The 71,435-nt window shown below is 34.0% G+C and overlaps 6 protein-coding genes across 10 annotated transcripts in view; 3 read left to right on the forward strand and 3 right to left on the reverse strand.

The window, feature by feature from the left end:
* LOC18595226 (zinc finger protein 830) overlaps window positions 1–8,479 on the forward strand; it is an 8,984-nt gene extending 505 nt beyond the window's left edge. The window contains exons 2-9 of one of the 3 annotated variants that reach the window (XM_018123919.1): window positions 378–477; window positions 2,171–2,282; window positions 3,524–3,920; window positions 6,933–7,008; window positions 7,115–7,161; window positions 7,284–7,480; window positions 7,588–7,615; window positions 7,878–8,479. In XM_018123919.1, the coding sequence (XP_017979408.1) occupies window positions 378–477; window positions 2,171–2,282; window positions 3,524–3,920; window positions 6,933–7,008; window positions 7,115–7,161; window positions 7,284–7,461 (910 nt within the window). In that variant the 3' untranslated portion in view covers window positions 7,462–7,480; window positions 7,588–7,615; window positions 7,878–8,479. Of the gene's footprint in view, window positions 1–377; window positions 478–2,170; window positions 2,283–3,523; window positions 3,921–6,932; window positions 7,009–7,114; window positions 7,162–7,283; window positions 7,616–7,877 lie in introns of all 3 variants that reach the window. The other 2 variants (XR_001928577.1, XM_018123918.1) reach the window with 2 other exon arrangements.
* Window positions 15,514–26,646, forward strand: LOC18595227 (potassium channel SKOR). 2 transcript variants are annotated; one of them, XM_007023084.2, is made up of 14 exons: window positions 15,514–15,882; window positions 15,991–16,248; window positions 18,119–18,343; window positions 18,676–18,739; window positions 19,472–19,811; window positions 21,498–21,793; window positions 22,677–22,757; window positions 23,333–23,431; window positions 23,846–24,067; window positions 24,246–24,434; window positions 24,516–24,591; window positions 24,689–24,983; window positions 25,225–25,346; window positions 26,211–26,646. In XM_007023084.2, exons 2-14 carry the CDS (start codon window positions 16,019–16,021, stop codon window positions 26,450–26,452), a joined length of 2,481 nt encoding a protein of 826 aa, XP_007023146.2. In that variant the 5' UTR covers window positions 15,514–15,882; window positions 15,991–16,018; the 3' UTR covers window positions 26,453–26,646. The 2 variants fall into 2 exon arrangements, with proteins under 2 accessions (XP_007023146.2, XP_017979064.1); XM_018123575.1 differs by having other exon boundaries at window positions 15,514–15,607.
* Window positions 29,332–34,359, reverse strand: LOC18595229 (survival of motor neuron-related-splicing factor 30). The gene is made up of 8 exons (XM_007023087.2): window positions 34,189–34,359; window positions 33,804–33,872; window positions 33,036–33,137; window positions 32,377–32,459; window positions 32,198–32,273; window positions 30,587–30,763; window positions 30,060–30,188; window positions 29,332–29,742 (listed from the first exon to the last, which is right to left on the reverse strand). The coding sequence occupies exons 1-8, from the start codon at window positions 34,261–34,263 to the stop codon at window positions 29,578–29,580; spliced, it is 876 nt and encodes a 291-aa protein (XP_007023149.2). The 5' UTR covers window positions 34,264–34,359; the 3' UTR covers window positions 29,332–29,577.
* Window positions 35,702–43,891, forward strand: LOC18595230 (protein root UVB sensitive 6). Its single transcript, XM_007023089.2, has 13 exons — window positions 35,702–36,219; window positions 36,762–36,860; window positions 36,983–37,096; window positions 38,439–38,510; window positions 38,592–38,702; window positions 38,783–38,902; window positions 40,543–40,644; window positions 40,755–40,827; window positions 40,973–41,056; window positions 41,156–41,220; window positions 41,407–41,508; window positions 41,607–41,789; window positions 42,877–43,891. The coding sequence occupies exons 1-13, from the start codon at window positions 35,854–35,856 to the stop codon at window positions 42,928–42,930; spliced, it is 1,545 nt and encodes a 514-aa protein (XP_007023151.1). The 5' UTR covers window positions 35,702–35,853; the 3' UTR covers window positions 42,931–43,891.
* LOC18595231 (zinc-finger homeodomain protein 4) lies at window positions 45,191–47,635 on the reverse strand. Its single transcript, XM_018123557.1, has one exon. It carries the CDS (start codon window positions 46,503–46,505, stop codon window positions 45,627–45,629), a length of 879 nt encoding a protein of 292 aa, XP_017979046.1. The 5' UTR covers window positions 46,506–47,635; the 3' UTR covers window positions 45,191–45,626.
* Window positions 56,670–66,046, reverse strand: LOC18595233 (squamous cell carcinoma antigen recognized by T-cells 3). 2 transcript variants are annotated; one of them, XM_018123641.1, is made up of 14 exons: window positions 65,745–66,046; window positions 65,248–65,652; window positions 64,885–65,160; window positions 64,559–64,693; window positions 64,319–64,444; window positions 63,646–63,690; window positions 63,455–63,559; window positions 63,092–63,234; window positions 62,879–63,002; window positions 61,114–61,188; window positions 59,604–59,972; window positions 59,374–59,468; window positions 58,392–58,546; window positions 56,670–57,659 (listed from the first exon to the last, which is right to left on the reverse strand). In XM_018123641.1, the coding sequence occupies exons 1-14, from the start codon at window positions 65,958–65,960 to the stop codon at window positions 57,403–57,405; spliced, it is 2,526 nt and encodes an 841-aa protein (XP_017979130.1). In that variant the 5' UTR covers window positions 65,961–66,046; the 3' UTR covers window positions 56,670–57,402. The 2 variants fall into 2 exon arrangements, with proteins under 2 accessions (XP_017979130.1, XP_017979129.1); XM_018123640.1 differs by having other exon boundaries at window positions 56,670–57,662.

The following is a 71,435-nucleotide window of genomic DNA, read 5'->3' on the forward strand; positions in this document are numbered from 1 at the left end:
GGCAGGTTTGCATCGGAATTCTTCTTGCTTTTTGGGTTGATTGTACTGTTGTTATGGTTATGTTGCAAAATGGCATCGTTTTCTTGAGGACGTTGCTTTTGGAAGATGTTATTTCCTCTAGAGACGGTCATTTTTTGTGTTTGGAGGAGAGGAAAGCATGTGCTTGTCGTTGTCTACATTCTTAAGTATACAATCAGGATGCGTGAAAATGGGATGCGCAATTGTGCTTCTTGTCAATTGATTTCTTTAAGTCTGTCCCATTTGCTATTTGCTGTTTCACTTTGCATCTTCCAAGGGTGATTGTTATGTTAAGCCTAAGTTAGTCATGACTTATTTGCTGACCGGATTTTCTCTTTCTTTTCTTTTGCACATAACAGGTACAATGAATTGGATCAACCTGTCTGCAGGATTTGTGATGTCGTTCTGAAGTCTGAGTCCCATTGGGATGCACACCAAGCTTCTCGTAAACATCATGAGGTAATGTTTTGTTTTCCGTGTGAATGACAATTAGAACCCTGACACAACTCTCTGCCGAAAGTAGGTTCAAAATGTTGCTATGATGTTAATGTATTTAATGAGTGCAGTTGCTTTTTCATTACTGTACGTGTATGTAGCTCTGATTTCTAAGAACTGATCTCTTACTGACTTGCATAATCTTTGTTGCACAAAAATTGGTACAGATATTCGTGCTATTATCACTTCTTTACTCTTCCATGCATGGATTAATTTCGTAAGGGCTATGTAAAATGTTTAGTTCTAGATTTTCCTATCAGTTGAGGCATTTCACTAGCTTTACCAGATACATGGGGATGAAGAGTGATCAGGTTTCAGTCTTAGGTATCTTGTAATAAGCTCCATTGGTTTGAAGAGACTGTTGCTGTCTTCCTATAAAGATCCTTGTGTATCTTGATTTCAAGTAATCCAGATTTATACCTTTAGGTTATCATTACCCACTGTTTGGAAAATGCGTTATCATTTTTAAGTTTAGCATTATCTTTTGGTTGGTAGGAGGTCGTGTTAGGTTGGGGTGGTCTTTGAGTAACTGCATAGGCAAATGACTGAATTCTGCTAAACTCTTTGCTGCATTTGGTATGGATAAGGAAGCATAGTTAAATATGCATGTGTGGGAACTCATCAGGCATGGCTCTTGTACTGGACGTCTGATGATATTGGGTGCCTTTGAGAACAGTCTTGAAGTCATTTATTAGGTATTGGAGACAGTTGATTGGTATGATGGTTTCGGGGTGTGTAGAGAATGCTACAACATAACAAATATGTGTTTCTTGTTCTTTTTACTTTGAAATAAATATGCTAGGTTCTTTTCTTATAATCTTTACAGTTTAAGGAATTACTTTTTGTCAGATTAGTTGTGATTTGATTATTCTATTGCCAAATATTGGTGTAATTTTGCAAGGTTGAGGAGGAAGAATTTGACTATATTTAAACTAGAACTTGCACCGTTCATTTGCTTCCTTAATCTTAGGGCATATGTTCTTCCTATGATTGTTTATGGACCATAATCTGAAAGGTTTTTGGAAATGTGCTTTTGACAGTTGTCGACTCATGTAAATTGTTTAGTCTCACTTTGAATGATTTATCGATTTGACCAGATCAAGTCTTTGAGTTGATATATCCCAGTATTATCTCTTTTCTTGAAACAGAGATGGGTGGATTTCAAGTCAATATCTGATCTTCTACAGCATTTTTTCATTTGTTTGTCTATTTATTAAATATTTAGTGAGGTCATTTAGCTTCAAATATTGTGATTGTGTTCTTTACTTTATAGCTATGATATATATTAGCAGTCTTCCTGCTAAATGTGAAAACTTTTCTTGCAATGATTGTTATGAGTTATCTTGAAATATTCTTGGGTTAATTCATAATTTGGGGCAAAATCGAAACGACCTCCAGCTTTGAAACTTCCTATAATGGGAGATGTAGAATAGGAGTAGAAGTAAGACTTGAATCCTTGGCATCATGCTTAATTTTTTTCCAAGTATTTTACGATTAGGATCTGCAGTTTCACTTTCTTCATTGATTATATGTTCCATTATTTATTTGTTTCACATCGATCACATGTTCCATGATTTGTTTGCTGCCACACTTTTACTTTTATCTTCTCTCATTCGTATTTGAGAATTTACTAATGAGAGGCTTTATGTTGGGACAGGCAATTAATAACTTAAAAGCTAATGCAGCTAAGCGTACTCAGGCTAGCAATACACAATCTGGGCTGCCTCTGGGTTTTTTTGATAATAATGGGACAGGGAAGCAAAAAACTGGTAAGAATTATTGGATATTTCTGTATTTTTTTTGACTGCATAGATTGATTCTCTAACAAAAATGCTGTTCATAGCTGCTTTACTTTTGATACTAGAGTCAAGATTTATTTTATCTTAGTATCTGTAGAAGAGGTATAAATGCATGAGAATAAGTGAAGCAGGAGTTTTTTTGTGGATGCTTTTATCAGTTTAAACAGTACTAGTGCCTTAGTTCATGTATTGTGTGAAAGGTTTTTGTTTGTTAAATAATTGGGGAAATTTATCAATTATCTGAACTGTGTGCTTTGCAAATTGATATCACTCTTTTTCTCTGTATTATCAATGCTACAAAGGATCTATTTAGTGGTCATATCCTCATTCCCATCTTTGCCTTTTGTGTTGGATATGTGTTGACACAGAAGAGTTGAATCTACATTGGATTTATTCCACATTCCCATTTATGGAGTCTCTAAATTTAGGATCCAAGCATCTTTTTCTTTTTCATTTTTTGGTAGTTGCTGATAGCTAGGCCTTTCTCTATCTTCTGATCGTCATTGCATTTCATGGTCTCTTTTTTATAATATATTTCATGGCTTCTTAAGACATGCCTTCACCAATTAAATGCTAAAATATAAGCAAGTAGCCATATTTCTTATAAGTTTCAAAATTTATTAAATTATTACTTCATCAAGTTCATTTATCTTTTTTCGTTTGTCAGACTCTATTTTGCTAGCTGAGACAATAAAAGGACATTTTACAGGGGATAAAAGAAGTGCTTTTGGTCTAACATATCTAAGACCTAGAATATGAGTGGTATATCTGTTCTATATGTGAAATTATAGGAATTGTTAATTCTTTTGTAGTATCAGTTAGGCATCCAACCGTATGATAGGTGTCTTACCATCCGATAAGAAAAGATCTAGGGGTATCTTTATTTCATAGGTTCAGATATGTAGAGGATTTAAGTTGTGTAAGTCGTCAATAGTGCAAAAGGTTATATTTTTCAGGCAGGTTTACACATGTACAAGTGTCTACAGTATGAAATATCTGAGTGGTGGTACCATGATTCAAAGGTTTGGATTTGAAGTATGAAGCAGCTATGATTCTGATTTCAGATAAAGGCTAATTACACCAAATTAAACCTTCTTTGAACCAAAAGGCTCCATATATATATTTTGCTCAGCCAAGCTTGTGTTTATATTGTAATTTGTAACTATCATATTGTAATTAGACTTGACATAATAAATTCTCTTTTGTAACAGAGACTGTCAAGTTGCCGGATTCTAATTCAAACAAAAAGCTGGGAATTTTAGCACAAACTCATGCTATGGAGTCACTTTATTCAGAGAAGGAGAAGGATGATCCCCCTCAAAGTAGTGTCACTCAAACCAAAAAGATTCAGCCACCCAAGTCAAGACAGGTCACAGGGTTAGAAACAAAGCAAGTGAGGGGATCTCTTCCTGATGACTTCTTTGATAAGGATGAAGCCAATTTACCTGTGAATGGCATGAAGCCTGCTAGGGATAATAAACAGAAATCAATGCAGGCCACTGCTCTAGAAACCAAGCAAGCAAAGGGAGCTCTTCCTGAAGGATTCTTTGACAATAAGGAAGCTGATTTGCGTGCTCGTGGCATTAAACCAGTTAAGATAGATGTCAAGTAAGTTCCTAGTTTGATGCGTTAATGCATATTCACAGGCCATTATTTTCTGACTTGAATATTATATACCTTCTCTTGCAAAACAATATTTCTTCTGAAAAATTTCAAGGATTAAGAAACTATGATGAATACATTTACACTAGTGTTCCTACTTTGTCCTGATATGAATAACACAGCAATTTTGTGCTCTTTGTAATTAGCTGATGAATAGGTATGATACTGATATATTAAGTCCATAACTAAGTTGGTCTTGAGAGACTAATTCAGCTGTCAATTTACGTGAATCCTAAATATTTGATTGAACATTGAAGAATCAAATAAAAATTAGGATAATTTTAGTCATTTTATCTGTCGTAAAATAATAGTAATTTTATCTCTCTAAGAACCAGGATAGAATCCCACATGGGACATCCAATTGTTTTTTTTCCTTTTAGCTTCTTCTTCTTCTACTTCTTTTTTTTTTTTTAAGTGTGCAGTTTAAAAGTCACCATTCCTGGAATTTTTCTTTCCATTTACAAAGTGGTTACAATAAGGATAGTTATAGTACCAGGGAGTCGTTGAAATTTTGATAATAATATGGTTATTGACTTAGTCCATGGCCAATTTTTTAGAGGCATCTTAAAATTAAAATAAAGACCTACTTTTCTGTTCCCAATTATAAGATTATAATGCTCCCATGGAAGATCTACGTCCTTTTTTTCCCTGTAAAATATGTGTTGTTCAGTACAAAGGTTTTAGTGGATGCCTCAAAGAACTCAGATTAACTTATTTTTTAAAAAAGAATTGTTGTCTAGGTGGAGGTTAATTTTATTTATTTAAGTGGAGTATATGAAGGATTCTTGAATCTTAAAGTCATTGTTAATATCTTCATGGTTTTCTTCGTGGAAGTTATATAAAATGTTAAATATAATTGCACTTTGTGGTTGTTTTAAGATGACTTGTTTCCTGATCCAAATTAATAGGTGATTGCTAGACCATGGTTGCTGTTGTCATTAGTGGACTGGTTGAGATATTCGTTTATGATTGGTCAAAGTAATAAAACTTTATTGACATCATTCTGCGATTGTGTTTCTTCTGGTAGACATGGATGGGTGGTTTTATCATTTAAGAAACCGTTGTATTCACACACATCCAAAGAGGAGTGGCAGTTTGTATGACTCTGTGAATTTTTGGATTTGGCACTTGACTTGGTGCTCTTGCAATGAGACTCTGGAGACAAGGAATGTTAACTTGCATGTTTAGGATATAACAATTTTTTTTTTTTTGGGTAGTGGTAGAATCATTCATTATGTTAGTTGGTGGCAGTGATCCTTAAGTATGCCATTATTTCAAAATTGATGTTGATGAGTTGTTAATCATGGTGTGTAGATTTGCAATAACATAATCTGCTCTAAGAAAATTTAGGATTGGGAAACATGCATGTAGGAGTAAAAATTTTTTAAATTTAGCCAAGGTTGAATGGGTATAAGATGATACATTTTCTGTGGGGAGAGTGCTAAAGTCAAACAATACAGAGATGCAGCATTCTGATTGATTGATACCTACTCTGAGGAGCTTTTGCAGGATGGACATATGCTAGTTTAGAGATTAAGTTATTTAGGACTTTATTTTATATTTTACAGGTTCGATTGTCATCTTTACATATATTTAGGCTTTTCTAGATTTAGGATATTGTATATTAACTAGTATTTTACTTCTTTTCCGAATATTTGGGTTTTAGGGCTATATTTGGTATTTTGCAATTAGACTTTTGGGTTTAGTTATATATACCTATGTTGTTTTAGTTTAGGGTAGGCTTGGGTTTATGAATTATTGATATTTTCGGGATATTTTAGTATTAGAAATTGATATTTGAGAATTTGATTGAGAATTCAGATTATTTCTTGAGTGTTTTGATTTTTTATCTTGTTCTGCACCAGGAGCATAAGGTTCCCAAATGCATCTTGATTTGCACACCTTGCTCAGATATTACTTTAAATGTTGTTGGCTATTGTGCATGTATAGGTCAAATAAACCTTTTCCGTTATGCAAAAAGTTCTGATTTTGTGGATATTTGAATAATTAAATGTATTTGGTGCAGAAGATTGATGGAGAAGTTAGGATAAACCATGTTTTGCTAGAATAGTATGAAAAATAGGATGACTCATCTTCCTAGTATGAAATTTACTCAATCCTATCGAAAAGGAGAGGATTCCTATGGGCTAGGATTGTGGATTAGATACCTTATTTTTATGCTTTCTATTCTAACCTTAAGAGCTTGCTTTTTCTTAAAAAAAATTGTATTTATTGTACAATGGTATAGAAAGTCGTAACATTTGACCAATGATAAAATAATCATCCATTCTTAGTCTTGTACACGCCAAACATGGTGTATATGATAAAATAAGTTTGTATGATTACTAACGAATAAATTACTTTGTACCTAATTTAAATGTCAATGGACTGTTAAGAACTCATAATAATTATCATCATCATCAGTCTCAAGTGTTTTAACGGTTACTAAAGAATAAATTACTTTTTAATTAAAATATAAATGGATTGTGGTATAGTTGTACATATTGTACAAAGTATTAAAAAAAATTAAAAAAAAAAATAGATCATCACCCCTCACAACACTCAAGACATAGGAACACTTTTTTTTTTTTAATGAACCTTAAATATTCAACAATTTTTTGTTTAGAATCTTTTGTATTTCCCCTTCTTTCTTTAGGTCGCATGAATTAATTATATTTTGGTACTAAAATATTTATTTTGGAGGATAATCTTCTCTAGCAATTTGAAAATTAAAGGAAATTAAGAGAAATGCATGAATATGAAGTCACTGCATGCTAGAAGCCACTGTGGTGTTTTATACATGATAGATTAAGAAGTTTCATGAGATCTGGAAATTTTTAGTTGCACTGATTTATCTCCTTCAGATTTAATTTGCAGTAGATAATTGGTCCAAACTATCTACTATTTGTATATGTTTTCTTGGAACAAAACTTTGAATTGATTTTACATCCTGATCAGAGATGAGTACAAGGAATTTGAAAAGTTGATTCAAGAGGATTTGCAAGGGGTGGATGATCGCATGGAAGAAGAGGAGGTTAGGTCTTTTTATCTCCTTGCAGTGCTCACTCTGGCTGTTTTTTCTGCCTTGTAATTCAGCTACTCTACAGACTTGAATAATAATCTGTTGTTGCAACTTGCAGATTGATGCAGCTGAAATGATAGAAGAGGCTGAATCTTTGGAGCAAAAGTAAGTTTATTGTGCCTGTCCAAGTTCGTGGCACTGTCATCCACCCTTTCATTTTTCACTGTGAATAAAAAGCAACTTATTATTCTCTTCACCCATTTTATTTATCTTTTCTACCCCTTCAGGGTTTACAAGGAGAAAGTGGAAATGTTGCGGAAGAGGAAACTGGAATTGCAGGCCACTAGATTGAATAAACGTGGTAGGACAAAAGCTGATAGCAAGGAATCTAAGAGTGAAGAGTCTTCTAGTGATGATGACAGTGATGAGAATTTTGCAGTTGACTGGAGAGCTCAACATCTGTGAAGTCTATGGCAAACATGGGGTTAGTACTCCTTGGAACTGTGCATTTAATGAGAAGTTGCTGACTACAAAAGGAAAACTAATAAAAGAGGGTGTCTGTTGTTTTGTGTTGTACAAATGTGGATTTAGACATCCAGAAAGAAATACACCTGAAACTGTGAGTGCTTTTATCTTCTTTAACATTGACTAAAATATTATTTTCCAAATTGTGTATTTTAGATGGTTTTTTCGTATATGCTTCTTTTCCCCTTTTTGCACTTCCTGTTCTTAATTACAATTTAAATAGGCCAAAGCATACAGAAACGAAGGTGCAAAGTGCTTTGTGTCAGTAAAAGAAGTCCAACAGTTTTTGTCCAAGCACAAATTTGTGTCCCTTAAAATTTTTTTAATTCTTTTCTTTTCTGCTGATGCGGGTGCAGATTTAGCAGTCAGATCAAGATCCAAGTACATTCTATCGAGGTTTATATCACACAAAGCAAATGAGCCTTGTCTTTTCGGGTTTATATAATCATTCACCTATGTGGCATAGCATCCATGGCCTCTGTATATAAGTTGGCTCATCAGGTTGTCAAAAGCTTTAATTAGTGACTTTTCTTCGTAGACGGCTTCTTGTGGAATGATCACTTGTAAACTTGGTTTACAGCTTCCATGAGAATATCTCTTCTTGACTTGTATGGTTTTGACGCCCAGCAGAAAGCTTATTGGGGTTGGGTTTCGGTTTATTAAAGATGTAATGTAGTTTGTCAAGAGTAACCTGATGCAAATGAAGATGGTTCAAATTTCAACTGGTTCTGCATCATGATTCTGATTCTGTTGCCTCGATTCTTTCCTTTTGTCAAAGAGGATAACGAATCCGAAGGCTATGCCTGATTTTGGTCTTAACAATACATTAAATATGAATGGCCATGTTTTGCACAGATTCATTTTATCGTAAACCCTTTCTTAAATTAGGTTCACGCACTTGTTAGGATTTGTATTTGGTACGTTATGCAATTGAATCAGTCTCGGGTTTCGACTTCAATTATTTCTCATGGTACAAGAATCAGTCATCCCATCGTCATTGTCTGATTGTGTCACGGGATTATTATTATTTTTTTAAAGAGTACTTAAATAAATTATCACGTTTATAAGTTTTTTAAAATTTACGTACTAGTTTGATATGAGATCGAAACACTTCGTTTATTATTTCTTTTGAAGACTTGGCACTGTTTTCATTGTTGTCGGTTATCTTGCTTACCTTTTTTAGATGTGCAATATCTACAGTTATAAATTTATCTAAATCTCTTTATCTAATTGATCCGGAATTGAAACATTCTATTTATTTTCTTTAAAATGCATGACGTAGCCTTTATGGTAAGCTTTCAAGTTGGTAATTAATTAACAAATCACTTTTCATTTCTCATATGATCTCTTATTAGCTAGGAGAAATCACTATTGTTTTCAATGTGCCGCCCAGTCATACGACTTTCAGTCATTCACGAAATGCTGTTCAAACCCTTTAACCGAAGCAATTATACAGTGTACCTACATATTCAACTCGCAAAGAACAAGCTGCTTATTACTTACCCATGAATAAACAAAAGGTGCTTATAAAGCCAAGCCTAATCAACTTTGGTTTCAATCTTTTGCTAAACTTGGGCTTCTTTAATATATACATAAATTAAGATTATTTACATTCTATGTTATAATTTTTTGTCTCTTTGGAGGGTTGACTTTAACAATTCATCCAATTAACAAGTAATTTTTTTTTGTTTAATATTGAGAAATATCAAGTTCTTTTTATTACTCTTCTGTCATTTGTCCCATCAATAAACTTAATAGCCTGTGGTATTGAGTTTATTGGCATTATTATATGAGTAGAAATGTGGAATACACAAATGAAATGCTGTCTAGTGCCTTAGACTTAATCGTTATCCAAGATTCCATTGATATTTTATAAGTGAATATCTTGCATTACCAGATCTAATAAAGATTAAATTATTTTATAATTAAGTGAGAGTAAAATTTAAGGAATGATTTTAGAGTATTTATTATCAAATTTGATAATAATAATAACAATTTTTAATATAAATTTTTAATATTTTTTATTTATAAATTTTTTATTATTAACATAAAATTTATTAAAATTTCTAAATTGTTCTAAGTTTTGATTTAGTTTTTATAAATTAATTTTGATTTAGTAATATAATATTTATATGTAATTGATTTTAAATTTATTTTAATTAGGTATTTAACAATAATGACTATTTAATAAATAATTTAATATATTCGAGTATTGATAACAATTTAAAATTTTAATAAAATATTTAAAAAATTAGAATATCTTATCATGAAATAAAATTGACTTTAAAATACTTAAAAAATGAATATTCCAAATGTTAACATTAATTCTTAATATTTTATGAGTTTTTGAAGCCCTTGAAAGCCAGTCCAATCCCATCTTCAAAAATTACCCAAGTGGAGAGAGAGACATCAGCCACTTTGTTTTACTTTGATACAATTATTATAGGGACTATATATATATAGATATAAACACAGCTGGCCTGTGGTCTCTGACACCGTCAGCTCCCATTCACTTCAAATTCAATCCAATGCTGACAGCCATGGCACCATCTTACCAACAAAATGGTTAGAGAAGTCGAAACTTGAAAATGAAAGGAATAAAGATATCGTCTTTTGATGACAACCGACCACATATTTATTTGTGGTCTGCATGCACCTGAATCCATCCATAAACAAGTATTACTGATCATAAACTATGTATAGATAAACATATATAAGCATAGTGTCTTATTGGCATTGCATAAAAATTAATGATAAATGAGCTAGGGTCAAGTCCCAAACTCCCACCCACTAATCGTTCATAAAAGCCAACCCTAATCACATGTTACGATGACGAATTGATTATTCATTATGTGTTTGCTTTTGTCATCAAGTCATAAACCTTAATTAATGATGTTTTTCTTGTTTCAGTCACTTTTTTCTTCCTATTGTCTCAGATTAGCTTGAAGAACTCACTATTGTTTTTAATGTACCGACTAGTCATGACTTTCACGAAATGCTGTTCCAACTCTTCAAACCAAAACAATTATATAATCTACATACATTCAACTTGCTAGAGAGTAAGCTGCTTATTACTTATCCATATATATTCTATGAGTTTCGAAACCCCTTGAAAAGCAGTCCCATCCCATCTTCAGTGATTACACAAGTGGAGAGACAGAGACAGAGAGAGAGAGGCATCAGCCATTTTGTATTTGCTTTGATATAATTATTACAGGGAGTATATATAAAAACAGGTAGCCTGTGGTTTCTGAAACCGTCAGCTCCCATTCACTTCAAATTTAATCCAATGCTTGCCAGCCACGGCACCATCTTACCAACAAATTGGTAAGAGAACTTGAAACTTGAAAATGAAAGGAATAAAGGATATCGTCTTTTGACAACCGACCACATATTTATTTATGGTCTGTGTGCACCTAAATCCATCCATAAACAAGTATTGCTTATCATAAACTATGTATAGATAAGCATAAGCATAGTGTCTTATTGGCATTACATAAAAATTAATGATAAATGAGCTAGGGTCAAGTCCCAAACTCCCATCCATAATCTTCCATAAAATCCAGCCCTAACCACATATTACAAAGACGAATTTATTATTTATCATACTTTTACTTGTGTCATGAAATCATTACTTCTTTATCAAAAAGTTAATTTAATGGAGTATGTCGTGATTAAGTTTTTCAAAATTTCTTTATTTGTTTGATATGTAATTGAAATATTTTATTTATTTTGTTTGAACCCTTTAATGTAATACTCTTCTTTACCTAATTTGAGTTATGCATTAATTTGTAGCCGTTAACACCTCACTTATCTTCTTCTTAAGATGTTTGATGTGAGTTGGATATATTTTTATCTTATTTTGTCACAAAATATTATATTTTTTTAAAAAATTAACATGATGAGATGTGTAGCATTTATGTTATAACTTTTCTCTAATGTAAGATTGAAACAACTTGCTTATTACTTTTAAAGCGTTTGATGCAACGCTTGTACGATTATTTAAGAAACCTTCACAGCAAGCTTTCGGGTTGGACATTAAGTAATGATGTTTTCCTTGTTTCAGTCACTTTTTTCTTCCTATTGTCTCAGATTAGCTTGAAGAACTCACTACTGTTTTTTAATGTACAGCCCAGTCACGACTTTCACGAAATGCTGTTCAACTCTTCAAACCAAAGCAATTATAGAATCTACTTATATATTCAACTTGCTAAGGAGAAGCTGCTTATTACTTGTCCATATATGCTCTATGAGCTTTCGAAACCCTTGAAAAGCAGTCCCATCCCATCTTCGGAGAGTACCCAAGTGGAGAGAGAGAGAAGCATCAGCCATTTTTGTATTTGCTTTGATATAATTATTACGGGGAGTATATATAAAAACAGGTAGCCTGCGGTTTCTGACACCGTCAGCTCCCATTCACTTCAAATTTAATCCAATGCTTGCCAGCCACGGCACCATCTTACCAACAAATTGGTAAGAGAACTTGAAACTTGAAAACTAAAGGAATAAAGGGTTGCTGCTTTGGACAACCTAACATATGTTACCTGTGGTCATCGTAATAAACTATATGTATATCTAAATATAAGCATAGTGTCTTATCGGCAATAGATTAAAATAAACGACAGATGAGCAACCAAAAGAAAAGGTCAAGTCCCAAACTCTCCCAGCCACTGATCTTCCATAAAACCGAACCCTAACCACAGATCTTAGTGGGAAACTAATTATTTGTCATCTGGTTGCTTATGTCACGAAATCGCTGCACTTTCGTCAAAAGGTTATACTGATGGGATATATAGTGTTACATATTGTTAAACATGTGATGGAAATATTTTATTTATCTTTTTGAAACATTTGATGCGATTTTTTTTATTTAATTTGGATTGTGTTTTGTTGCTGTCAATCACCTTATTTGTCTTTTTCTAAAGGTGCCTGACGTGAATTGAATATGCTCTAATAACATTTTGTCATGAACATTATTTTTTTTTTAATGTTAAATTTGATGAGATGTATCGCATTTACATTTATAAACTTTTTAACATCTCTCTATTATAAAATTGAATCATTTTGCTTACTCTTTCTAAAACATTTGATATGATATTTAACGATTATTTAAAAAATTAAAAAAATTTTACTCAAATACTATTTTATCATAAAGCATTATTCTTTTTTTTTAAAAGTTAACCGAAGATATATATAACATTCAGGCTTATAAATTTTGGAAGCAAGCATTCAGGTTGGTAATTAAATAACGATGCTGTTCTTGTTCCAGTCACTTTTTTTTTTCTCTCTATTTTCTCAGACTAGCTTGGAGAACTCACTACTGCTTTCAATATGCCACCAAGTCATGACTTCCACGAAATGCTGTTCAACCCTTGAAACCAAAGCTATTGTATGATCTAAATATATTCAACGCGCTAAAGGATGAGCTGCTCATTACTTATTCATAAATATTCTATGAGTTTCGAAACCCCTTGAAAAGCAGTCCCATCCCATCTTCAGTGATTACCCAAGTGGAGAGAGAGAGAGAGAGAGGCATCAGCCATTTTTGTATTTGCTTTGATATAATTATTACAGGAAGTATACATAAAAACGGGTAGCCTGTGGTTTCTGACACCGTCAGCTCCCATTCAATTCAAATTTAATCCAATGCTGCTGCCAGCCATGGCACCATCTTAACAACAAAATGGTAAGAGAACTTGAAACTCTAAAATTTTAAAGGAATTAATAAAAGGGTTGCTGCTTTTCAAAACCGACCACATGTCACTTTGGGTCTGTGCTCCTAAATCCAGTCATAAACAAGTATTCATTACCATAAACTATGTATGTACATATAAATACAAGCATAGTTTTTTTTTTGAAAATATAAATACAAGCATAGTGTCTTATTGGCATTGGATAAAACATAATGACAAACTCTCCCAGTCACTAATCTTTCCATAAAACCAAACCCTGACTACTGATCTGAGTGGGAACCCCACTAAGGAGATGTAGCCAACCCCCAACCGTCAGAATAATTAAGCCAAGTCCAAACCAGAAATTTAACACTAATATAATTAACAATAAAGGGATGGAGTGAGCCCATGGATTCACGTTCATCATCATGCCACTTGCATTGCATTGCATGTCACTGCCACCACACTTTGACATAGTGTTTTATGACTATAGCTGATACTGACGTTGGTGATCATCATAATTTTCCAAATGGTTGTAACTCAACTTTTGAGCTATGTCCAATTGTTAGGGTTTGAATTGGAAAGTTAGACCACTCCTTAGAATGAAATTAATTCATTGCTTTGTTTATATATTAGTTGATAACATAAGACACATAGAACACTAAAAATGTCAACAGATAAAGTACAATTTATTTTTTTACTTTAAATCTTATAAATACTCAATTAAATTATAATTGGACGAGATATGTCCACTGATTTGCTTAAAAACCCCACGACACCTGCAGTCCCAACCACTTTTAAAAGTTTCATGAACAAAACTTTCTAAGCCATTCCATTTTCTTTTTTGATGTTGGACATTAGAGAAACCAAACAAAGTAATCCCATTGGTAGGGATTTTGAAAGCAAAAAAGATTGTATTAATGAATTACATGGAGGGGAAAAAAGGGTTGGGCCTTTTTCTCCTATCTGTCACTTTAATCTCAATGTCAGTCTTGGTTTTCCCCTCTGACCTGTAAGGCTCAGATTGTCCTTTTCAAAAGTTCAATCACATCTTGAGGGTTCTGGTTTCGTCCTTTAATTGGGAGGAAGAGATTGGATTGGCATTACGTGGCTGCAGGGCAATTTGCCTGGCAAAAGGACAGTCTGAAGCTTGTGGAAAAGGTTCCAGCTAAAGCAAGTTTCTTTGGCAACTGGAGCAAAAGGAAACTGCTTACTTGTAGAAACTTCAGTATGTGTGTGTGTGGATTAAGAGAAGAAAACATGTGTACCATATTCAACTTCTCAATGATTCCCAATAATTAAAAATTAAAGAAAAATTATATAAAAAAGGTAAATTTCACTAATATTTGTTATGATTTTAACTTTTTGTATGATATTATGTATTTTTTTTTCAACTATTGCTCTGTGGATTTTTTTTTCTCAATTAGGACTCTGCCAATATTTTTTATGCTCACGAGATTATGCTATTAATTTTACTTAATAAAATTATAAAAATTTCTTTAAATATGAACAAGTAAGTTAATTTTGAATTGAAGGTACTTTGATAATTTTATTAGCTAAATTAGTAGTTTAACTTTTGTGACAACAGAAGTGACCCATAAGATACTAATTAGGAAAAAAAAAAATCTATAAGGCCCTAATTAAGAAAAAAAATCACAAAGCATCATCTGAAATAAAAACCAAGATTTATGATAAGTTGCAAAGTAATTTATTTAATTCTTATATGGGTCCAAAAAAAATGAAAAAAAAATGAACAAGTAAAATCACAATAAAAAAGTTTTATAGGTTACAAAATTATCATCTATTACATATTTCTCAACATAAACTTACTATAGATTTTCACGATATTATTAAAGTTTTTCTATATATGATGAACTTATAATATGTAAATTATAATAAAAAATATTATTTTGTGTCAACGAAAAACATCCGATTTAATCACGTTTTCAATACAAACTTTCGATTTTGATAAGTTCTTAAACAACAATAGCAAAACGTTCGATGCAGATGAACTTATAATTATCCAAAATAACAAGAAAGACGTGATTTTATGCGAAATAAAAACATGTACAACAGATTTTCACCGGTAATAAGTGACACTTTTTTTTTGTGTTCTTATCCCCATATATAACATGGTACAATTTTTTTAATGTGATCGGCTTTGCTATACTTCTGATGATTAATGTAAGTAGTATAAAATATTAAACTATGAATAAAAGTTTAAATCCAAAACGACAACCGTATTTGAGCTGTTTAGCAGCCGCCACCTTGCCCGCCTCTCGTTCTTGTCTCCTCTCGTCTCGTCGCCATCCTCCACAAATCATAACCTTAAAAACCAATTGCGCTAACACCTCGCTTTGTTCTGATAGCAAGTGCGCTAGTCACCCATTTTTTCGATTTCTTTGACTTTTATGGTAAACAAACAATTTATCGTCCTTTTTTGTCTTTATAAATCAGGCTCCCCAGTTTCTTGGCTTCTTTGTCTAAACCCCCCCATACCAGTTTCTCTTCCCACTTGTCGAAACAGTCGATCCAAAACTGTTTGGGAACTCGGAAAGTTGATGTGGAAATGACCCATCGGCCGTTTTCTCGGCGTCATTGAGAGAGAACAAAATTTTTTCAACCCCGTTTTTCTCGGTTTCTTCGTCTCAATCTCTAATAACAAATTCAAAATAAGCCTACGTTTACGGTTAGCCCTCCCTAACTTTATCATCGTTTACAAGTAATTTCTCTTGCTCTTGTCTGCTTTGCATCATGGATCGCTTAATTTTTGTGCTGTGATGTTCATTTGATGTAGGATACAGACAGATTGGGGGAAGCTGGGGATGGGGGAAATCAATGGCATAAGAGATGAGAGTCCTGCAAATGGGGAAGAGTACGACTACGAGGTGGAGGAGTTGAGAGATAGAATCCAGTCGTCAAGAGGAAGCAGGTTTGATCTCATAGCCAATGAGTTTGGTTTGGCCCCTGCTCGTGGTCGGAGAAAGTTCAGCCGTCGAACTGTAATCGACGGAATCAAGGACCTTAGAGGCTTAGCCATTCATCCCGATAACAGGTCATTTTCCTTCCCCAAAATTCACTCACTGCCATTGCCATTATTATTATTATCATCTTTGAGTTTTCCTCTTCTCCTTTTTTGTCTTGAACGATCGACCTCCATTAACGTTGGCCTAAGCTTAATCCAAACAAACCCCCGGACCCGTCCAGTTGATTTGAGTTTTAGAGGTAAGAGATGAGAAAAGCCGTCGTTCCCGCCATGCCTGACACGTGGCGGTAAATGATTTCTTTCAATCGCTGGCTTGTTCACAGGTGTCCTAGCTGTCATGGTCACTGCTTTTGACTTTGGAAAGTGACAGTAATCGGACGGCTGTAAACTTGTTTTGCTAGTTTGATTCGATGAGGTTGTCAACCTTACAAAATACACAAACCTAACGGGATTACGCCACGCGGTTTAGGTACAGTGTTTTGATCTTATATCAGCCAGGTAAAAGATCATAAAAGCTTTATAAGCTCGAATTCATCGGATTAGTTTTTAAAGAAAAAAGTAATAATTTTGTGACAAAAATATCAATAAAGTTTGACTCAATTTAAATTCGATTTACATTAAATATCTTAAGAGAAAGAGATAAACCAAATGATCGATGATATTAAGTGAAAAAAAATATCATATAAAATATTTAAAATAAGATGATCAATGATAACGAGAACATGTTGGATCGAAGTTTATAAGTAAATATGCTCTATGTCTTATAAATTAATTTTTTTAAAAGGAGATAAGGATGCTGTGACTGTGGGAGGTAGAGACAATGGCAGGTAGAGAGAATTTTTGAATTTGTCACGGTGGAGTGAAAGACAACCAATTACTCCGGACCACGGTTAGACTGTGACCCTAAAGAAAAGCCTTAAAATGTTTCTTGTTTTTGAAGAAGAAGTAATTACTTAATAAATATTTTTAATATTTCAATTCCCAACCTTGATAAGTACTTATAAAACAATTTCCACATGAGCTGCTTGATGCTGGTGCTTACGTGACAGTCATATCACATGGCCATAGATATTCTTGTGCTAATCCAATTAATTTCTGGGCCTTGACATTTATTACTACTATTTTACTATTCTCTTCTAATCAACTCTCATATTTTATTTATCATAACCAAATCGAAATTTATCCTTGTCCTTCTTGTTGGATTTTATAGATTTTCCATGTTTTTCACTATTGTAATAATATTTATTTTTAAAAAGTATTCGAATAGTTAAATTGTCGAATATGTTATATTTTTTTTTAAAAAAAATATGATAAACATGTGGAGACAAAATGGATCCCGAAAAGATTTTTTTTTACCATAAATCTCATCTTGTCTATTTTAAAATTAAATATTCCCACAGTGGTAATAAAAGTTTAATTGCGGATAATGAATATAATGACGGAAAACTTAACTAGTATATTATGTTCCTAACCCTGCTCATAGTAAGGATTAGTAAATTTCAAAATTTTCTTAAATGATTTCATATTTATGTTTTCTTCTACAGTAGAAGGGATTCCATCATTAAGAAATAGGATGGATTTTGAATTTATAAATAAAAATCTTCATTTAACAGATTATCTTTGGATTGAAAATGTTAATCCGTCACAAATGATATCACTTTTTTTACTATTGTGAATTTTCTTAAATTACGAGAACATTATATAATTAAGTAGATAAAATTTAAATTTTACGAGATGAGGTGGATCTTATATTCATAAGTTAGAGTTTTCTCTACTTAACAAACAGGTTTTTGGACCATCGGGGATGAAAGGTCGGCCTTAAGTAATGGGCCGTTTACCTAGCAAATTAAAGGAGGGTATTTGTTTTGGGATTTTCATTTTGCTTTTACAGTTGATTTTTGCATGTGAAGTGAGAGAAAATATTAAAATCTAAACGCAGGTGGTATCGAGCGTGGACCAAGTTCATACTGATATGGGCATTGTACTCTTCCTTCTTTACTCCCATGGAGTTTGGGTTCTTCAGGGGATTGCCAGAAAATCTTTTTATATTAGACATCGCAGGACAAGTAGCTTTCCTTCTTGACATTGTTTTGCAGTTCTTTCTTGCATATAGAGACAGCCAGACCTACCGAATGATCTACAAGCGGACCTCCATAGCTATTCGGTCAGTTCCTCTTTTCTTTTGTTTTTACTTTTACGTGGAAAATGGATGATGTTATATCTTTTCACAACTAAGCCATCAGCAAAAATTAGTAAACCGAGGATGAGTTCAGAAAATTGTTTTGATTAAACAAGTTGGTTTCTACTTGAATGGCTAAAATCAAGCTAATGGATCCCAATTCTTGTTTCACAGAGGGGTTATCAATATTCTAGTACTAATGTGGTGGACTTTTTGCTCTATTGTATCTTAAGTATGTTTTTTCCATTTTCTGCATATCACTCTAATCTGCTACTCAGCCTTGTACTGCTTTTTTCTTCTCAATGGTGTCATTGCAGGTACTTGAAATCTAGTTTTGTCATTGATTTACTTGGTTGTCTGCCTTGGGATATTATCTACAAGGTATCGCCTTCTACCTCCACCCTCCACTTTATTTATTTATTTTTAATTACTTAATAACATCTCATTGACTAAAGAAGAAAATCTTTTCAGGCGGTTTCTGGTACTTGTGGGGGTCTTCCCTTTCTTTTTGTATGCGTGTTCTTTCCAAAATTTTGGCTGTGTAGATGCTACCAATAATTTTGTGCTTTTGTGCATATGTGTATCCTATTTCTATATTTTACAAAACATAAAATTTTTGTGCTCATGGATCATTTAAATGCTTATTGTGACTCGTTTTCATTGTGAATATCTTCTATTATCTCCATGGTCAAATTAGGAAAGCTGTTGTAATAACACTGAAATTATATTTCACCTAAATCAGAAGATTCTAATGAATTCAATCCTGATATTTGGCCCGTCAAACACCTCACGGTCCCCCACTCCTTTGCACCCTCATGGTTTTTCCTTATGTATTTTCGAAAATTAGTTTGTTTTATCTATGTGCAGCATATCAGTTAGATACAGTACTTAATCTAACTTGAATCTTTTCTATATGCATGGTGATTAAGTTTGTTAACATACATGCTTGGCAAAAGTTCCCTGTTAGACAGCTGAAAATATCCCTTGCATGAGATCTTTTCAAAAAGGAAAATGGGGGACTACAAAATCTGCATGAATTTAATGATTACTTTGAGCTGTAAACTTACTGTTGCAGCTTTTCAATAATCATTTTGAGAAATTTCTTTTAAGCAGGCTTCTGGGAGAAAAGAAGAAGTGAGGTATCTCTTATGGATTAGGTTATATCGGGTTCGCAAAGTCACTGAATTTTTCCAGAACATGGAGAAGGATATTCGAATTAATTACCTTTTTACGAGGATTATAAAACTCATATTTGTTGAGCTCTATTGCACACATACAGCAGCTTGTATCTTTTACTTTTTGGCTACCACATTGCCTCCTGAAGAAGAGGGTTATACATGGATTGGAAGCTTAAAGTTGGGGGATTATAGTTATTCGCACTTCAGAGAAATTGATCTGTGGAAGCGGTACACAACTTCCATGTATTTTGCCATCGTCACAATGGCTACTGTTGGTAAGTAACCTTTTTAAATTACTTTATCCTATATATTACGGTTATTTTAATTTTATATTTCCTTTTCTCAGTAGTTTTACGTTTCTTTGACCTGGAGCTAAGCATATAATTATAAGAAAAATTCAGGAATATTGTACGTTTCTGTGGTAAAGTGTACATATTGTCGGATTTTACTGAGGGGATTTATTAATTTTATATTTCTTGGATAGGGTGTTGATTTTGACACAGTAAATCATTATATAAAGCATTAAAGTTAGCACAAGCTTTTATGGTCGAAGTAATATCAAATTATATCGTCTCCTTCCCTTTTTAAGTTAGTCAAATAATGTGAAAAGTGTGTGCATTTTGAATTTAAATATGTGATGATCGCAGGGAGAAAGAGATAAGTCTGGTAAATAATCATTAAGTTTATGCTCTAAATCAGTGAAGCCTGAAGGTAGAGTTTGAAGACTTTCCATAAGTTGCTGAAGGCCCAATATAGTAATGATGTAATTGTAGCATTTGGGTTTTTGATGGTCTATAGGAGGGAGCTAATTATGAGGAGTCTGTACGTAATGTATATCATCTAATTTGTTTTATCAATATATAGTTTCCTTTTTTCTTTTCTGGGTTGGTCAAAATTGACAGAATCTAACAATGCATAGTTTCAAGGAATAACAGAATTTGGTATTCTTTAATAGCTAGGTTCTCTATATAGTAGTGATGTAATTGTAGCATTTGGGTCTTCGATGGTATGAGGAATCTGTACATAACATATATCATCTGATTAGTTCTATCAATAAATAGTTTCATTTTAAAATTTAAATTTGGCTCCAGCTATTATAGTTGATTTAGACATGGATCCCCCTGGTTGAAATTAATTCAACATCATGTATTCTGTCTTGGCTGAGTAATGAGACATTTCAGTTTCTAAATAAACTACACAACTAGCACTGACTATGCAGGCTTTACAGCTTTCAACTAGGTGGCCATTCTCAGTTGCCTTTTTCTATGTTTCTTTTCTGATAGCTGGTGAAATTTCTATAGCAGCTCAACACCTTAGAACAATTATTCAAGTAGAACCCAAAACTGAATATAGAACTTTGTTCTTTCTGCATGTAAAGCCAAACATGTAAAAGAGAGTACACATTTCTATGATCGACTTATATGGTTTTAAAGTTTAGTATTTCCAAACTCTCAGCAATATTTAATTTCATAAGAAGACAAGGATAAATTCTTCTTCATAATAATGAGGCAAAAGGTAAAGTTAGGTGTTCTTATAGTGTCGATCCAAGTATGAAACATGATTGTTTCTCTCTTTAGAATCATATTATTGGAATTAGTTTTGGAGGAAGGATATAGATTTGCCTGCTAGTTCTGTAAGGAGCAGTTTTCTTTCTTTCATTTGCTGATACTTTGATACCATGGAAAGGCTGTTCAAAGTACAATAAATGGGGTTAGTTAATATCTAATTAATTGAGATCGAGGGAGGAATGGGATACCTACTTATATGCATGGTTGCCATCCTTTGATTCATTATGTTTCAAGTGATATGCATTGTTCTCCTAACATTGTTGTACAGAGATTATATTTGTGATATTTAATTTCACAGGAAATTGCTAATGCTCCACACTTTGATGGTTACAGCATTTGTTACTTCAGTTTTGTTTTAAGTCCATGCTAAATTAGTGTCCTCTTTTGTAACAGGTTATGGAGATATACATGCCGTCAATATGAGGGAAATGATATTCATAATGATCTATGTCTCCTTTGACATGATTCTTGGTGCTTATTTGATTGGTAATATGACAGCTTTAATCGTAAAAGGATCCAAAACTGAGAAGTTCAGGGATAAAATGACAGATGTTATTAAGTATATGAACAGAAATAGACTCGACAGAGATATCCGTAATCAGATCAAGGGCCACTTGCGCTTACAGTATGAAAGCAGCTACACTGAGGGTGCTGTTCTTCAGGATATCCCCATCTCTATCCGAGCTAAGGTAATGTATAAATAATATGCAGTCAACTGTTTCTTTTATTAATTCTGTTTTCACAAATACCATTTTAAATGGAAACGAAATAAGGAGAGAAAAAAGAAATTCTATCTATATGAAGAAAATGCAAATGTTCCAAACTTGGACAACCTTCTATTAAGAAAGGTAAATTCTCCCCTCATATGCAGCTAAATTCCCACAACACTTTCTGAAAAAAAAAAAATCCTTGTCCATTAGTTTCCATTCCTGCCTACTTGTGAACTGGGATTAAGTAGGACAAGACCCATGACCTAATGTGGTGAGCATGTTCGCAATTTAGGCTTCTCCAAATTTATCCTAACTAACTTTGGGAGCAGTGTTGAGCTCCTGAAGGCTGAAAGGAGGTATAGGCACTGAAAACAAGGTCAATTCTTGAGATAGAGAGGCCCTTTAGTGAAATCAAATATAAGCTCCTTCACATGAATTGATGAATCATTAAAAATATTCTAGGATTGCTCTCTAATATCGTTAGACCTCAAAGGAAACACCAACCTCAATTTGATCTTGGTAAACGACTTTTTTTGCTAATAAATAAATTAGGTTGTTAACATGTTTCAATACTAACTTTGGAATCCTTACTCTTCGATATTGATATTGTTTTTTGAAGATTGATCCATAGATCTAATATTTCAATTACAAATTAAACTAACAAAATCTTTGTTTTTTACTTGTGAGTGAAACATTCTTATGGGGATGTATTATCTCAATCATAATGACTTGAATAATGTCTTTTCTATTTGTGAAAAGATATTATTGTCTCGCAATCACATCTATCTTTTGGGAGGTTTTCTATCCCTGGTGATTTTCCTAATGCTCTATATGTTTGTTGTTGATTCTTTTCCTTATGCAGATTTCCCAATCTTTATATATGCCATACATCGTGAATGTCTCTCTTTTCAAGGGATGCTCTGCAGAATTTATTAATCAGATTGTAAGTTAGTTTCTGTCCTCAAATGATGGATGCCAAGTTGATTAAGAAGTGAAATTTCTAATATTGCTTCCAGATTTGGTAATGCAGGTTTCGTTTGTGCAGCACAAGGGTCATTTGTGCTTGGTTGTGTTCAACTTATTCTGCACTCTGTTTCATGCAGATGAGTTGTCTAATTGAAAAAATTCAACATGTCTGTACGCCTATGAATAGGACACAAATATGCTGGGCCCTGAAAAATGCATTCCATTGCAAGTGGGCTAAGCCTGTATGCACGCATGTCTGTCTTCAGATAATAACTTCACTGCTATCGGATGTAGTATTAGTGTCCTACATCAGGATCATTGTTACAAAAGCTTATTTGAAACACCATGATCTATCATTTTAATCTAAGTAAATTGGTTGCTTGCACTCAATAATCTTTTAATGCTATAAAAAATGTCGTCATATTTTTTCCCTGTCCGTATCTGTATCCACATTCCACCCTCACAATTAACTAATAAAGAAGGAAAAGAGATAAAGAAAGAAATAAATGTTAGTTATAAAGTTAATTCTTATTGTTCCTTTTGATCTTGCAGGTTATTAGGCTCCATGAAGAATTTTTTCTCCCAGGAGAAGTAATAATGGAACAGGGAAATGTGGTTGATCAACTTTATTTCGTCTGTCATGGTGTGCTGGTATGAATCCTTATGCCTTACATCATGTGGTTAGTCAAATATATTTTGTTAATACATGTTCTTTTCATCTTCTTCTATTCCTACTCGTACCTTTTCCTACGTATCTCCTAAGCCATTTGTTTGATTCCCGTAAGCATGAAAACATATATGCATGTGGCTGATCATGTATTTGTCAACTTGAAGTTGCTGCTTCCACTTGGTGTTCACCTGCTGGAATTGGCTTTCGAATATTTTCCATGCTTCAGAATGTTATAAATGTGCTTCTTCATATCTCTGTGGTTGTAATTCTCATTCCTCAATATCCTGTTATACCTTTTTTTTTTCCGTAGCAGCCCATAGACTTTTATTGGATTTTGATCTCAATGTTATCATAAATTGATTTAATGGTGCTTAACCCACGGTATCTTTGTATAGGAGGAGGTCGCTATAGGGGAAGATGGATCAGAAGAGACTGTTTCTCTTTTGCAACCCAACAGCTCATTTGGGGAAATTTCTATTCTCTGCAACATCCCTCAGCCTTATACTGTTCGGGTTTGTGATCTATGTAGGCTTCTACGACTGGATAAGCAATCATTTTCAAATATCCTTGAGATATACTTCTATGATGGAAGGAGAATATTGAACAATCTTTTGGAGGTAATCTTGTTACCTCATATCTCTATTGCTTTTAACACTGTTCCTGCTCCTCTTATACTCTTTATTGGGGAAAAGTGTATGCAGGCTGGGTATCAATCAATAAATCAGAAAGTCATTTCAATATAAAAAATTGATTATGCATTTTCAGGCTGGCCTCTGATTATACCTAAATTTGCAGGGAAAAGAATCCAATCTTCGAGTTAAGCAACTGGAATCAGACATCTCATTTCATATCGGTAAGCAAGAAGCTGAACTAGCTTTGAGGGTGAATTGTGCTGCATATCATGGGGATCTGCATCAGCTTAAAAGTTTGATCCGGGCTGGAGCTGATCCTGACAAAACGGATTACGATGGAAGGTCACCCTTGGTAAGTATTATGTGAATGGAAGATTTTAAGTTGGTCTTCAATGGAAGCTTTCATCTAAAACCAAATGTTTATTTTGAATAGCATCTTGCTGCATCAAAAGGGCATGATGATATTACAAAATACCTTATTCAACATGGGGTAGACATCAATCTTAAAGGTAATTATCTTTTATATTTTAAAATGTTACCTTGATAAATTAAAGTCTAGCTTGTACCATTTCATCTTCAATGCTGATAAATTAAATTTTTCTATAGATAAGTTCGGGAATGCACCCTTACTAGAAGCGATAAAAAATGGACATGACCATGTTGCTGCTATGCTAGTTAGAGAAGGAGCTTACTTAAACATAGATGATGCTGGTAGTTTTCTATGTGCGGCTGTTGTAAAGGGGGACTCAGACTTTATTAAAAGGGTTTTGTCTAATGGGATTGATCCGAACTCTAGAGATTACGACCATCGAACCGCACTTCATGTAGCTGCCTCTGAGGGCTTATATTTGATGGCAAAGCTTTTGATAGAGGCTGGGGCAAGTGTTTTTACCAAGGACAGGTACATTCAAGACATTCACGTTGCTTACTTTTATGAATGTTATCATGATGTTATTGCTTCTAGTTATGCTTTAACACTTAAATATATCACCATATAAGCCCCCTAGAAGTGTACGCTTGCTGTTTGAAAGATCTAGTAGAAAAGGAGACCTGGTTAAAGCGTCATAGATATTTGAAAACTATCTATCTTGTTGATGCTTGGAATCCTAACTTTTTTTCAACAATTACGCTCTGCTCTGCAGATGGGGAAACACCCCACTTGATGAAGGCAGGATGTGTGGCAACAAGCATTTGATCAAGCTACTGGAAGATGCAAAATCTACTCAGTTAACAGAATTCCCTTATTGTTCACGAGAAATTACAGGTATTGCTGAATCTGTGTCATCAGATTCTGTCTTGTTAAATGAAACTAGGAATTCTTTGAAATATGTAGTAAAAGGCAAACGGGCTGCTGAACAACTTTGTTTCTCTGAAGGGAATTATAAAAAAAAAAATTAACAAAGAAATCAACAGAATATTTCAGATTTTGGAATGGAAGGATGCCTTTCACTTGATCAGTGTCATTTACTGATCATAGCTGGTCACAGCTATGAAATACTGGATTTCGGCATCAAGTTAGTAAAAGGACGTTTAAACCTATTTGAAACCAATTGTCCTTTCCTTAACCCTTTCTTGGCTGTTGTAAACTAAGCAAGTCAATAAGAATTGTCCGACTTGGTTTAATATATTGACTAGAAGTGGAACTCACCCTATGGGAATCTTCTTACTGAAGTTCCAAAATAGTTTTACTAGTTGCCTGGTTCAGATCCATTAGGGAGTGTTAGTTGAAAGTATAACATGAAAATACTACCCAACCTTTGAGGGAAAAAAAATCAGGGATGAGATAAATATGATTCTGCCCTTACTTTCATTGTGTGCATGTAGTTTTACCTTTTATTTTCTGCAGTGGTAAACTTTGATTTACTTCAGTTTACTGATCAGAAGTTGGCTCTACCAGTGGTTACTAACCACTAGAACCTCAAGGCTGCACCAATAAACCTGGTTATCAGTTTCGATTTCCAGATTATGAAAGATTTCTCAGTATCACCTCCCCTGTTTCCCTGCTGAAAAGAAATCAGATTATGCAATAAAAGATTAAATATGTGACTAAGTTAGTTTGCAGTCTAATGGCTGCTAAGGTAATCCCATGTCTGCGTGCTAATGGCAGAATTTCTGTGGCTAATTTCAGATAAAATGCACCCAAAGAAATGCACGGTTTTTCCTTTCCACCCACAGGAAGCTAAAGAGCAGAGAAGACATGGAATTGTCTTATGGATCCCTCACACTATTGAAGATCTTGTTAAAACTGCTGCTGAGCAGCTAGAGTTTCCAGACGGTTCTTGTGTATTGTCAGAAGATGCAGGTAAAATTCTCGATGTAGACATGATTAATGATGGAGAGAAGCTGTATTTGATCAGTGAAACACATTAGTTCCTAATATATGGTTGTTGTAAAATAATAGTGTTGTTCTACGTTCTTGCATCACATCCACTTGTATCTGTCATTTAGCAGATAGCAAAGGTATTGCATCTCTGCATTTACTTTAACATGTAGCAATGCTGCGTGGTATGGTTGTTGTAAATAGTGAAGAAATTCAACCATTCCTACTACTACTATTACTACTACGACTACTCTTTTTATACCAAAAAGACAGGACTAGTACTAGGACATGATCTTGAAATAAGTCAGTTTTTGGTTTTATATGCTGAAGAATGCATCGCTCATTGCAAGGCAGCAGGCAGGTTGTTCCTTTGTGGTTTTTGGCCCTAACTGATGAGCTAACAAACCACTTGGATAAGGGCATTAAGTTCTGTATAGCACCTTGCACGATGGGTGGTTGGCATGCTGTGTCACAGGCTCCCATCTTCAATCCAAAAAACATTCCAATTAAGTAAAAGAAAACCTTTATTTATAAGTGCAAAATCTGTCTCATCTCTTACTAATATGAGATGGGACATGGGACATCCAGGGTTACAAACTCTGTTGTGCCAACTCCGAAAGGCTATAAGAAAATTTTAAGCTTCTGAAATCTTCTTGTTTAAAACTATGGGAGTGAACATATAGGACTAGGATTAACCCATAATTTTTTGCCTGTTTTGGCTGTTATATTCCCATTTCTATTACAGCAAACAACAAAATATGAGCTAAGGTTATGCCTTTCAAAGCCTTAAATTAGGTAACTTACAAGACTCAATAAAGAAAACCCTCAAGGAAAATAAGGATACTTGACAAATTTCAGAGAAGCAGAGCAGTAGGAGTAATAATACCTAGGTGTTGTGAAGCTCTACTAGACATAAGACAATCAACTTCAACCCAACCACCAGCAGAACAATACTAAAAACACTTCCATTCCACCATTGTTATACCTGCAAAGATGGAAGAAGATTCATGCTGCTCGTATGTGTTGAAGCTGCCGGAAATGCTGCTGGGCTGCTGCATTACTGCTAGTAGCAGCATCATGCTTGTCGTCATCAGAGACATTGGGGGCTGATTCATAGCAACCTAAAAGCAGAGCAAGAGTTTTATTCATCAGAAAACCGATCAAAGGAAGAGAGGTGAACAGACTTATGGCTCTTGTGAGGTTCATAATTCTTATTTCTTGTGGATGCTCAGAGCTTCGCAATAGTGAAAGAATTATATTCAGAGAGGATTATTGCGTGCTCACTAAGCCACAACCCAAGAAAAATGAAGATGCTTTTGTCATATGTCAAAGCCAATATTGATATAAAAATAGTAGTTAATTCAGCTAAATAAGATACCTTTTGTTTCCACGTAAAATATTTTTTGAGAATTATATTTATTTAAACAATTAAAAATTTATTTTAAATATAAAAAACTTTACGGATCAATGAAAAAAATTCCATTGATTACGTAAAATATTTTACGCCAAATATAAGATATTTTTTAGATAACTTTATAAACTGTTTAGATTTAAAACTTATTCTAAAGTGTTTTTATAGTTAAAATTTTAAAAATTTAAGATGAAAAATATTCTTTACAAAACAATTTAAATATTAAATTTTTTTTTGACAATTTATCTAAACAACCAGCACCACGTAAAACACAGATAAGCTCATGATTTTCCTGGTGGCTTTCCTTCTGTTGCTTTTAAGCCTTTTGACTGTTTGTTTAGGGGTCTCTTTCTTATCATCAAATTAGTAGAAATAATGCTAGGTGTCACATATGTAAGTGGCACCAACATCAATCTCATCTTGAGTATAGATTCGAATCAGTCTCGCAATTATATCATTCAAAGTAAAATTTAAAAATTATCATCTATTTTTTATATCGAAATCAAATAAATCGTAAATCTCAATATTATCAAAAAAACTTGATTCGAAAATTTAAATATGAAATAGAGAAAGAATCAATGCTTCCATCTAAACCAACCTCTAGTATTTCACTTGTAATGAAATATAATCAACAAAGTGGATAACTACTAGAAATAACAAATCATTTCCCCTTGCTTTTAGCTCTTTAAGCCATGACTAAGTCCAAGATTAGATTTAAGGGTGGAGACCGAGAGATAAAGTTAAGGTTAGTGGATGGTGGGTCTCAAAAGAGTTTAACGATTCAGTAATTTGGTTGACTTGACTCTCAAGAAAGGGTTGTTGGGTTTACTCTTCTTTAAAGGAGAAATTAAATGCTTTTCAAACCAATCAAAGATACTATAATAGAACACGAAAAAATTATAATGGTATAATTTAATATTTTAATATAATATATCGATAAAAGAAACTTATAAATCTTATTATTTTATTTATTTTTTGAATAATTCAATTATAATCAATAAGAGTTGTATATCATTTTGATCATCACAGTTCAAAAAATCACTTATTGATCCGTATACTTCAAACTTTATAATAAAAAAAATATATCCTAATGCTTCTATTTGCGTTTCAGTCAACTTAGATGCTGACTATTAGCTGGCTGCATGTGATAATTGACATGAAAATAATAATTTACTAATAAATAATATTAAAAAAATATTTTTCCAAATTGATTTTTCATGAATTTTATATATTTCTGAAACTATTTGGATAAAATATTATTTTTTCCAAGTCCCTTTGGGCATTATTAGTAAAGTATTACTTTTAAGAATATCTTTTCATAAAATGAATTTAAATTATAACGTTTGTTTTCTTTTTATTATTATTATTATTATTACGTGTACATAAAAAAAAATTAACCTAACATAAATTCCCAAATAATATTTAAAAACTATTAAATCCAATATAAGAAATCAAAGTAAGAGTTTAAAAAAAAAGAAACTACTAAGCTAATATAAGAAAATTCTAAGACAAAAATGAAGTGTAGAAGCTAATAATATAAAGGGCACTCAGATTCTCTCTATACCAAAAGCAAAAGGCTAAAGTAGAAAACTACAGTAACATTTGAGTGTGAAATATAATTCTTTTTTTTTTTTTTTTAATGTAGTATCATTAACAACTTGCAAGGAGTATAATTGAAGGAATTCATGTTTACATCACTCCCAGGAAGGAACTTGTCAAACTACCAATGGATAGGCTTTACTCTAGTAGGAAATTGGTGGAAGTCTAGTCATCATTTATCTCAACATTTCCTCCCTTGAGATGCAAGTGCTTCTCTCTTTTCTGGAACTCTGTCAACCCCTTTCCACTTCCTGTGACACCAACCTTACCATGAGGATCATCCGGAGACTTGAAGATGCTCTCGCGCTTCCGCCCAGAGAAGAACCCAACCTGGAATAGGAAATAAGATTTTGCATCTCAGTCTAGGTTCTTAAGTATCTAAATAATTGGCTCTCAATTACCAGCAAACAAGAAAGTTTATGTAAGGTATACACTGACACATCATCATCCGATATATTTGATATAATTTTCCCACATTAAGTTTCCACCATCAAGAAAATCATGCCTTTCACCCATTTAACAAAAATTGATGCACTCAAAACACCATTTAATGGGCAGTTCTAGAAGAGACAAGAAAAAGGGTTGGTCATCCAATTGGGGAATATTCTAAAAACACATCAACAGGAAAAAAGGCTTGCTAGACAGACCTTTTTAGTCTTGCCTTTGGTTGTCTGAAACTGCTGCCAAGCATTCTGCCGCTTATTTTGTGCCACTTCAAGTTGTTCAAATCGCATCTTTGACTTAAAAGCATGTATCTTCTTTCGCTTGGCGGCTTTCTGAGGAATCACAGGCAAAAAATCATCAAATCAATTGGTAGAAACTATATTTCTGCCAAATTTCATCTACTAAAAGATAGTAATTGATTGCTAGGTGGTAGAAAAAAGATTTGACCCAAAAATTACAGCATCAGCAAATTACAAGTAGAACATAAATGCATTACTAGCTGAGGAATTTTCAAAAGTATCAACTATAGGTCCTATTTCAGACATAAAGCACACATGAAAAATCAATCAACATAGGAAAATCAAGCACCATTATCCAGTAATTGGACCTGGGATGATGCTAGTTCTAGGAACATCAAATGTCATAACTCACGAAAAAAAAAAACCTAAACTTCAGATTGCCCTCTGTGAAAAACTGAAAGTTCTATACTAGCACCATACAGAGTACTTACTACATCCTCAGGATCATCAGCAGTTATCCGAAGCTTTGCTGGTAAACTTCGAGATTGAAAGTCAACAGAAGCAGCTTGAGCAATCTTACGTTTGATAGCTTGTTTTGTAGCTTCAGCAACCTTCTCAGCTTCCAGCAAAGCATTGTATTCAATTGCCCTCACATTGGCAGGATCCACCTGGTATTGAAATTGCATATGGTGAAAGGAGTTTGTAAGGCACTAAAGGAAAATGACAAACAAGTTGCAAAAACCAAAAGTTGTGTCTGAACATATTTCTATCAATGGTTAATTAGAAAAAATCACAAAAAAAAGGACTCCCAAACAAGGTTTCTATTAACAGTATAGGATATATTCAACTTAGGGATACAGGCACAAGGAAATAAAGAACTGCAATGCCGGGTTCCAGTCAAAGTGGAATCATGTCTTATCAACAAAAATCAGTTTCATCACGTAAACGTAGACCCCAAAGAAAAGAAAAGGAAACCACAGGGAATTAAACTTAGAGTAAAAAACCAAACCCCTGGATACACTGCTAAATGATGATTACACTTCCCTGCTTGACTGTTAAACCCTATTAATCAAACCATTTATTGCTGAGCAAAAACTTTACTGAGATGAAGAGATCAAAAACTCAACTGCCACAACAGTCACAAAGGACTCTTTACTCATTTTGTTCAATGAATGTTTACTGCTCTTTTTCTCGCTTTCCGGCATTCTCTTCTTACAGCCTCTTCCTTTATATATATCCCAGAATTCCACAAAAAAGGACCATTGTTTCATCATGTAATCATCCACATATTGCTCCTTGGATTATTCAATGGTAGAAAATCGACAAAGTATTGTCATTTCTAGTTAAAGGATCAAAACGAGAAGTAACTGAAGCCTCCTTTTTCCTCCTTGTTGAAAAACTAATACTGGGTATTTATTGATTTCATCTAATTTGAAAAATCCTGCAACAATAAACATGTTTTTATTTTTTAATTTGAAAAAAAAAACCCTAATCCACTTCATGTGATTCTTTGTTGAATGGCTTTGGGTTCTATTCCAAGTTTGAGGATCTTCCTTTCAACTGCAACCAATTATTTTTATTTGCAAAATCTAATCATACCATGTCAATTAGCGTATTTTCAAGATTCCAAAGTTTAGTGCTATGTCATACTGCTATGTCATACTGCCTTTAACACAAGAGGCAATTTACTCAACATTTGCTAAACTACTGACAGAAAATCAAGGGGTAAAAGTGTACGTTTTGAAACTACAAGGTAAAAAGTGCAATTTGTGGATGTCCTCAAATTAAAAATTAAAAATTATAATGGAAAAAGCATAATGAAAAAAATTAAAAAACAAAAAATCAAAGAAATTAAATCAAATGGGCTTTTTATGCACCTATTACCAAAAAGATTGCCTATGCACACGCCTGACCAAATGAACCTCACCCAAAAGGGTCTGAGGCGCTTTTGTTGTCTGGCACTGCACCTTAGCACCTAGGCACATGCCTTAACAACACTTTAATGCTAACAAAAGTATCAAATAGGCTAACAAGTAATAGAATATAAAAATAGTAAAGAGATGTATGAATATAAGAATCCCATTTGGCAACCAGAATTGTACCTCTTCCTTGTTTCCCCATCCATCATAGAGGACAAAATACCCATTTGGAGTAATAGCCTCAACAGTTGCATCATACCTGAACATTCAACTAATCAAATACAGAAAAGAAAAGTAGGTAAAAGAAACGGAAGGGAAAAAACAATTGGTTAAAATTACAATATCCTTGTTTCTTTGCATACCACTCTCCATCTTCACTCCAGACAGCCTGAACTTTTGTGCCAACAGGAAATTTATCCTCATAATCTGATGTTTTCCCTGCTTCCTAGATAAGAGAAAAACATTTATGTGAGTGCCTAAAAGAATAAAGAGATCTACACCAGCAAAAATACACATCAAAAGAACAACTCTAATCGCCAGCTGGATCAAAAGCATTTTCCAATGTAACAAACAAAAGAAAAAAGATTTCTGTTGCCTAACAAATTTTACAAAAGAATATAAATTAAACCAAGGTAATAGTTGGAGATTATGAAAATAAATATTCTCAATTGCAATAACAAATTCTGTTATTCAACTACCTGTCCCAACTACCTATGATATGCTAATGTTGTTGTGACGTGCAAGAACTTCTTGCATCCAATACACACATAAGATAGGCTTGGTCATGTGACAAATTGTACACAAGAAAACAATATAATTTGAAAAAGGCTTGGTCATGTGACAAATTGTACACAAGAAAACAATATAATTTGCCACATCACATATGCATACATTTGCAAAAAAGTTGTAGAAATTTCCCAATTCAATTCAGAATCTTGACTTTGTGGATAAGGAACCATTTCTGAAAAACAAAAAGAACTACCAAAATAAATCAAAGATTTCAATTAGCCATTTTAATCACCTTTGATTGTGCAGGGGGTGCACTATAACTAGTCCCAATATCTGATCCAGAAATCTCATTTTGCTTTGCAGTTGCAAGCAGTTCCTCCGTCAGAGCAATCACCTGCAGCCCAAAACTTCAGCACAAGTATACATCTTAAGCAAAAATCTATACATTTAGTAAAATAGTAAAGGGCGAATTGTTATCAAATTTCGAACTTAGAATCTCAGGGTGAACATCGGAAATCAGGTGAATGAGAAGCAGACTAGCCATCACGACACATAGCACACCTGCAAAGGAATCAAGATCAAAGTGATGGGCATCATGCAAAGCTCTTTATTTTCAGAAAAAATTTGTTCTCCCTAAAGTTCACTTTTTTGCAGCTGTGAACTTCTTTAATGCATGAACCATCCTCACCTTTTTAACCCTGAAATGAAAACAAACCTCCAGCAGAGCCAGTAGCAGTTAATTGATGTTGCTTGTTTGAGCAACATGTTGATTCCTTCAAAATAGGGAAGGAAGAGAAATGATATTTTGATCACTTTATTGTAAAACTTGACATCTAAATAAAAGCCCACTAACTAAAACTGATATTTCTATCACTTTCTGGTGCTGGATAGTAGGTTGGTTCCATTTCTCAACAGAAAAACCGAATTGTAACCGCAACATCACAAGCTAGAGGAAAGAACCACAAATAACAAGAAAAAAATGAAAGGAAAACCTACAATAAAAAAAATCAAATGCAATGAAAGAATAAACACAAAGAAAATAAGCATAAGCAAGGATCACCTCTGCGAGCTCCTTCTCCATGTCCACATATTCAAGGTTTCCAGGATCATCAACCAGAAGCTGTCGAACCTGTTTTTCACCAGAATCCTCTAATTAGTCTAATAATTAGTCGTGTGAAATAGAATAACCAAAAAACATAGAATTCCTCCACTTGTCTCAGCAAGCAAAGTCAAAACTGCGGAAAACACATTATATCTAACAATTACGAAATACTTTATTAATTAATTTTAAAGTATAAATGAAAAAAAAAACCTTAAACCCAAATAATTCGTTCGAAAAACATATAATTTAGTCCAATCAAATACTTGGCTCATAAGCAGACGAAAATTTGCAAACAAATTAAAGCTAATTGCGAAAATTAAGTTGAAAGAAAGAAAAACCGAACCTGCTGAAGCTGTTCCTTATACGTAGAGAGATTTGAAGCCAGCTCTTCTATGCTTAGCTCATCTTCTCCTTGCATTGTATTTTCCCTTTACAATATCCTATTCTACGGTTTTTTGATGATTTCGACTACTTTTAGGGTTTGGGAGTGAGATTTTGCCAAACACGATGAAATGATCACCCTTCTGGAAATCCTTCATTTATAAGTTCGCAATTTTACACCAATGCCCCTACTTTATCTTCCTATTACCTAACATGCCCTCTCACTAAATTTTTTTTTCATTGTATTAGTTTTTTTTTAAATTACTTTTTTAAAAATTTAAATAATTTTTATTCTTTTATTATAATTTTATTTTAAATTATTATTAATTAAAAAATCACTTGTAATATTTTAAGCTACATGATGAAAATATCATATATTCATTTCATTATGTCACATTACTATCTTATATTAATTAAGAGTTATGTTATATTATTGTTAATTAGTTAGTTAAAATTAAACTATGAATAAGATTAGGTTAGCCTTTTATACATATATATAACATACATTATAGTTTGGATTAATTTTAAATTGATCTCCTTATTAATTTTAAAAGGAAACTAAGTTAGAAAATAATGACAAAATAATAATAAATAAATAAATATTTATTTATCATGTAAATACTAATTAAACATTGTTGCAGCTATAAGGTACTCTGATATGTACATCCAAAAATGAAAGAACGGCATAGGAGTGGTGCGTAGCATAGGTGTCATCCAAATCCAAATCCAAATCCTAGCCCATGCAATTTGTGTCTTTGGCTTCGACCAGACACCAACTGTGTGGCTCTTCCAACTACAGTCGCACAACGACATAAACGCAACATTGTTTCCCTCTTTTAACTCACTACGCCCTGTTTGCTTTCACCTTTCTTTCTCTTTTGTCTTCCTCCTCACTCCTTTTTTTTTTTTTTATTAATTTTGTGAGATCACATGCTAAATGCGAAACACTATTATTTATTATTAATTAATTATTTTTTTGAAACTAAGGTACTAATGTAAGGACCGGTCTACCAAACAAAATAATACTATGAAAAAAAAACACTTAAATTTTTAATTAAATCACTATATTTTTATTAATCAATCATTAATTATAAAAATTAATTTAATTTAAAATAAAAATATATGAATTTATTTAAAATTTTTTAAATAATTTAAAATTTTATTTGAACATAATATCATTATGAAATTCATCTCACACCGAACCCAATTTAGCTTAGAAACCAAAACCAGTCAATAACTCGGGATTTTTTGAAACAATACAATTAATAACAGAAATAAGAGAAAAAAAAGGCTCGAGAGAAATGAGATTTTAAAAAATAATAATAATATTTATATGAAAGAGAAGAGTTTGAAAAAAGTATTTCATTTTTAAATAGATGGAAATAGGAACAAGGCAAACAGCCCCTAAGTAAAAAGCTTGCTCTGTAATGACAAGTAGTTATATGTAGTTGTACGTTTTAGGCTGTAGGCCACGTTCCCCCCAGCGGGAATTTTCCAATGCCTCATTGTCGTTAAAACCAAAGCCAAATCGGCACGATAAAAGCGCTTCCCCCTTTCTTTATTTTCTAACAATCCAAACCCAAGGAATTCCTCTCAATTCTTTCCTGCTAACGACCAGCGGTTGAAGATGAAAGTGAAGGTGAAGCAATCCCCGCCCAACCCCAACGCCACCGCCCAAAGCCTGACCTCCCAGGAGTCTCGCCTCCTCGTCCGCGAAACGCTGCGTATCAGCGCCAACCTGGCGACGAATGCGGGTGTAACTAGCAGCAGCGGAAGCAGCATGAATGATGGAGCGGCGATCCCATTGATGGATGAAAATCGGAGGATGGGATTGGTGGGGGAGGAATTTGTGGAATCGAGCTTGAAATTGATATGTTGCGAGGAAATCGACGGCAGGAGATGGAAGTACATGGCGGAGAAAGATCCTTTTGGAAATCTCAAGAACAATTCCATTCGCGCTCTCAGCTCGCACACCCCTCAGGCCCCTGTTGATGTAAGCTTTTTCTTTTTCTTTTTCTTTTTTATTTTGCAATAAAAACGAAAAGAAAATCAATTACTAGTATATCAAATCCTGCCTTTATTGTTTTCAATCTCATAATCTTGTTTGGCCAATTTTTGTGCTCTATTTTTGCTTTATGTTTATGGCATTTGAACATTGTTATTATTTTTTAAAATTGCGATGACCCCTTTTGCTCAAATATATACTACTAATTCACTATAAAGAATTCACCCATTTTTTCACTTGTCATTATTACTCCCTTTCCCCCCCTGTTACGACTACTATTTGACTACTGTTGTTCTCGAGTGTTTCATAAAAGTGGTAAACATAATTACTATCAACCAAAAAGGAAGAGAATGAGTAAGTAACTGGGGCTATTTGTTTTTTCTTATAATAATAACTCTCGCTGTAAAAGGATGCTTATATTCCAATCGAAGCCACAAGGTCTTATTCTTACTGTTGGATTTGCATCTGTTTAGAACACTTGCATTGTGCTTTGTGGGATGACTTGAATTGTGGTTAAATTGATGGCGCAGGAATTGATGTCGTTTGTGCGATCATATGTGGTGCCTGAGGGTTTTCCTGACAGTGTTACTCCTTCGTACGTGCCATACATGACATGGAGAGCATTGAAGGTGGGATTTTAGCATATTGGAAAGCGAAGGGCGATAAAAGACTAAAGACTTGCCCGTGCCTCTCAATTTAGTTATTTTAGCATCCTTAAATACCATACTGATTGCCATCTTGTTCAATGCAGCACTTCTTTGGTGGAGCAATGGGTGTTTTCACAACGCAAACCCTTTTGAGCTCAGTTGGGGTCTCTAGAAATAGAGCTACTCCTGGTGCTGTCGCTATCAATTGGATTCTCAAGGTAGGGAAGATGTAAGATGTTTGAAGTTGGCAACATATACCTTCTTCTGTAAGTTTGGTGGCTGAAAAAACACAAGCTTACATTTGCTTCTGCATTTACTTTGTTGCTTTACAACTGTCTTGGCACTACTTCTGGTTGTCTAGTTGCCAAGTCTATGAGCACAATCTTCCTCTGGTTTGCATTTATCAAGCATTAATATATTATTGGAAAAAAAAAAAAAGCTTACGAATTCTCTTATATAAACAGTTAATAGGGATGCAGTGAGCCTAGTTGGAAATCTTGAGGGATATTTGTCTTAGCATATTTTGAATTTTCTCATTGTGGTATTTCCTCTGGCTGATCAAAATGTGTGAATGTTCTAACTGAGCTGTTAATTGCCATTTTGATGATCTAACGATGAAGTTTTTCTGCAAAACTCAAGGGTGTTATTAGGAACTTTTGCTCAATAAGATATAATAGGTTGTATGAGACTAAAATGTTCCTCTAAGTAGAAACTAGGTTCTATCTGAAGATTGTGGTTGCTCCTTGTTGCACCCATACATCTCTGAAATATTAGTGTGCAAATCATAATTAATTTTCAGTGGTTGGTAGTGATTTTTTCAATGGCTTCTCTAATATTAAATTATTAGGGAGCAGCTGCTCTTCAAAAGTAAATACATGTTAGCAATGCTAACATGGTATTGGTAATTTTTCCTAAAACGGCGGTATGTTTTTTGACCTGATGAGTTACTCTTTGTGCAAAACTGGCTAATAAGTGTTTATGACGGCCTGTTCATTGTGGAAGCTTGTTGAGGAAGCCTTTCTCTGTTTACTTTTTCACCACAAGATGCAAAGCTGATAAATTCTTTTTTACAATGCAGGAAGAAAAAGTTATAAATTCAGACTTTTTTTTTTAGAAAAAAGAAACTGATTGTGTTTTTCCTTAATGCTTGCAAAAAATTCATTTTTGTGGGTACTGCTTGTGGGAAAGAAAGTGCAACTGTAGCATGTTTATGGCATTTGTTCATAGTTACTATTTGCTTCTTCTTTTTTTCTGAGTGAGCCATTAATTGCAATTGCTAAAATTAAAATATCTACTTATATCTTTCTAAAATGAAATGTCTCAATGCTCAATTTTGCATTTTGTTGGCATTTGGAAAGCATTCAAGAAGTAAGTTCATAGAATTCATTAAGTAGTCAAACTGCGTTAGTTTCACAAAGTTTTCCTTTAAAACCTTATGTTACCTTACCCTTATATATTATTACCTTTTGGGCGTGTCCTTTTGTATTGAATGTGGTGCGTAGAAAAAAAGGTTAGTCCAAATTGGCATTCCATCAAGATAAAGTTTCACTATGTTTGCAGGATGGCGCCGGCCGTGTTGGTAAAATGCTTTTTGCCCGGCAAGGAAAGAAATTTGATTATGATCTAAAACAGGTAATGTTTCCTTTTGGAGATGGAGGTGGTGGAAGTTGCATGTACTTTTCTCATGAAATTCTTACTTCCAATTTGTTATAGCTGCGGTTTGCTGGTGACCTTCTTATGGAGCTGGGTGCTGGGGTCGAGTTGGCAACTGCAGCTGTGCCTCATCTTTTTCTTCCTATGGCTTGTGCTGCAAACGTGGTGAAGGTTGAATGGTTTTCTTTACAACATATGCCTTCGTGGTTGATTACCTACTGCATTCTTAATTCTTTATTGCTTACTTGTAGAATGTTGCTGCCGTAACATCAACATCGACTCGGACACCAATTTACAAGGCCTTTGCTAAAGGAGAAAACATCGGAGATGTCACAGCTAAAGGAGAATGTGTTGGCAATATCGCAGATCTGGTATGCTTTTAATTGTCATGATAGCATGAAGTAGTGTTCTTTACACAGTCACATAATTTTCTTTAAGGTTAATTATTTCTGAAACACCATCGATATGGGTGGCAATATGAGGAAGGATAATGCTTGAAAGTTGCTTGGAAATGTGCAATGTAGATGCAATTAACAGACTTGTTATGATATAGGAATTATTAGAAGGAACTAAAAGAGTAAGGTCAGACTCCGAAAGTACATGGAAGCTATATTGCTCCGACTCTTCATTTTCTTGAGGTTCCTGTATTGATCACATACCACATGAGTATGGAGGTCTAACCCTCCAAATATAAAGAAAAGCTTAGGAAAAATTGAACGTACATGTGTGAAGACACATGCCCGTTTTCAACCCTCACCCCAAGGTCTAGTAACATAGCATGGAAGAAAAAAAGGAGCAGAAAAGTGAACGGGAAAGTTGCCTTAGATGTTGTACTGTGCAAATAGATATGGTTTGACTGATTGGAATGAGAGTTTGGTTTGCCAGCTATATTGTCTATTTAAGTTAACATATTGAAAGTACCTTTGTGGCAATAGCAATTACTATGGCCATGATGATCAGAACCTGTCAAATCTCCGGTGCTGATAAAGAGCAAACAATAAGTATTAGCTTGCTGTCAGGTGCTGCTGCTGCATGATGGTTTGATGCTTTTATATTTCTGTTTACAGAACAAGAATCATCTTCTGATGTCCAGAATTAAAGGCAAAAAAAAAAATGATGTGTAAATGCATGTGATTGGCACTGAACATGCTTTTGTATCAAGTGGCTGTGCAATCTGTTGACACTAGGTGAAAAGAGGAAACATCTAAGTCTAAAATTTTGATTCATTATCTCAGTATTTGACTCAAAATAGTATTTGGTTAATATTAAGCATCCAACCTAAAACCAATTAGCAATAGGTGGAGAGACTCAACTTGAATATAAGAGCATAGGAAACTCAGATTAACACCACTCTATACTCTCCCTCACCTGTTGACCTGATATAACAACCAAAACAAATGTGCCTGCCATGTGGACAAACACTTTCGGGGCAACAAGCGATAAGAATAATGAGCAATATAACAAACTTGGGCAAGGCTCTACTGCCATGTTAAGCATCCAACCTAAATCAATTGGCAATAGATGGAGAGATCCAATTTGATTGAAGACACCAAGGAACTCAAGATTTTTTATCTATGTGGGATAGCACCACTGCAATGGTTGCCTTGGACAAATTTGAACTTGAGCAGTGGATATTGTCATTAGGTACAGTTTAATTGATTTTGAAATTTTTGCTAGCATGTTAATGGGGATGCTAGTTGGTTTTTTATTTTTGGTGCTCTTTGGAGGCTTTTGAAATTAAAATTTTACTGATATCACTAAATTATTAATAAATCATGTTGGAGCTTTATACCTGTATTTTCTGAATGTTGGAATTTTTAGTCATGCAGAAGTAAATATGTTTGCTTTTGTGCTTTTGCAATTAGAAGATCTGTCTCATTTCAGTCCTACTAATTTTTTATATCCAATATCCTTGTGATTTTTCATGTATGCATTATCATGCATGGTATGTTTGTCTTTCTTATGTTTAAAAATATGAGGTTTCAACTGAACTGTTTAATTTTCTTTGAAGCTGGGAACTGGACTGAGCATTATGATCTCGAAAAGAAACCCATCCTTGATTACAACATTTGCACTCCTTTCATGTGGATATGTCTTCAGTTCTTACCAAGAGGTTTGATTATGCACTAACATTTACATTACTTTTATTTAAAAATGGTCTGCCAATTTTTCATTTGTGGAAGCTCATATTCTGATAATAACTTTCAATGTTTTTCTTTCCAGGTTAGATCTGTAGTGTTACACACATTAAATAGAGCGAGATTCAGTGTGGCAGTAGATTCCTTCCTTAAGACTGGTCAGTAAAACTGTAATAGAACTTCACTACATCTAGACCACATTTTCTTTCTGTTCTTCTAGTCAATGACATTGTCAATGAATTAAAACAATTTGAATAATTCTTCAGATGTTGAATGACTTCATTGTGTTTCTTCACTTTGCAGGGCAAGTTCCCTCATTGCAGGAGGGAAATCTGCAGGAAAATATATTCAGTTTTCCATGGTTGAAGGATAGACCTGTTGTTCTTGGTGTGTATTAAACTTTGTTCAACAGTTTTTCCCTGACAAAAAAACTCTGTGGTCTGGCATTGTTTGAGTTCAATCTAAAATTTCTTCCGTTGTTGGCAGGGTCAAGATTTAAGGATGCTTTCCAAGATCCAAGTCCCTATCTTGCGATAGAACCTCTCTTTGAGGTATGCTCCTTTAAAAGGAGATTAATTGAGTTTCAAGGCTTGCCTTCCCCCCCCCCCACCCCAACACACACACACACACACACACACACAAAGCATGTATATGCTTAAATGGATGATTAAATTATAAGTTGCCTTGATTAACTTAGTCTCAATTTGTTTGATCTTGTATCTCTTGATTGATGGCAGAAAGAAAGATATTTAGTGACATATAATCCTTCAAAGGGAAAAGTATATGCATTGCTCAAGGATCAAGCAAAGTCAGATGACATTATAAAAGCAGCATTTCATGTGAGAAAATCTTGTTGACCTTATATACTTGTTATGTTGGCTGGCCATTTTTTGCTTGCATATATTGTGTTTAGCTATAATTCCACCTTGTATTACAGGCACATGTGCTCTTGCATTTCATTCATTCATCAAATAATGGTCAATATTCATCTAGAAGTCAGCAAGAACATGATCACTCAAACCTCATGCCCTCAACTACTGATTTTGCGGCTCATATTGCTGATTCATGTAAGATGGTTTCAACATCATATGGAATTTTCAAGAGCAAAGCTGCAGAACAGGTAAGCTGTTCACTGTTTGAAATATACCATTCTCTTTTAATACTGTTTGCTTTGTAATTTCTCCTTCTCTGTCACCAGCTTGCTGTTCAGGTGATCTTAAGTTTGTGAAGTTTGTTGTTTGTCATGAGTTTAAATATAAAGATAGTTGGCTTTACCTATTCAGATTTCCCATTGTGCATGCAATTTTAAAAACGAATAACATTCATATACTTAGTAGTGGTACATAGTGCTAACATACCTTACTGTGGTATTGTTCCATCTTCATTTGAAGTATTAGGGAAATATGAACTTTTTTATCATATATGATCTGAATCTGTTAGGTCATATGGCCAACATAAAAAATGTTAAATAATTAGTGAGCAGAATATGAAAGGGGCAAAAAATACCATTCTGATGAAAAGAAGAATGTGGAGATAAATTTTTAAATCTGATTATTTTGAGTCTAATCACTGTAATAATGAGTAAAACAATGAAAGTTGCCATTGATTTGTTTATTAGTGTTATAAAATGGATAGGAAGTATGTGCTGCATGTCCAATGATGAATGAAGGGGTTCTTATTTGCTTAATCTAAAAATGCAGAGGGTGATAGAAAAGTGCTGTGGCACGTTTGCATTATGTTCTCTTAAGAAAGGATTTGTTAATGATAATACTGGGTCTTACATGCTATCCTTCAATTAGTGGTTTGGTAGTTATAGAGAGAATGCAGCATAATCCATATTGCAACTTTGAAGTTGCATTGAAATGGATCTCATGGCCTGAATAATGTCAAAGGTGCCATGCTTTGTTGCTAGCCAGAAAACATATTACTAATAAGTGGCTTCAAGCTCCATTTTGAGCAGAGAAATAAAGTCCTTTGCTCTTCATTAGAAAGGTTGCTTAGGGATCAAATTGAAAAGCATATTTGACCTAAAACAGCCATCCTTGATTTATTTCATACTTTCGGTCAGAAAATGTGTCAGAATTGGAACATATGTTAACTTTACTGACTGTAGTCTAATATCATGCTTGCCTGAAAATTTTGCATATAATTTTCATTTCTGCATTTCTTTATGCTCCTTTTGACATGGATATCTTGTTGTCTGGTAGGGTTGGAGGATGTCAGAGTCACTTCTTAATCCTGGTCGAGCTCGACTGTATTAATGAGCTAAATGGGAGAACAGGCTTGAGCTCTTCTGCTTATCCGAAATTGGATGTTTAAGTTGCAAACCAATTTCTGACTATACATCATAGTCCATAGACAACACTGGCAAGAGCATTTACATGACACGAGGTTCAGAATTGGCTATATACCACTGGGACGACCGTGGGAATACCATGGTTCTCTTTGAGCTGGTCAAACTGTGCAAGCACCCAATTTTCCGCACTTAGGGTTATATGTGGAATGCTTTCTAGGAAGCTGACCTTACACGGTGATGAGTTATAGCAAATGCAGCATTAGAAATGAGTTTCATAGTGTAACATAAATACAAAGTGTTTATCATGGACATCCTTTTTACCCTTTTTCATCTTTTACAGGAGGGTCTATCACTTTCTTTTTGCCTTTTGAGTGAGGTGTTTTCCCTTTTTAGGTGCCCATTTTGATGGTGCCAGCTTATCCATGTTGTTTTGAAAGCTGTATATAATTTAATTTTATTGGGAATTTTCCTTTATTTTCCCTGTAAGATCACATATTACTACCGTCTGTGCTCCAAACCAAGTCAGGTAAACAGTGCGTCTATGCTGCACAGCTGCACTCTGACCTTATGGTCTCCCAGTGATATAGACCAGCTTTGGTGGCAAAAAATCACTCCTACTCTTGGCTTTGCAGCCTTAGAAATATATACATGGAATTGTACAAATCTGGGGTGTCCTTGTATGTGCTGACAAATGTTTATATGGATTGTTGGCATGCGTGTGGTCGCACGGTAAAACTATTTTCTCCAGCTTTTGTCATTTTTGGAGTACCTAGCCAGTGCCTCTAGGCTCTAGGATATGACTCCACCCCTGCCCCTTGTTGCCCATGTCTGTTTAAATTGTTCCTCCAACAGTCTTATCATTTCAGATGTACCCTTCACTGTCATTCTTTTATTTAATTTTTTATTAGAGTGACTGTAAAGGTTGAGATTATCTAATAATCATATCATACATCATATGATTATATTATATTATATTATATATCATATTAATAAATCAAATCATTTTTAATTATAATAAATCGATATGATATATTGAAAACAAATTTAATGTAGAATATTTTTCCTATCTATTCCAAATAACAACATTGCATATTCTGGAGGTTCTGAATTTCAAAACCATATTTAAAAGTTGCAGGTGTGAGGGTGGCCTTGGAGTAGGAAAAGCTAGGAAATTATGATATTATTGATTGGGGGTGGGAACGGATGCCATTTCGGTGGCAGAAATGCTTACATTAAATATATTGCCTCGAGCATATTAAATATGACTCAGAAGATCATGCTTCCTCATAAATGAGGGATAACCATGGCACCCAAAATTATCTTCTACCCGAACACACGAGAGATGCATGTGATGGATAAAGCAAAGCAGACATACAAACGCAACGAGACGGTGATAATTTAAGTGAGAAAAGAAAGGTTTGGCAGCTCTTTTAACCACACCTATTTAATGTAACACGTGATTTCTCAACACTGAAAACCTTCCTTAATTCCATACCTCACCTTTACGTCCACCAGCCAGCCTCTTCTCAAGGCCTCGTTATAGTTGTAATCGTTTGTCATATTATTGATGATAAGAAATTAAATAGCAATCAAACATTTATAGACAGGATCGAAAGGGACTAATATATATTCGATACACTATCGGTATAGGAAATGATTTTCTATGATCAAGTGGTAGTCTATAAATATTATAGTTTGAATCGATGTGTCACCTTAATTAATGTACTTAATTGGAGGTATTGCTTTGATTAATTAGTTATGTTCCACGGTGTAAAGAAACATTTCACTTTCTTAATCCATTCCCCTTTTCCATGTACGCCTAAGAGGAGAACAACTTAGTACAGTTCTAATAGTTTATTAGAAACAAAACAAACATAAAACAAGTACACCCTCGGTGCAGTAAAAAGAATCCAAGGTTTTTGGAAAGTGTACGGACAAACAAAGTTAAAGCTGTGGTCTGGTCTGATCTGGTCTGGCCTGGTGGGTTAAGCTTTGCTTAGCGGCTACTAATTATATTAAGTAGTTCGTGTATTACTATTTGCAAGCAAACATTAACTACACATTGGTATGTTGCTTTTGAAAGCAAACAGACAAGTGTTTTTCTGTTTAGAACACCAAAGAAATGCAGATGAAGTTGCAGAATTGAGCTTGTGATGTTGTAAGTGTAAAATATATAATCAGATTGGGGTATATATATATATTAGTACTAAGAAATCTCATCAAAATATTACAAAATCAATAAAGAAAGTGTTCTAATTTAGAAGGCTCTTCTTCCTCATCTTCTTCTTCTGCTTCTTCTGAAGATTAAAATATGGGTACAAGTACTACAGACCGATGAATATCAAATGTTGCAATCCACTTATACAGTGCATGGATTTGCAAAAAGCATATCACTCAGATAAACTAATAACTGATGAAACTCTACTGAGTAACCATAAGCAAGAAACAAGCCCAAGGAGAACGATAGATATTATCATTGAAGAAACAGGCAAAAAAAAAAAAAAACAGAAAAGAAAAGAATAAAGGTAGTGTGAAGAAAGGGATGAATGGTTTTAAGCTACTAATTAACTGGCTAGGGGAACTGAAAAACACAAAGTAAGAGAGAACGAGAGAGGGAGAGGGAAAGGGAGAGGAGATGAGACACTGATTAACTTGGGCTTGTCATGTAGCAGGAGTTGTTGTAGTAGGAGTGGTGGTGGAAGAAGGGTTTTTCTTGGCTAGATTGTGCTTGTTGTTGTGCATCCAGACCTTGAGGACTCTTCTCTTGACCCCAATCTCTTGGCAGAACTGTTGCACCACAGCTTCTTCTTGCTTTTGGATTTTCCACCCAACTTTGTCTGCAAAGTTAAGCATCTTCTCCTTCTGTTCCTGGGTAAACTTTGTCCGAAACCTCTTCTTCACCAGCTGGTGTGGCCTAGTCACTACCCCGCCACCATCTGCCTGATCATCAGACTCCGAGGGGAGGGAGCCCATGTTGTAGGACATTATCATCTGGTGGGGTGTGGGAGTTGGAGCTGCTCTTGAGTGTATAAGAGTCCCAGTAGCTGTAGGGTACCCTAGGCCTAGAGCCTCAGGAGGTAGGATACTCTTGTGGTGACCCAGGAAGAGTTTCCTCCCAGCCCTGCTCAGATGAGGACTATGCGAGGGGTAACAGTCACAGGAAGAGGGAGATGGCTCACCTTCAATCTCTTTTCTGTGGAAGTTTCTATGGCAGTTGCAAGCTGAGCAAGTCAGAGCTTCAATGCTACCCTCCTCACCGCTGGGCATGAACTCACCACAGCCATCAGTGGCATTGCCGCCCATGGCTGCTGCATGGTTCTTGAGGCACTCTCTGTATCTCACCACTTTCTTGAAGCCCACATGATGATCATCATCAAGGTTTGTGGGTATGGAAGGACCAGTGCAAGTGATTTGGGGTGCTGAGGATACTATGATATGGTTGTGGGGTGCAGCATGATGATCATGATGGATCATGTGCCCCCCTCCATATGTACTGTTCAATGGGATTGGCATTTCTCCTTCTTGACTAGAAAGTTCCATTCCCAGCTCTTTCTTTCTTTCGTTTATTTATTTGTGTATTGTTAGTGTGTTTGGAGACCAAAAGAGGAAGAAGCAGACAAGGTGTGACTGTGTGAGTGAGCTGTGTTAGGAGGCCAAAATGATTAAAAATTAAAAAGGGCTTGCCTTCTTTAGATCCTATATGGCTAGGAGTTCCCTTGACAATTGTCAACCCTTCCCTCAGCAACACAATCCAAACCTATCAATTAATTCTTTGCACTGTCTAAGAGAAACCCTTCTTCCATGCATGAAAGCCCACCCCACAAAAATAATAATATTAAATCACTAAAGAAAAACAAAAGGAGAGAGAGAGAGAGAGAGAGAGGAAGGGCTTTGAACAGTTAAGGTGTCTGGTGGACAAAATGTGAAATATCAGAAGGCAAACACTTTTGATGATCCAAAGGACAAAGGCAGAAAAGGGTCATCAACCGCCTAGACTTTGAATGTCCATCTCATATTTTTCCCGAAGGTCAACTGGGAAAGGAAGAAAGAAAGAAAGAATATGAAGCAAATTCAGTGTCACTGTAGACAGTTGCTGGTAAATGAGAGCAGACCAACATAAGCCTCCCTCTCTCTCCACAAATTGTGAGAGAGAAAATAAGGCAAGTCAACACTCAGGGTCTCCCTTAGAAAAGAAAATGATGGCTGAAAGGAAGATGACAGACTACTAATACAATTCCCTTCTGTTTTCTTTTCTCTTCCACACCCTAGAAATAGAAATGAGGATTCAACTAGGGAAGAAGGTTTAATTTGACTAAGAAGGACCAAAAAACTACAACAAGGTGTGAGGGGAGAAAGGGTGAAAGAAAAGAAGAAAGAGAGAGGTTTTTGCAGGTGGGTTTTGCTAGTGAAGCCCTATAAACAGGGGCTTATAGAAGTAGTGAAGGCCAAAAAGAAGGAAGAGAGATATAAAAGAAAAGCAGATTTTTTTTACAGACAAAGAGGAATTGAGTCAGTTTAAGGGAAAGAAAACCCCAAAACAAAAGAACAAACAAACCAAAAAAAAAGAAAACAACAAAGGTGGGGTGCTTGCTTTGCTTGCACTATCAGCCATCAAGTTTACGCCATATAGAGAGCAGTGTGTCAGAGGGTGCAGAGGACAAAGCAAAGAGAGAGAAGAGAGATAGAGAGAGAGAGAGCCTCAGAATAAAAGAAAAGAAATTAGCCAAAAATGTAAAACCCTGTTTTATTTTTCTGTAGGTAAGTTTGCTGTTTAATGCTGCATCCCTTTGCTTCAGACAAATATTCATTCAGGCACTTGCACTCATCCTTTGCCCATACCCCTCCACCATGTTCTTAATATTTCNGAAGCCTAGCATAACAAATTAAGAGTTGTCTGAAAAATGTCTTCTAAAGGAGAGTGCCATGTTTTGCGTCCAGTGGCAAATTTCTCTAAAAATATATGGAGAGATCAATTCCCTTCCCTTCCCTTCCCTCAAGTGACTCGGTAATATTCTTTCATCTCTTATATATATATATATATATATATTAATAATCTACAAATTTCAATTACCCTTTGTAAAAAATATGTAAAAAATAAAGAAAAATAAAGGGTGATATTTGGTCTATTTAGAATGTGGAGTTGGTAGGTGCCATCCTTATCATGTGAATGATTTATTATCAATAATTAATGCATTTTAAAGAGAAGAAGAGACATAATATAAGCATAATTCAGAAAATAAATAAATATTTAATTTGTGGGGGGTACTGCTGATATATGCTGAGATCATGCAAAGTTTCCTTTTTTTTTTGGGTTCACATTTTTACTTGGTGAAAAGATGATATTTAGTCTTCCCTTTTATTAAATTATTATTGGAAATCACTTTATTCTTTATTATCCTTGCCTTTATTCCACACTCCACACCACATTTAGAGACTTTATCTTTCTTTTTTGTTTTTTGTTTTTATCTCTCTTGTCTCTTCTTCTAGTAATTCCCTTTCTACTTTATCTTTGCTGCTTTTTTTTTTTTTTTGCTTCTTTTGAAGTTTCACCCAATTTACCACTAGTAACTAATTATTTCCCATATTTCTACAAATATCACCAATTAAAAATGTTGTAATTTTTACTTTCTACATATATTTTGTTACCATGATTTTGAAATTGAGAGAGAAAGGGTGAATAGAGCAAAGGGGTAATTAGATAGTACTAGGTGAAGGGTCCACAAGAATAAATGTTTGTTGATGACACAACCTTGATCACAATTTTCAAGAAGGGTTCAGACCCAATTGTTTTTTTCTTTCTTTTAGGGAGGAAACACATACATCCATCCATCCCAATCAATGCCAGCCCAAATTCTTTGTGGATCCCTTGAGTGCCTTGAATCCTACAACCTTTTGAGTTTAAAGATAAGATGAGGCACCCAAAGGAGTAAATAGCTTTGCCATTGTCTTATTCTTGTATATTTACATGAACTTGCTCTCAATGATCAAGTTTAAGGGTTTCAGAATCTTGTCACTCTTGTTAAAAAGTTATGTTATCATCTTAACCAAATCCTTGAAGTCTTTTCATTAGAATATACCTCTTCCGCATCTTTATGTGCTTAGCCATTGGAATCATTTGGCAATTAGTTACCTTGAAGATGAAGTAAAGAATTTAAGGAAAAAAATATTGGATAATGTTGATAAAGAGCTAACTTTTTAGCAGATTAGGACATAAAAAGATTAGCATATATGTAGTCAACAAAGGGAGATTGTCCTCTCAATATCACAATCAACACTAGCTGTCCCTCACATTTAGCTTTATGAGAAGCCAACTTTCTTCTCATAATCTTAACCACCAACCTCTCTTTGGCATGCCTTTGTCTTAGGAAACCAAAGCTACCCTTTAAGGCACCAATCATTCTCCATTTGCAAATCAAATCACGCACGTAGTCTTGTTTCTTTCCCTTTTTGTTTCATTGTGTGAGCTTTGTGTATGTATCATGAGATAACAAAGACTACCCTTTTGATTCTTGTTATGGGGCTAAACAATCATAATTAAACACAAAGGGAACTATTCAAGCTTTGGGTATTGTTTTTTCTTTTGTTATTGAAGAAAATGTGAACAAAATGTGTGTTTTGTGCAGCCTGCAGCTAGGAATTATGAATGCAATTCGACAGTAACAAAAGGGGCTGACCACCACCAATGGCAATGATCGATCATTCTTTGCTAACTTCATACTCATGTTATACTACTTTATATGCTTTTTGCTCTTGCAGGAGTGGGATCATGTTCATATTCATTCTTCTAAAAACGTTCCTTTAGCTTCAAATGTTCAGAAAATAGAAATTTCTTTTCTTCTACTATTAGGATTCGAAGCTGCCAGGGCCATCATTCTACCTCATTTTGCACTCATTGCCATTCAAATGCTTTTCTTTACCTTTGCCATTCTTGCTATAGCTACCATTTCCTTCTTCTGCAAATATGAAGTAACCAAAACTAAAGTATAAATCACAAGTGATCTGGTGTATCCTGAACTAACCTAGTACAACAGTTTTGCTGCTTTCATGAATGCATTAAATAGCATAAAAGAAAGGATGCTTAAAGATGAAACCTTTGCTTCACATGTTGTACTGCTATACTTCTACTGGTTCATGGACCACAGTAACACCAATTTGGTGGGCATATAAATTATATATATATATATATATATATATATATATGCATTATCTGGCAAATGTTTGCTCCAAGTAAAGAGCAGCAGGCAGCCCTTATAAATGATAAATAGGAGTCATTGAAAATATTGCAGTAGTTTAGGTAAGCTGCATCATGATCCATCTCTATGTTTTCATCAATACCCCCAACAGTACTCAAACAAAGCATGAAACATATCATATGCTGTTTTATGATGGAAAACCAGATATTTCTGATCAGCGGATAATTTCTTCTTCCCATCAGCAAATGGACATTAAATCATTATTCTATGCCATGCATATCTCTACTATTTTTTCACATATTTTATCTTAATAAAAATTAATATCCAAAACCCAGCATGTTAGGAACTAGAGTGATGAATTAATTTAGGTCTTAATCATTTGTTGATATTTATCATAACAATATAACATTGATAGCGATCGAAAGAAGGAAATCCCATTGCCTGAGTTAAGCATATGAACAGGGTGGTGTCATTTCGGAGCTAATTTAAGCTCAGTGCAGAGAGATGGACAATTGCTAGGCTGTGCTTTCCGTCTCTGGGCCCCTTTCCCTTATGATAGAATCAATTCATTTTCTCTTTGCACCTTTGAATTTTTGGAGACAGAAAAAGCAGAAGACTAGCCGTTGGAAACATTCTCAATCACTTTATAATTTTTGTCTGGCCTTGAGACTTAAAGGCCACATTAAGGCACCAACCCAACATTCTCCCAAGGCATGGCCATGGAAGGCATGAGATTCAAAGCAACCCCAACATCCAAAAAGGACTAGCCTTTCCTTGTACACAATCCGTTAGTATCCATCTCTCTTCTTTCTCTAACCCCACCACCACCTTCTAATGTATGATTGAGAATTTGATAAGAAAAACCATTCAAAAGTTGGAAAAAGTAATTTGCTTTCATCAATTCCCCAAGTATATAGCTACCTTTATTTTCTTGTCTAGAATATTCCTTGCTTATATTTTTTTCTGCTTTTTATTATTATTATTTTTGAACCTAGGATGCTTAAGGAAGTAATATAAAAAAAATTCCTTTTTTGCCTAAAACTTTTTTTTTAAATAAATTACACTTACACGTTTCACACTTTCTCACTCAATATTTTATAATTTTTTTTCATATTAACATAATACGGTTCGATTCTATTCTTAAAAGGAGTTACAATGTTATATTCATTCACTTAATTTATTAAAATTTTTTCAATTCAAAATGTATCATTTGATAATTATTTATTAATTAATTTGTTCACAACTTTTAATTTTTTTTTTGTAGGTTTCATGTTAGAGCTACACTTAGATATTTGATCTATATATAGGTTTCACCTATATATATATATATATAGATGTAGAAGAAAATAAAGTTACCCTTGTTTGGCTTTTAACATTTGATTTTTTTTCAATTGGTTTATTTATTCAATGAAATAAATAAATAAATAAATATATTACTAAATAACTTGCACCCGAGCATTTGCTTTATTGGTTGGTGCATGTACCCCTACTTAAAATAGTAAAGTTCAAATCTCCATTCCCTCAGTTAAAAAAAAACTTCCCAATTAAAAAAAAAAACTTGAACATGAAATAAATAATTATGTATAGTTGCATAATCAAATTAATTAATAAGTAAAATAAAAGCAAATATATTCAAAATAATGAATTAGGAAACAATTCAAGCCAATACCCTTGAGGAGTGGCAAAATTAAAATGATTGGAAATATGGTAGTCTCCCCACTAAATTTTGTTCCCAACATTAACAAACAATGGCTTGGAACTTGGAAAATCTTTCATTGTCTATCTCAAATCTTTTGAATGATTTAGCTTGATTGAGAAATCTTGTTCTAATGGGCAACCTACTTGATGGAAAATACTTATTTTGGGAAGTAATTGGGCCCCTCAAAAATGATCTCATTGTTGAAGTTGCATGCTTGTCTAACTAAGAGAGGTTGCATTAAAATTTTATCACAACACATCCTCCACACATTTGAAGGCAGTGATCAAACCCTTTTCTCTAGAGCTTTCCATATAATTTCCAAGATTTTATTGCTTTTTCTTAATTAATCTATGATTTGATATATAATTAAGGTTAGTGTATCAAGTTAATGGTTTAATTTACCAGCTAAATGTTACCATTATATATTAATTTGGTGTTTTTAAGTTACTCAAAAATATCACCATTTGATCATAATTAAACATGTTGAGGTAATGTACTCTTCTGATTTCTGTGCATATGTTTTTTTTCTCTTGTAAATTCGTCGCATTTTATTCGTATATAAATCTCGAAGGTTTAAATCATACAGAAAAATCAACACATGGCTGAACTGTTCTCAGTTCTCACCCTAACTGTCTCAAGCCAATGGCGACAGCTTGACGTGCAAATTGCATCTTTACTTGGTTAGCCACTTGGAAGAAGTCTTGCATGCAACAAGGACCAGGTTATGTGAGCACACTACACAACCTGGTTATGTTTGTAGGCTACACAGAGCAATTTATGGACTAGGACACAAGCCCCTCGTTCATATGGTTCCAACGTTTCAGTACTACTTGAGAATGGGTTCCATAGAAGTTGTGCAGATAGTTCAATTATTTGTTCTCCACTCATTTTTAGGTGATATAGCCCAGATTTTGTTGGGGTCTTGGAACCAGATTTGCCATGAGCATAATACTTCTTTTCTGGGAATTGAAGCCTCTGGTCCGTCTGATGGTTATTCTTTGACACAAAACAAGAACACACTTGATCATCTTCTGCAATGCACTGGTAATGCTAGAAGCCTAGGATGTAAGCCTTGTTCACTATATGACACGACCAGACATTTCTTACGCTGTCAATCTACGCATGTATGCTCCAACAGCACCACCTCTCACAGAGGCTAAAACGATATTGAGATATCTCAAAAGCAGACTAGGCTGTGTGGAATTACGATTAAGCATGGCCCCATATCTCAACCTTGTGCATACATTGATGGGGATTGGGGCTGGCTGTTCTAACCCCACGACGATCTACGACAGGCTTTTGTGTCTTTCTTGGCTATTCTATATCATCTCGTGGGGCTCTAAAAAGCAGTCAATGTTTTCTCGTTCTAGTGCTATATCACTATTTCTGAAATGCTATGGATTTCAAATCTTTTCCGAGGTCTTGGACTTTCAAATCTCCATTAATTCCCATGACTTGTTATTGATGATATTTCAAGGTCATACAAAAAACATATTGAAGTTGATTATCTCTTTGTTCAAGACCTTGTTGCCAATGGCACTCTTATTGTTAAACTTGTTCCCTCTACAAAACCAGCTTGCTGACATCTTAACAAGGGGCTTATTACCTATAATCTCATTTTCATTTTGTCTCCAAACTTCTCTTCGTACCCTTCATCATCAGTTTGCAGGAGTAATAGCAGATTATATGCAGTCAGTTCCATCAGTTTGCAGGGTTAGATTTTATTTGGGTATCCGCAGATATACAATCTGATAATATAGGGTTTGGATATCTTATATTCGGTTACGGGAATGAGTTGGAGTAAAGATTTTAATATCCATCTTGGATTCGGATTAATTTTGATTATCACCTTAATGTATTGTATTTTAATGTACTGTACATTTGATATAAAATGAGAAACCCTCATTCAAGCAAAGGAAACATATAGTGGGAATAGAAAGAGTCAGTACAGCATGAAACAGTAGGCAAATTATACATAAAAATCTAAGCAAAAGTTAATTTGATGGAAAAGCAAAACATGGGGGCCTTAAACTCTGTGTGTGCATGCATGTGGTGTGAGCTTTTGCATAATTGCATGAAGGAAATGCAGGAATGATAATGATGATTAAAGGAAAAAAGAGAGGTTGGACAAAAGGGAAATGTGCAATAAAATTTGAAGACAGTGTATCAAGACGCATGCTTAGGCCCCCGCATGAGCAGAGAGAGGGAATTCAAGCTTTGTCTCTGTGCCTTCTGCATCCCATCTTTTGCCTAATTGTAATTGTGCTCTCCAGGGTCCACTGCCCAATTGCTCCTAACATCTTTCCTTCACACGCAACCACACTCTTTCAATGTACAAGTATCACTTTTCTTTTCATTATAATTAGGCATAACAGTTAGACTAACCAACATCTATTTGTAATATTTATATTTATGTGACGTTGACATGGCATGTTGAAGGGTGAAATTATCATGTGATCATGTAATCATGTTACATTAACAGGCCATATCATCATTCATTATAACAAATCAATATGTTAAACTAATATCATATGATCTAAAATAACAAGTGTCATTTTAAAACTACAACAATAACTATAAGAACTAACACTCGAGCTAAAACTAAAGAGAGTTAAAAATAATGTAAATGAAGAGAAAATGCTTTTGAGTTCTGATTCCTATATCCTTTTCTTCATCAAAACTTGTAGTAGTTGTCATGTATCACTCTTAGGCTTAGCATTCATCCACTTTCATTTAAATGTTGAGCATGGTAAGGTAACTGTCCTCTGATCTCCTTAGCTTTAGAACCTGCAAAGACAAAGAAAGAAAACATAAGAAGAGAAAGGAGGTTAAGTTAGCATGCCTAACATTTAATTAAGAAAGCTTGAAGTTCTCAAGGGTAGCTTTCTCTTCTTTTACCTAGTTTGCTTTGCCTTTAATCTTTTCTTAGACTGTGAATTTAGCTAGGCTAACCTAGTAAGGAGGTATGCTTTGCTTATGCGATATTTAAACTTGTGAATGAAATGTAATCTAAGTCATTTCTCCATTTACTACTTAATAATTCTTTAGCTTTCGAAGGTCCAAGTCAAGACAATGCTTCCCCAGCATTCCTTTTTCCAATTTATAAATATTACGTTAATTTCTTAGTCTAGCATGAATAAAGGTAGATTTCTTATGCAATTAAGCCTAATAACTTGTAAAAATCTGATATTGAGGTAGGTTTAGACTCTCAAGCTAGCTTGTCTACCTCTAAATTCAGTAGGGCTTATCAAAATTGACAGCTTGCTCACCTCAGGTCAGCTTGCTCATACTTGTCAGATTGCCTTCATATATATGTACACATATATTTATATCGTATTAATTATATTTGGTGAAATACATATATAAACCCCCTTAGCTCCTCTGGTCTAAGAGTTATGTATAAGTCAATGGTTGCTGGAAAAGTGACTCTCGAGCACATGGTGTTTATATATTGTTCAGAAGCTGTTCAAACTCTACTGTTTAACAGGGTGTTTTCACTATTTGTTTCTCTGTTATGGTTTCCAATGTTTGCTTCTTCTGACGCTGGTAATGGCCGGATTGGTGTCTCTTCTGCCATGTCATGTTCTGCAACGGATTTTAGGTGTTTAGGTTGCTGTATCTTAGGTGTGTTTCCTATGCTTTGAGCTGTAATTTCTTATTTTCAGGACTGTTCTCTGGATTTATACCTGGGTTGGGATGGTGTTAATATGCAGAATTGCTGAGGTCTGCAACTTGGGTTTGACTTGTTCATTTCAGATCAGACTAAGTCTAGGACACTGATGGTAGTGGCAGGCAGTACTTATAGGCTGCTGCAACTCCACCCATCACCCATGACCCATGTCTGCATTCCACTTTGTAGCCAACCAGGAGAGGGTTAGGCATGATAGTTATAACTTAAAACCCAGGATATTTGGCGTTAGGATGAGTGTTCTTTTCCCTGAAAGAGTGTAAAATGGAGGTGGCGTGTAAGAAAACTCATGGAAAATTGATGGAAAGAGTCAGATTTGGTTATAGTGGAATGGTGCAGTGAAAAATGTATGCATGGTGTACGGAAAGTGACTTTTCCCCACTCTTTACTAAGCTGACATGAGCAGAGATCGATAATTTTCATGCTTTTGATATCTTATGAAGAAGAGAAGAGAAGAGAAGGAAAAGTGATTCCCTGAGTGAAAGGTGACAGAAATTGGCCAAATCTGAAACCTCTGATCTGAGCCAATCACACTGCAAACACTGCCACAGGTTGTGTGGCATTCAAGCTAATTAAAAAGTCTTTTATCTTCCCGACCAAAGATTCATCTACCACACTTGTACTCCTCCATACATATCAAGTACCCACCCCGTGGATAGTGGGATGCTCTCAATTTCTTCAATATTAACGTTGCTTCCATTCTCTCCTGTTCTTTTACCCTACTTTATTCTTTTATTTGATTTACAGAATAATCATTTCACAAAATAGTCATTCCGAATGAAATTAAAATAATTTTTATGAATAAAATCAAAATAACTTTAATTTTGACCAAATCACAGAACGGGTGAAATAAATTTTTGAATAAAAATGCCCTTTTAATTATTTCGATAAAATACTACCCCGTGTATAATAAAACATAACCTTAACATATAAAAACTTATCATTTTCATCTTTTTCTCTCACTCCCTACCTCATCCCTCGACCGGAGAACGGCGAAAGACGACGACAACCAACTAAACCTAATGGCACTTAAATTATCACATTAGATGTCAATGACTGTATTCAATAAGATAATATTACCATAAATAGTATTTCAATTAATTTTAAAGAATATCCCAAGGAAATCATTAAATTTTATGGTTTTACTTTTTCATTCCTGCTAGGGAAACATGGGCCTCTAAACCTAATGGTAAAACTAAATGCACTGCAGATTGATTAAGTGATGGTAAGTAGCAGCACCAGTGATAGTAGCAGTAGTAGTAATGAAATTGAAATGGAATGATTGGGTAGTTACAAGGAGTAGGTGATTGGGTTTACCACGTGTGAAAGCATGCTCCCGCAGACCAAAGCATTCCCTGCCTATCAAACGCCAATAACAAGACAACACAACCTTCCTTCTATCTCTTGCTCTGAGCCATGACATGATAATCATAATTCAAACATCCACATCCACACTCTGCAGGCCATGCCTTGCCTGCTGGTTTCTCAACAGTACTCGCTAGTGCTTTGGTGGTCCAGACTCCAGACCGGATGTCTTTATAGTTTCATCCATCCTGCCTTTGCTTGAGACAAAGAATACTGCAAAGCAGCACCCACCACTCTAGGATGCCCTTTTTCTGGCTTATCCCATCTCGGATTTGGGAGCTGGAACTCAAGGATGAGCTGAGCTTTACACAACAAAACATTGTGAACCAAATGTAATTGCAGCAATTTTATATGACCATAAAGAAGGCTTTAGCGGCAATGAGTTATTAAAAACCACAACCAATTTATCACAAAATTGGTATTTAGCTACTAATATTTGTACAAGGATAATATTTTGAGCATGCTGTTAATCAGTAACTTTGAGAATGAACTTCAGATTTTCATGAACATTTTTCTGAACTCATCATTTGATTTTGGCTTCTCATCTCCCTCTTCCCTGGTTTCTGGTTTGTTACTAGTCCATCCGAGTGGTCTAACATTTCTTGGCACCGCAAACGTGTTCTTCCCCTTAAGCTGGAAGTTCTCAACACGCTTGCTAGCAGTAGATTGTGGTACCCTAGATCCCTTAGGGCTTTCAACAGATTCTTTAGATGCAGAACTCCCATCAATTCCACTTCGGTTGCTAGCATCTTCTGTAATTTCAGTTTTAAGAACATAAGGAAAGAAACTGCCAACCAAGCTATGAAGTAACAGAGATAGAGCAAATGACAGAAAAAACAAATTTGACAAAAGCCAAGGGAGAGAAAATTAAATGTAAATGTGATAAATAAAACTTGAAAATCACCTTTCAAACATGCCAAAAACTGCTAAAAAACTCAAAAGAATTGTTTTTTTCTATTAAATATTAAACACATCCCCTTCTTCCTTTGTCCTCAACAAGGAAAAGAAAAAAGCGAGGAAAAAAAAGATCACACTCATGCACCAAAAAGAAATAGTAGGAAGTTAATCCCTCCCCTTGTAGATAATAACATTAAAAAGACAGAAAGTTGCTGGCTGAATTTTGATTATCAAGACTAAGACATGAAATAACATGCTTCACAACCAGCCCTGCTCCTGCTTCTTCCCAGCATTTCTTTCCACTAGACATTTTCTTCCCAAATTCTTGAGCATGCTACAAGTCTTCAGGACTGAACTATTCTCATTATCAAATACAAATGTTCATGCACATGATACTTAAACACATTCAAAATGTTTGTCATGCATTTTAATAAATTAGGCATCTGCTGCAATTACCAAGAAGGTATGTGCATCATTGCACAAGCAAGAGTAAGTGCGCAAGGAGAGACAGACAGAAAAGGGAAATGGAAGAAAAAGCAGGGGGTCGAGCAAGGAGAGAGTATAATTCAAATCCCCTGACTTACCATGTCCACCAGGTGCATTAAGAACAAAAGATTCCCTCTCACGTTGCTTAGGATTTGACCGTGCAATGCTCAACTTCTTCCCAAGCAACATTTGCTTATTCTTCATTACAGCTGCAGCAAGGTGTTCATCATCCACAAAATCCACATATGCCAGTCCCTTCAATATCCATTAGAAGGTATAAGAATCACTATGCGATCTGATGACTAATAAATAACAGAAAACTCTTCCAATACGTTAATTATCACCCAGTTTGGGAAATGGGGACCTAGACCTTACTTAGGTGCTGTTGTTAAATTTTCCATCAACTGAAATCTTGATGCTGAAAAACTAAGTGCTAAATACTAAATTTGTACTATACAAATCATTTGGTATACTATTGTAGTTAACTGCAGAGAAAATTTTATTGAATTTATTTTAAAAGAGATATGATCTTACAGGGATTTTATATTGAAAATTTTACCAAACACCACCTTAGACATGTAAATAAAATATTCATGGAGAATCTAGTCTTTTCATCACTTGCCCTTAATCATCCATTAGACTTAACGATGCTGAATGCTTGAGACATCTTGGTGGACATATTCGCTGTTAAATTGTTAATGCCAGCCAAAAATAGGGAATGACATTCCTTATCAAAACACAGATGTCCATATAAAACCCGACACAGCAAATATATTGGGATTGTTTAAACACAATATTCCTCCAGTGAAATTATATCTACTTCAAGAGACAGTAAAAAGCGGCTCATAAGGGACATCAAACTGTACAATACATGACCTAGTACTAGTCAAGAAAGACTGTAATAAGGAAATTCCAGCCAGAGCACCAGACAGAAATCTAGTAAGCAACTCAAGCAGCCAGTCTCCGATTTCTTTGTAGCAGCGCAGTCGCAAAGAAAGAACAGTAAAATAACAAATGGGGCATGTGCATTTGCACGCACATGCACAGAGAGAGAGAGAGAGAGAGAGAGAGAGAGACGACCCCCTTGATTTTCCAGTGAACCTGTCATGCAGAATTCGCATTGAAGTGATCCCACCAACATCACTAAAGAATTGACGTAGATCTTCATAATTTGCCTGCTATCCAAGAAGATAAACTTGTCTATCAGCTTGCCCAACATTAAACAATATGAAGAAACGCAAGGGTGTCCACATATTTGAAAGAGGGAAAGAGCAGATAAGGGGAAGCAGACAGGAAGGGAGTCTACTTGCCTTATAGTCAAGATTTGATATAAATGCAGTGCACTGATCTGTATATAATCTGGTTTTACCAGGACCAGTGTCTTTCATCTGCTGCTCGTTTACTGGTTTGTCAACCTTGCCTTTTTTCCCTTCCCCATCATTTGCTTCGGCTACATTCTTCCCCTGTGTGTTCTCTTTCTCATGCAATTTTTTCTGATACTGAGAAGCATTTTTCTGCCGCTTAGCTGGAGACTGTTCATCAATTGCACTTGAACCTGATTTCCTCTTTTCACGTGCAGTTTTCTGAGAGGTTTTCTCTCTTTTATCTGTTGCTTCAATGACAGATTTAGATTCCTGCTGTAACCTAAACAATTGCAGCTCCTTAAGACGAGGGGTAACCTGAGAAATGGAACAGCAAACAAGGATTATTCTGGCTTTGTCAAAGACAGCCAGGGTTATTCATCAACCAGATGACACTTTGTTTATTTTTACATAACCAGACTAGTGTACAATATAGTGAGTTTTCTCAGACATATAGTTAAAAAACCAGAGGCTGTTATCAATATTACTAGCATGCCTTGTTCACATTCAAGAAAGATGGTTCATAAGGGCACCAGAAAGAGTACTTTACTACGTCATTGATTTGGATTAACTAATCATGAAGCTTCATAAGCATAAGTCACTTACAAACACTGAACAGTGACAAAAGAAGAAATATTTAAAGAAAACAATGACTAATGACATCCCATTAGAAGAGCAAAACAAAAGTAATGAAAACATATGACCAAATCTAACAATTTTACTAATTAACGCCATTAAAAATATTTAAAAAGCACTGTATATCTTTGTTTAACAGGGGAAAAATATGTTTTCAAGCTTCCACCTGAAAATCAAGAAAACATATCAAATACAGTTGTCCAAGACTAAAAATAATAGAAATTTTCATTTATAATGGAGCAAGATTTGCTGCATTTTAAGACTAAACATAGCATAACAACAATAGATCAGATAGATCGTTCTTTTCACCTGACACCTAGTGCCAAATCTCTCATCCACAGCCAATGAGAAGTGGCAAGTGAATAAAAAGTTCTATATTCATGGATTCATTAGGATAATAGATGTAGAAAATTGACCAGCTCAGAAATGGCAGTAGACATAATAATCACCTAAAGCAATTAATGGTGAATGCAGGTGATTTAGGATTTCAACTTTTACTCCACATTGAAGTGTTCTTTTTTTTTTTTAGAAAAATAAAATAAAATAAAACAAGACTAATTTGCAAATTATATACTAGTAAGTTCTTCGTTGAGTAAATTATTTATTCTTTTAAGACTGTTTTGATATTCAATAGCAAAGATTACTAGCCAAAATAAAAAAGTTTTGACAATTTCTGGAACGAGTTTTCCCTCTTTGTCTTATCTATTTGATTTGAATCCATCTTCAAGGCAGTGAGATTCATTGTTTTTACATGGAAATGTGCTAACAATCTGAAGCAGAATCATTATCTGAACAGCAGAACCGAAAAAGTAGTAAGTTGTACCTTTTGCAAAGCATGGTCGAGATCTTCCAGTGTTCCGAATTCCCTCTCAAAGCGCAACCAAGCATGGCACAAGTCCTGAATGATTCTGTTTTTTTAGGAAGGAATGTATCATCTAATTACAGTACAAATATTGAGCAATTGAATAATTTTGAAGCAGTCAGACCCCAAAGAACACCACCCTATATACCAATCCTAAAAAGATTGTTTTTAATCTTACACACATAAAATAAACTTATCTAAGTTATCATAGGCACTGTAGTAAGACTGTCTGAGACCAAGACAGGTTGTTGGCAAACAATTACATCAATTGAGAGGATAAAATCAATTTAACCTTCAAAATGATGGGAGTGATGAGTCAAGCCAAATAACCAAAAAATAGGAACCATAACACAAAAATATTAGAACTATGGCCTAAAGATGAATTGTTAGCTCTTGTTACATATGAACTATACATGCCACATATACATGCATAAATAAGTCTAGTTTAACGCCATTTTTGTAACATACTACAGTCAAGGTTCAATTTGAGATAATTCACTTACCTATGATAAAAAAAGAAAAAAGAAAATGATATCCTCTGTCACACATTACATCTGATTTCATCTGGCTTTCTAGTTGCCATGAGCATCAACAAGTGTTGCTATATGTTAAAATAGAGAAAACTACCATGGACTCCTAGAGTGAAACTTCATTATTACTTATAGTTGGCAATGGGACATACACTGAAAAGGAAATGTAGTCCACTTTAGATTATGATGTTAATGCAGTGCAACCATGGAAGAAGAACCTTTATTACTTTCATATATGAAATTTCAATATTAGCAATTTAAGATTTCACTTTATAAAATTCTGGCTTTTTTATGTATAGGGGAAAGATTATAATTTTATGCTTCCTGCACCTAAAGGTTAACTTTTATTTGGCTCGTATCAACCTAGAAGTTTCTAGGAGTTAGGTTTATTTTTCCAGGAACCAAGTTGGTTCATTTAGTGATTAGTTTCCAATTAAAAATCCTAATCTTAGAGGTTTAGGAGGAGACTAGGAGCCTTTATATTTCCTTATGCTTTTGATCAATAAAATATGAGAATTTTGATTTATTAAGCAAGCATTTTTTGCTCTTCTCTCCTCCTCTCTTGCTACAATCTTCTTCATTGCTGTTCAAAGCAAAAGCATGGGAATCAATAAACATGCTTTCTTCTAATTTTTCTGCTGCAAAAATTCCAGTGACCTTCCCTTTAATTTCTGGCACTTTGGAGATCTAACCTCAACTGAATCAAACCCTAATTACTACCTAAATCTTACCTCAAACTTCCTACATTTAGCAACAAACCCTAGAATCCCTAATCTTCTAGCCCCCAGCCCACCATAAAGCCTAAGTAGACATAATTCCTAAAACATATCCTATGTTACCATGTGACATGTGCACACCCTAACACCTTTTTTTCCAAAAATAAACAAGGTAAATTAATAAATAAGTTGGAGAAACAATATATGATCTAAATTTTAATGCTACTCCAATTTTTATGAATCCAAACTTAAATATTCTCACACTTCCCCCATATTCAACAATAAAAAACAGAACAAGTATAAAAAGAGTAATGAAAAACATTTGCTGCATAGATGGCAAATACTCCACTGTGTGCTACCTAAGACTTGATAATTTTTTTTATTATCTTTTTTAAGAAACCCACTAAACTGAAGAAAGAGCAATCATTGAATATAATCAAGTCGTGCAATTTACAAATTGAATAAACATGGAAAATATACCTCTGAACCTGTTCCACTGACTCTTTTGCTGTAGCATCTCTTATATATGGCCCTGACTTCATTTATATGACCTAATTCAATTTCCATTGATATATAACCTTGCCATGCTTCCAACATTGAACCACTGCACAGACATATACATTCATGAAACCTGTGAAACATCAAATAACTGAATAACTAAGGACAATTCATGCAAGCTTTTAATAGTCAAACCAGGTCTTAAGCAAGCTCTCCCAAACACCACGTGCTGCAACTAAATCATTGCCCAATTTCAGCTCTAAGCGGGCCCAATAAGCATGCAAACGCAATAAACCATCAGCATTCTTCATGTGTGGGGATAAGTAATCTGCTGCTTGCTGAAAGAAAGACCACACAAAGTCAAACTCAAGTATACAAAAGGGAACCTATTTCCTAGCCCATATAGCATGAAGACTATGAAGTCCAAAGTATTTTTATATACAATTGCAATGACTATTAAAAATGCACAATACTTATGTGCTTGAGAACCTTCAATCATGCTTGACCTCAACCATGAAAGTCATTTTAACACAGAGAAGAAAGAGTTCACATATAAACCTGAAAAGATTCCCTAATCAATGAATAGTTCAACACATCGTCTCCTCTAGCTGATGAAATTCTACGCCTCAAGCCATCTACTCGGGTGAGGAACAAATCAAGGTACTACAACAAACAAAAAAGATTAACAAAAGTATCCAAAGCATGAGTACTAACAAATGAATTCAAAACATGATTAGAAAAATCCATACCTCCTCAAGGGTTGAAAATGTGCATTGCAAAGACTTCTCAAAGACCTGAAACAAATTTAAGAAAAAATTCAATTAAATAGGATTGAGAAGAATCATAAACCAGTCAGAGTGTTATAACCATTCATTAATATAACCAAGTAAAAGAAATTTCCTTTTCAAAGTAATTCCTGAAATTTCTACACATTTTAAAAGTCAACTGCCAAAATCAATAGGTCTAAAGCCACCATGAAAAAGCGACAGCATTCAGTTCATTTGGATGTGGAAATAAGATCGTATTACATGATGATGGGAACATAGAGATAAGATTACAACATGTGCAGAAGGCAGCATGGAGAGATTTTGAAATAGAACTCTTGTTTGTTGCACCTGGATGGATAATCTCCCCATTTTCACTTTCTTCTTTAAGCTTGCGGTAAAACCTAAGGGCAATGTTTAACCAACAGAAAAATAAATATACTAATTTTTCTCAGTCCAACTACTTTTCCAAAACTTCTTAATGCCTCAAGCAAAGAATTCAGGTATTATATGCAGAGGCTATATGTATCAAACAAGCAATCCAGGTTTCTTCTCATCAGCCAATTAACAAAGTTTTCTTCCAAATAACCATTTGATATGTACTCCAAACAAAAAAAGAAAACGGAGGAAATAATCTCTGAATATAACTGCAACATACAGAAGATATCTCTTTCTCAGAACCATGGCCACGCTCCAAACATAGCAAATATCGAACCCAGAGTTCTCCAACCCAAGGACAGTTTCTTGTAGCCCTGGAATAAACATCCTTCACAACATTTCCAGCCTAAAAAGATAAAAAGAAAAATAAGAATAATTGCTAGCATGGCAAACTCAATAATAACAAGTAAAAGTAAGAACCTGCATGGTTAACTCAATAATAGCGAGTAAAAGCAAGAACCTTCAAGGTTTTATCAAGATAGCGCATATAATCAAGCCAGAGATCACTTGACACAGGAAAGTCAGTTATGGCACGTTCATACAGAATTTGGACTCGGGCTGGATCACCAAAGGATTGTTCATATTCTAAGTAACTCTGCAATAAATTATTTTTTTAGTCGACTACAGCACAACAGTACAATAGCATAAAGAAGAAAAATGAATAATTTAATCACATAAGAAAAGGCAGGCGGTGCTTTTAAGTAAACATGAACAAATGAAATTTAATTTTAAAATTATTATTGAATAAATGAATAACTTATGAGATTTTAGAGGATAATATTATACCATGAAATGTTGAAATCTCTCTGACTCAGATATATCCTGTCTAGTGATCTGTTCTTCATGATGAGCGCGGGCATTGTACATCTCCTCTGCCTTTTGGTAAGCTGAAGCAACATGGGATGAAATCCCATCCACAGTGTCGGACTCAGCATCAAGAGCATTTCCTTGCTCCACCTCCCAAGCCTTGTAGGCAAGAAGGGTTGCCCTCAAGTTAGCAAGAGGAATAGACAAGTGACGGTGGAATATACTTCGTATGCACTGGACCTGTTTCTCTTTAGCCTGAAAGGCGAATGGATAATAATCCGTCATGCTCAAAAAACATGTCCTTCAACAGAAAAGTCTACAAGCATAAAGAAATATTCCGACCTGAATGTCGGAGTGGTCAATAGTAAGCAAAATAGCTTGCTCAAATTGGGTGTAGGCATCCCATATTCGAAAGCCTTGAGCAACATGCAAAGCAGCAGCAGTAACAGCACGCTCAAACAGATTCCTTGCCTTTGAAATCCCATCAGCTGAACATTGACGTACTTCTGGATCATGTTCTTGTGCATAATTCAGGTACTCACACCAAAGGGAGACAGAGAGATACTCGGAGATGCCCCTCTCGTAAAGCTTCTGGACTGCCTCGAAACCGGAATCATCCGAAAGAGAAGCTTCGTCTTTGGCCCATTCCATCCACATTGAAGGACTCAGTGGAAACAGTGCATTCATGTTCTCCCTTGCTTCTCGTAGCTTCTCAATTTCACCCCTTTTCCTCAAGAGCTTTATGTACTGGGAAACCAAACCAAAGGCATTACTTTTATAAGTAGAACTAGCACTGGTACTAGTAGTAGGAAAATCTTTGATTAACTAGGACCGTCTACCTGGACATGAGCGTCGTAGTTGGAGGGATTGGTGGAGAGCTCAGATTCTAGGGTTTGAAGCTGCTCATTCTGCTCCGCTTCGTCTTCCGAATCGCTTGACTCCGAATCGCTACTGGATTTCGAGCTGGTTTTAGGGTTTTCAACAACGTCTCCTTCCCCCATTTCAGTGTCTTCCTCTTCTTCTGTGGAAATTGGTGATTTCTCAACCTTCTCCATTTCCCTTTCTCTTTCCTTTTCTCTGTTCTTTTTCTTTTGTCTTTGCTCACTAATTTCTTCTATACAGTGAATTTTTTTCTTTTTTTTTATTTCAGTGAGTTTTAATGGTGGCCCAAGTATATCAGTCAATTATATATATATATATATATATATATATATATATAAGAAAGTCTTAATTTTAACAAATATTTTACTGAGAATATGATTTTAATTTCTAAAATTATCATTATATATGAAAATAAAAGTTCAATATAAATATGTGTTTTTTAAATATAAATTTTTATATAATAATCAAACTTTATTCCTTAAATTATTGAATAATAACACGATCAATAAAAACATTACAATCTTAATAAATATAATTCAAAACTAATTATGTAACATTTTAACCTAAAATTATAATAAATACAAATTTAATATTAATTATTTAAATTTTGTCCATATATTAAGTTACTAATGTATGACTTCAATTGATAATGTTATCCCAACAAAATTAATAATTTTATATATTTAATTATATAAAATTAATAATTTAATTACCAATAGTATTGCTTATTTCATATATTTCAATGTGTTTAATTTTTACTTATCAAATTAATAATTTTAATTTAGATTAAAACTTATTATCTTTTTTTCTTTTATAACAATAAATATTATATGATAAATTGATAATGATTCAGACCTTGAAATATCATTATTGTCTAAACAAAATTTAAATGTTTTCCTTAAGAATGAGAATTGAAGAGGATATGAATGAGTTTTGAAATTTCTATTATTTGATTATATACTTATGTTTATGGGATAGTAGTTTGTGTTAAATTTATACTTTATTTATGTAATGTATTTGTTTATTTATATTTGGTGTAATTTATTTGCTTGTAACATGTTTTTATTATTCAATTTATATATTAAATTATAGAATAATTTTATTAATAGAAAATTTATTAAGTAGAATTATAAAAATAATTAAAAAAATGAGTTGGCCCAATCCAGCCCACGGGTTAACAATGGGTGGGCTGGATTGAGGTTTTGATGGTTAATATAAAAAATAGATTAGTTCGGCCCAATTCATATTTTATTAGCTCACAAGGACTTGGGTTGGGTTGGGTCGGACCAGCCCACATTGACAGCTGGGTAAATTTGTTAACAGACACGTGTCAACTCTTCGACAGGCCCCTGCTTCCTCTGAAACATAGTCAAAAGTCCTTATGTGTTCTAAATTCCAATTACTTTTGTTGTTCAAGCTCAGCATTGCTTATACCATTTGGATCCTTTCTGATCTTTCCCATCTCAAGAGAGAAAAGATTCTGCTAAACTGTATGAAAAAATGTCATCAACATCGAGTTTTAAGTTCAACTTCTCTGAAACCTTGCAGTTGAAGGGAATACATGGAACTTCATTTAAGCTTCTGCTTGCTGGAGCTTCTGTCATCCTCATCGCCACCATCATTTATTTTCGATGCATTAGAGGTCGCCCTCGTAACAATGCTGAAGTCGACCTCGACATCGACGCTGGGATAGAGCTTCGTACCATGAACTAACATCCAGTTTGTCATCAACTCCGACAAAATACAAGTCTACAAGGCACTATGTTCATCATCACCTAGCTGCATATATATTTTTTTTTTTGTAAATGATGATCAATAAGACATTGAGCTAAGTAATTTCAAACACAAATTAATCCGTTTTTGTGTTTGAAATGAACTACTAAGGAAGGGTCATATATATATATATTTGTATATACATGTGTATACACATATATGTGTATATACACATACATACACATGTGTATATATATATATATACATATACATATACACATGTGTATGTATGTGTATATACACAAATATATAAGTATATATATATATATACATACATAAATAATAATAAACACATAAACAAAAATAATAAAAGAACATATAAATAAATAAAAATAATAAAAGTTAAATTTTAATTTCGTCATTCATCTTATATATATATATATATGTATGTATATAAACACAAATATATGTATATATACATGTATATCTTTTCTTGTAGGTGGCGAAAAGTGAAAACACACAACTCATAATGCAAGCAAAGCAGTGAGGTGAAGGAAGAATCAATCCGTACATGAGTGGTATACTTGACCCCTCTCAAATTTCAGAACAAGCTATAAATTAAACCAATCTATCATGTCAAGACGCAGCACCCCAGAATTTTAATCGCGTTAACTTGGAAGGGAGCAATAATGGGTCAAGTATACCACTCATGTACAGATTGATTGTTCCTTCACCTCACTGCTTTGCTTCTTTGCTTGCATTATGAGTTGTGTCTTTTCACTTTTCGCCACCTACAAGAAAAGATATACATGTATATATACATTATATATTTATGTATATATACATACATATACTATACTATATATATATATATATATAAGATGAATGACGAAACTAATATTTAACTTTTATTATTTTTATTTATTTATATGTTCTTTTATTATTTTTGTTTATGTGTTTATCATTATTTATGTAAATTCTTATGTTGCAAATTTCTTCTAAATTTTCCAATAATTATGATGAGATCTCATAATTATTCTTACTTTGAAATTTTTAAAAAAAAATTACTATTAGCATCCTTCAATTTTTCATTTTTAAATAGTTATACAATTTTATGTACATATTATAAAATTTTAAATGGCTTTTTTTTGTTTTCTATTCCAAACTATTATGACTAAAAATCAATCTAGGATAATTATAACCTAAAAACTTTATTTATTTTATTTTTTTGTGTATTGTATTAGTATTAAAAATAAAAATAATGAACAAAAAATAAAATAAAATAAAAAGTAAATGAGAAACCCATCCCTTATGTGTAGACTAGATCATTTATTTATTTACATTTGTTTTGTATTTTATTAATATTAAAAATAATGAATAAAAATAAAATAAAATAAAGTAAATGAGAAACGCATACCCATACCTTTTTGAGACCCAAAACACTAGCTGGGCTTCTGATCAAGCTTTCAACAAGCTTTGTTTTGGATTTGAGTTGGGTCAAAGCCTGAAACCAGATCTGTCTTTCTTTTTCTTTTCTTTCTTTGAAAACGGCGTCGTTTTGACTAAGTATATAAACCTCCCTGTGATAACCCTGTGTCACTTCTTCTCTTTCCCATCTTTTTCGTGCGCCTCCTTCAGCCTTCTTCTCTCCCTAAAATCGATTGGAAAAGACAGAGAACTATTAGTTGTTGCAAACTAAAACTTGATTTCTAACAATCTATGGATCATTCCCTTGTCAACTGTTCCTTGTGTATGCAATGAATTCTTCATTTTCTGGTTGACTTGCTTGCTGTTCCTAATTTTTATGAGTATTCTGCAATGAGGTCTTATTTTAATGCTAGTTCATAAAATCCTCTTTTACTGTGTTCTAATCTAATCAGATCATGTTATAACTGATTACTCACTACTGCTATGTTTATTTCCATTTCAATGCTAGGTTGATACAGCAACCTCGATTGGTCTTATTTTCACTGGGGGAAAGTGTTGAATAATGAGTACTTGAATTGTACCAATTGAATTCTCTCACATGGGTTTTACTATTATTATTGTTGTTGTTGTTGTTTTTGGTGTGTAATTTCAACTCTTTGTTGATTGTTGTGTGAGTATTTATGGAATCATCATATATATTATCACATGGATTTTTATATGTATTTTATGAATTTTTTTTATTGAATATCATTGTGTTTTGGTGATTCAAAATTGAACGTCTTTATCGAAAAGATATGATCTTTGATTGTAGAAAAGCGTATTTCTCTATATAGATAAATTTGTTCACTTAATGAATAGGTGGTAATGGTTAATACTCAATATACTCACTAAGTCCATGTGTTTATTATTTTGTCCAATTTAGTTCATGTATTCAAAATCAAAATAATATAGTCTATTAATTTTGTAAATTACTTCAATTTAATTTTTTCTCTTAACGATATTCGATTTTGCTATAAAAAATAATAGCAATGTCTCGTGATACCGTTGTAATGATGTGACAATATCACTTGGTATTAACATGATGACATTGTAATGTTAATGTGGCATTGACATGTGAACATGCCGGTGCCATGGCAATGCTGATGTAATAGGTCAAGAAAAAAATTTCAAAAAATGTTTGTATCAATGGATTAAATTGAATAAAAATTAAGATGTTTAGAGATTAAATTTTAAAAAAATTAAAAATATAAAATTTTAAGTAAATGATACATATACTTGTTAATAAGCTAAATGATTTATAGTGTTAAGCAAAATATATAAATATTTTTTACGTAGTTATTTTATTTCATAATAGATACATTAATTTATTTATTTTACAAAAATTAAATTTGAATTCCCTTTTTATAAAAAAAAATCTCAATCTTCTTCTTCGTCCTTTTTTTTCTTTGTTTTTTTCATTAGAAGTTTAATTCATCAATTAATTGTTGCAAAATTAGGGCAATGTAAACATATTTATGTTTTTTTATTCTTGTTTGAATTTTTTTTAAAATTTTTTTAATTTAAAAACCAAGCAGCTCTCTAATAATTATGGAGTTAATGATGATTATAAAAATAATTTATCGTTCTGATTTGTTCAAATCAATTTGAACATAACAAACCTCTTATTACATCCATAGAATTTGAACTATGTCATCATGTCAATGCCACGTGATACTACTATGTCATCATAACGATGTCATGTGGCATTGCCACATAATCATATTGGTGCCACATCACCAAATGTGCGATGTCAGCGCCACATCAGTGTTGACATAATCATTTTTTAGCAATAAATTAGTTGTCATTAAGTGGAAAGACTAAATTGGAATAATTTTAAAAATTAAAGAATAAATTACTTCAATTTGAATACAATGATTAAATTGGACAAAATGTATAAAAATAAAGACTTGGTGAGTATTTTGGCTGATGGTTAATTATTTCTAAATGCACATCTTCTCTTTTTGAAAAATTCATTTTATGCATTCTGTGTTTTCAAAAACTATATTTTTTTATTTTAAAATTAATTCAACAACAGTAGAAAAATTTATGAGTTCATCAAAATTTTTAGAGTGCACATAAGATGATTTGTATCTTAAAAATAAAATATCATCAATTGCTATTTACACCGACATGACGATAAAAATCTACTCTAAAATCAACATATTCCATAACATATTTCAAACTAATTTTACGTTTGAAACTCTTTCTTATTTTTTTGTTGTTGTTGATTTTTAAATTTCTCTTATTTTCTCATGTGTTTTTCTCTTCTTTTTTTTTAAGTATAGATTCCAATATTTTATTTATTGTTGCAACTTTGATATCCTTTTGTGATAGTGTGGCTTATACCTTGAATTGGTACCTACTGGTATGATTTTAATTGTAAGTTTCTTAGATGCTACGGACCTCAGGCAAATCACGAACCACAAAGAGAATTCCTGTATGCTAGCGCTTACCATTTAAGTTGCTTA

Source organism: Theobroma cacao, chromosome 6, assembly GCF_000208745.1.
Source record: "Theobroma cacao cultivar B97-61/B2 chromosome 6, Criollo_cocoa_genome_V2, whole genome shotgun sequence".
Taxonomy (NCBI): domain Eukaryota; kingdom Viridiplantae; phylum Streptophyta; class Magnoliopsida; order Malvales; family Malvaceae; genus Theobroma; species Theobroma cacao.

Excerpts from the sequence above, each read along its gene's own strand:
- LOC18595227 (XM_007023084.2), top strand. The coding sequence starts at position 16,019 with ATGGGGGAAATCAATGGCATAAGAGATGAGAGTCCTGCAAATGGGGAA. Across the intron at positions 18,344-18,675 it reads CGGACCTCCATAGCTATTCG|GTACTTGAAATCTAGTTTTG; the intron begins GTCAGTTCCTCT and ends GTGTCATTGCAG. Across the intron at positions 18,740-19,471 it reads CTTGGGATATTATCTACAAG|GCTTCTGGGAGAAAAGAAGA; the intron begins GTATCGCCTTCT and ends TCTTTTAAGCAG.
- LOC18595233 (XM_018123640.1), bottom strand. The coding sequence starts at position 65,960 with ATGGAGAAGGTTGAGAAATCACCAATTTCCACAGAAGAAGAGGAAGAC. Across the intron at positions 63,003-63,091 it reads GAGAGCTTGCTTAAGACCTG|TGGTTCAATGTTGGAAGCAT; the intron begins GTTTGACTATTA and ends ATGTCTGTGCAG. Across the intron at positions 57,663-58,391 it reads TAATGCACCTGGTGGACATG|AAGATGCTAGCAACCGAAGT; the intron begins GTAAGTCAGGGG and ends CTGAAATTACAG.
- LOC18595231 (XM_018123557.1), bottom strand. The coding sequence starts at position 46,505 with ATGGAACTTTCTAGTCAAGAAGGAGAAATGCCAATCCCATTGAACAGT.
- LOC18595230 (XM_007023089.2), top strand. The coding sequence starts at position 35,854 with ATGAAAGTGAAGGTGAAGCAATCCCCGCCCAACCCCAACGCCACCGCC. Across the intron at positions 38,511-38,591 it reads TTGATTATGATCTAAAACAG|CTGCGGTTTGCTGGTGACCT; the intron begins GTAATGTTTCCT and ends AATTTGTTATAG. Across the intron at positions 38,903-40,542 it reads TTGGCAATATCGCAGATCTG|CTGGGAACTGGACTGAGCAT; the intron begins GTATGCTTTTAA and ends TTTTCTTTGAAG.
- LOC18595229 (XM_007023087.2), bottom strand. The coding sequence starts at position 34,263 with ATGCAAGGAGAAGATGAGCTAAGCATAGAAGAGCTGGCTTCAAATCTC. Across the intron at positions 33,873-34,188 it reads ATAAGGAACAGCTTCAGCAG|GTTCGACAGCTTCTGGTTGA; the intron begins GTTCGGTTTTTC and ends GGTGAAAAACAG. Across the intron at positions 32,274-32,376 it reads TGGAGTGAAGATGGAGAGTG|GTATGATGCAACTGTTGAGG; the intron begins GTATGCAAAGAA and ends TTGAATGTTCAG.